Here is a 72,089-nt window from a genome sequence, read left to right on the forward strand (position 1 = left end):
ACCTTTTTGTCATGAGCTTGGATCATTCGTTTCTGATAGATTTGACCATGACAAATGGGTTCAGTCTCTTTTCATCTATCAGATTAAGCTGATCATATCTAGATTGTACCCATTCTGCATCATCTAGTTTGACTTCTGTCAAGACCCGAAGTGAAGGAACCTCTACTTCAATGGGTAGCACTGCTTCCATTCTATAAGCTAGTGAAAATGGAGTTACCCCAGTCGAGGTTCGTACTGAGGTTCGATAGGAGAACAAAGCAAAAGTCAACTTCTCATGCCAGTCTTTGTAAGTTTCAGTCGTTTTTTCCACTATCTTCTTAATGTTTTTGTTTGCTGCTTCTACTGCTCCGTTCATCTTTGGTCTATAAGCAGTAGAATTGTGATGCTTTATGTTGAACTGCTCACAAGCAGCATTCATCATTTTGTTGTTCAAGTTTGTAGCGTTATCGGTGGTGATCCTTTTAGGTAGACCATACCGACATATGATTTCTTTCTTCAGAAACTTGCACATAGTGGATGAGTGACATTGGCATATGATGCAGCCTCTACCCATTTCGTGAAGTAATCGATTGCCACGAGAATGAAACGGTGACCATTCGAAGCCTTTGGATGGATTTGCCTGATAACGTCCATGCCCCACACAGACAAAAGCCATGGTGACATTACATGAAGTGGATGAGGTGGAACATTGATTTTATTTCCGTAAATCTGACATTTATGACATCTTCTAGCGTAGTTGATGCAATCACTTTCCAGTGTGGACCAAAAATATCCACATCTAATTATTTGTCTTGACATCATATGTCCATTTGCATGTGCTCCACAAACTCCATCATGTACTTCTTCCACTATCATTTTTGCCTCTTCAGCATTGACGCATCTTAACAGGATTTGATTATGGCTTTTCTTGTATAAAACCTCTCCGTCAAAGACATATCAAGCTGCCATTCTTCTAATGGTTCTTTTATCGGTTTCAGTGGCTTCTTCTGGATAACTCTGATGCTTGATATACTGCAGAATGTCGTAGTACCAAGGCTTAGTGTCTTTCACTTCTTCAATTTGGTAACAATGAGCCGGGTACTCATACGACTGCATGTTAATTGGCATCATTTCAGACTCCCCGCCAGCCTTGAATGCGGCTGCCAAGGTAGCTAAAGCGTCAGCCATTTGATTTTATTCTCTAGGTACGTAGTGGAAGGTGACTTCATCGAATTCTTCGAGCAGACCCAATATCAGTCTCCGGTATTCCATTGGCTTTGTATCCTTGGTTTCCTATTCTTCGCAGAGCTGATAGATTACTAACGCTGAATCTCTGTATATCCGCAAGGTCTTTATGCTTTGTCCCAGTGTTGCTCGGATTCCCAAGACACATGCTTCATACTCTGCCATGTTATTGGTGCAATCGAAGTTCAGTCTACTGGTAAATGGGTAGTGATTTCCTTCTGGAGAGATCAGGATTACCCCGATGCCTTGTCCTAATGCATTTGATGCACCATCGAAATGCATTCTCCAGGAACTGTCCGTTGAAGTGCTTGTTTCTTCTAAGGATATAGCCATCAATTCTTCGTCTGGGAAGTCAAAGTCCAAAGGCTCGTAACTCTCATCGGTTCTACTTGCCAAGAACTCCGATATGAAACTCTCTTTGACTGCTTCTGGCTCACGTACACGATGTCAAATTCAGACAAGAGCATCTGCTATCGGGCTAACCTTCCAGATAGGGTAGGTACACCCATCAAGTACTTAAGGGGATCTAACTTGGAAATCAGCCAAGTGGTATGATACAACATGTATTTTCGGAGTCTTCTTGTAGGTCAAACTAAAGCACAATAAACCTTCTCGATAGGAGAATATCTGACCTCGCAATCGGTGAACTTCTTGCTTAAATAGTAGATGTCTCTTTCCTTCTTTCCGGATTCATTATGTTGACCTAAAACACACCCCATTGAGTTCTCGAATATGGAGAGATACAAGAACAGAGGTTTGCCCGGGATAGGGGACATCGGGACATGAGTGTGAGACAAATACTCCTTTACTTTCTCGAATGCAATCTGACATTTTTCATCCCACGCTCCAGCGTTGTTCTTTCAGATAAGACGGAAGATTGGATCACACTTGTCGGTTAACTGGGATATGAACCGTTCTATGTAATTCAATCTACCTAGAAAACCTCGAACCTCCTGTGTTCGTGGGGGAGGCAGATTTTGGATAACCTTAACTTTATCAGGATCAACCTCGATGCCTTTCCTGCTGACTACGAAGCCTAATAGTTTCCCGGATGTTACCTCGAAAGTGCACTTGCTAGGGTTCAATCTTAGTTGGAACTTCCTCAATCTCTGGAAGAGCTTCCTCAGATTCTCGACATGTTCATTCTCGGTTTGTGCCTTGACAATCATGTCGTCGACATAAACTTCTATCTCTTTATGCATTATGTCGTGGAACAGGGTCACCATAGCTCTTTGATATGTTGCCCCAGCATTCTTTAGTCCGAAAGGCATCACCTTGTAGCAGAAGGTTCCCCACATTGTGACGAACGTGGTTTTCTCCATGTCTTCGGGATGCATCTTGATCTGGTTATATCCCGAAAATCCATCTATGAATGAAAAGAAAGTGTTCCCGACTGTATTGTCTACCAACGTGTCAATATGAGGAAGAAGAAAGTTGTCTTTAGGGCTCGTCTTGTTAAGATCACGGTAATCGACGCATATGCGAACCTTCCCGTCCTTTTTCGGAACTGGCACTATGTTGGCCACCCATTCTGGGTACTTGGCCACTTGAAGGAAACCGGCATCGAATTGCTTTTAGACTTCTTTAATTTTAAGGAGCATCTCAGGTCGCATTCTTCTCAGTTTCTGTTGCACAGGTTTGCACTCTGGCTTAATTGGCAGTTTATGAACTACCATATCTGTGCCTAGTCCCGGCATGTCTTGATATGACCAAGCGAACACATCTCTATACTCCTAAAGTAAGACTATCAGGTTTTGTCTTGCTTCAGCCGAGAGAGTTGTGCCGATTTTAACCTTTTTTCTGTCATCTTCAATGCCCAAATTCAAGATTTCTATCGCTTCCTCATGTGGTAGAATTTGCTTCTCCTCTCTTTCTACCATCCTCAACAATTCGGTAGGCAAGTTACACTCCTCTTCAGTGTCGTATTCATCAAATTCCCCGAGGCAAATGGCTGATTCAAAATCCACTTTTGGATCAAGATCATCAGTGCCTACATTATCGTTATCTGGGGTCCTGAAGGAACAAAGAAGGTATGGGTGTGAGGAAATATCCCACACGAAACGGTCAAAGAATTAAATTTGACAGAGAAATGGAAATGAAGTGCTGAAATGAAGAAAATAGACAATGAATTCAAAAAAAATAAAAGAAAATTTATTTGCCATGGATATAGAAAATTTATTTGCCATGGATATAGAAAAAAATGCATCCTTTATTGAAATTAAACCAAATGTTTATTCACCCTTACAAAAGATCACCTATTGCCTCAGGTATAGGCAAATAGGGATAGTTCGAATATTACTTTGAAATACTTTTGTAAACCACATGTAGTTCTTCCACCAACCAACTGCTAGGCACGAACCCAGGTGGCAGAGGGCATATCCCGGATCATTCTCCGTTGTCAACATCTTCTGTGGTCACGACATTGATATTCAGATCTTTCAGAGTCGCTTCTAACTCGGATATGGTGGTTTTAAACACATAGCCACCTGACTTGAATGTTTTGTAAAGAGGCGGGAATGTCATAGGCTTCCATTGGAATTCATTTCCAGTCAACTTGTTAATCTCCTCTCCTGACTCTTTTGGATCTCTTTCCTCTTTTCCTGATAACTGGGCTGAAAATCGAGTCCAAACTGATCTAGCTTTAAAATGGGAATGACTGGATTAATCCTCCCTTGCAGTTGTTTCCCAAACCCTCTTCCGATTTTAGCACCTCGGCCTAAGGTTTGCTTGATCTCCATCTTTGTGCATTTAGATAGTCGAGGTTTAGGAATCTTCTTTCGCTCTGCCACGAATGTGGCATTCACAAATTCCAAGGAGCGGAATGAGCACTCCACCGCTTCCTCATCTACTTCGATGTATGGGGCCTCCGTGGTTACACTTGCAATGATATCTTCCTCAGCATTAATGATTACCAAGGCCTCATCAATAACAAATTTAATTTTTTAGTGCAGCGTGGAGGGTACTGCACCTGCTTGATGAATCCATAGCCTTCCCAAAAGACAGATTGTCAACGGCCTGATATCAATTCTTGTTGTACGTGACTGGGGTGTAAGAAACCCCGCTTTTACCATTTGGCTCCATATCCAAGCCAAAGGAGCTTTAACTTCCGAAACACAGGTTTTAATTCTCCTGCCGTTCTCGATGGTTATTGCGTTGATTCCTGTCTCCTGATGATTAGGCAAGGGATTCTGGGCGACGTTCGGTGCTCCAGAGTTGAAATGAATCCAATTTTTGTTCCGCATTCGTTGTACCAGTCTCTTAAATGCGAGACAGTTTTCAATTGAATGCCCCTGCACACCTCCATGATATTCACAGTGGGCGTTCTCGTCAAACCTTTTCGGATATGGGAGCTTTATCGGATCCATTGGGTAAGGTGATACTGCGTGAGTGTCGAAGAGTTGTTGATATAACTCTTTATATGTCATGGGAATGGGATCGAACTGCTCCCTTTCCCTTTCCCTCCTTGGTTCTCTTTAAGATTGGTTAGAAGTACCAGATGGTACAGCTGCAGTTGTTTTTGAGATCGTAACACCTTTGCTAGCGTTGTAGGTATTGACATTGTTGATCTCGCGGTCCTTATTCTTCACGGGAGGCTTTCTACTAGAGTCACCTCCTTCAATTTTTCCTTGTTTTATGGCCAGTTCAACCATCTCACCAGCCATGACTAAATCTGATAAACTTCCCGACGTGATTGTTACCAAATGCCCGAAGTAAGGTGCCTTCAGGGTTTGTACAAACAACTTTTTAGTTTCCTTTTCATCCAAGGGTGGATGAACTTGCACAGATAAATCCCTCCATCTCTGTGCGTACTGTCGGAAACTTTCGTTATGCTTCTTTTCCAAGCTCTGCAGCATAACTCGGTCTGGTCTCATATCATTGATATGTTTGTACTGCTCTAAGAAAGATTTGGCTAAGTCTTTCCACGTCTTGATATGAGTTCGGCTGAGCTGGTTGTACCACCGGATAGCTGAACCGAACAGGCTCTCCTGAAAGCAGTGGATTAAGAGTTGGTCATTTCCCTCGTACCCTGTCATCTTCCAACAGAACATAGTGATATGGTTGAAGGGCAGTTGTTCCCGTCGAACTTCTCAAACTCAGGAACCTTAAATTTTAGTGGAAGCACCAAATCAGGAACCAAACTTAGTTCCATTGCATCCACACCATAATAATCATGGTCTCCTTGGACCATCTTCATTTGATCTTCTAACATCCTGATCTTTTCTTCCATCTTCCTTGCCTTATCCTCCTCGTCAAAATCCGGGATAGGGCAGTCGTCCGGATGACTGTCAGGTTTAGCCGCAGAAGTCTGTAAATTTGCCACTGATGCAGCTTTCCCTTTGGCGGCAGGTGAGTCACCTTGCAGTCCGGGTAAGGTCCCGGATGAGACAACCACTTGTGGGGTCGGTGGTATGATTATCCCCTCAGATGCACCTTCTCCAGATGCACTTGTCTGTTGTTGTAAACCAGATAACTTAGCCACGATCTGGTCGACTAAGGACTCTGTGCTTTTCTTAATGGACTCCATGGTACGTTGACTGTTCTGAGCCATTTTGTCCTCCAATTCTTTATGCAGTCTTGTCATGTTCTCCTCAATCTTCTCGATTCTGGCATCCATTTGTTTATTTTTTGCACGAGTGTGGTGAGGGTGATGCGTATCTAATGCTTGCGGTGGTAAGCTTGGTGTCTGAGATATGTTCTGTTAGTTAATACGAATGTAAAAACATGAAAAATATAAAATAAAAACAAACATGAAATATAAAATACAAGAAATGCAATGCATGATGTATGCAATTTGGAGGCGTTGATCCAGAAAAGTGTCTATTATTATAAATAATCCTTATTCAGACAAAAATGTTTTATCTTTTAAGAGACATAAAAACAAATTAAAGGTACATTCGGACTAAATCCTCTAGACTCCTAACAGCTTCTAGTAGGTTGACAAGTCTTCTGCCTTCATCTGTCACTAGTTGAATGTCTTGTCGAACCAATCCTGCTTCCCTTGCCAGGCCGTGAAGATAACGAGCCGCCTTCTGTACTTGTTCCAGGAAATCTCGGATGGTTGCGTCTCTGGCCCTTACCCTTCGTTGTGCTTGCTCCCAACGGAAACGCCACTGTAAACCTCCATCAAAAGGCACTATCTGAAGCTCGTTCGCTTGCCTTTTAAACCCATCTACAACAGCTTCTAACTCAGCTATTGTTTTGCCATCCTTTTCATGTTGTTTCTCTAAGTCCGCCACCCGGATTCTCAAGCGTTGGTTCTGATGTTGACTGTCTGCCAAGCGCCTTTGAGCAGTCTTCAGTTGTTCCTTCCAAGCTCTTTCATCGGGCCCCTCGAATTTCCTTTTCAAACTGTGAGCTTCGTCTTTCCAGTATTCAGAGGTTATTTTTAACTTGGAGTTATCCTTGACTTTATCTTGATAGCCTTTTCTTAAGTCTTCGAGCTCAAAACAGACTCTTTTCTGTTCCCTTTCCAGTTTGTCTGCTTTATCTTTCTGTGAGTCGGCATCGAGCTTCCATTGATAACGTTTAGCTTCAAGTTCCTTAATCCTCTGCTTCAGCTCGTTATTCACGGCTTCAAACTCTGTCTTGGCTATCTCAAGTCCGGAAGGGACTAGCCTGAGATGTTCTTCCATAGTCCACGTGTCTTCACAGTCTGGCACCGGGACGTTATCATTTTTTCTCAATCTTCGCCACTCCACATAATTCGGAGTAAGCATGTCTCTGGCAGCAACGACATCCATTCGAAATACTTTCTTCCATGACTCAGATGTTTCCTTGATCATCTTCTTATAACTGTCACCGCTATACACAAACTCTGATTTAATTAGTTCGTATGTTGCGGGGACAAACTGTCGTGCCCCATACTGTCTAAGTGCTAACAACGGAGCATACCCAACTGCACCCCAAAGTTCGAGTAAGGTCATAGTGTCAGAATCCCCACACCGAAAAATAACGTCACCGAGGAACAACCAAGGGGCTCTCCAAGTAATATCTCGATCTTGAAGATGTGTAAAGACTTTCATCCACTTTTCTTTTGAAGCACATTCATGCCACTTCCTAGTGATGAATTCTCCCAAAGGTGAATAAGTGGTGCTAAATCGGCAATAAGCAACCCCGTTAGTCTTCCAAAAGTGGCTGTGAATCCAGACTTGAAGGAGCTGAACACACCCAACGAACCTGCCTCCACCGGCTCTTTTGCAATGATTAAGAGACCGAAAAGTCTCGGCTAAGATGGCTGGTGTTGGGTTGACTCGCCTAGGAAGTTGTTTAAATAGTTCTACCACGGCTGCGTCGATGCACCCTAAAGTCTTCGGAAAGATAACCAAACCGTATAGACCTAGTGCAAAAAGGTCTATAGTTTTCCATTCATCATGGTGGTTCTTCATTAGTTGCCTTATGTGAATCCACTCGATTCCTTCCCCGTTATCTTTGTGTCGGAGTCGATCAGTCACCCATTTTTCATCAACCCCTGCAATCTTAGCCAGTCTGTTCTTGAAATGCTGACTCTTGATGTGCTTGATATATGTCTTCTCTAGTCTGATGCTTTCGCAGTGCAGCAGGGTAGTATACTCTTTGATAGTAGGCACCATGTCCTCCCGGTTGAAGGTGAAGCAACTATATCCCGGGTTCCAGAATTAAACTAAGGATCTGATTAAGGGCTCGTCAGTCTTAACATGAAGTAAAAGTGCAATGTCACCGTATCGTTGGCTGAACTTCTGTTTCCGATCATTCTTCCAACTGTCCAGATGTCTCGAAGCTCTTGCACATTGTTTTGTTTTAGGCTAATAGAAGCGTAGTTCACCAGCTCTGACACATAACTTCCCTGAAGACTGTCTCCTTTTTCCTTCTGAGTCTTCTCGGACCATAGTCGTACCTCGGAGTTTTCAACCTCTTGTAATGATGCAAATGCTAAAAAACAAACACAAAAGCAAACAAGTCAGTAAAAGATAAATAAAAAAATGACGAAAGAAAAATAAGAAGATTAAGAAAAACATGGTTAGGGCAAAAATGTCCTAGGGTTTGAAATGGGGTTTTGGGGTAGGCTCTCCATAGTCTCCCGATTTAGGTTCTAAAAAACGGTACTCGAGTTCTCCTTGCCGGTGCCCCCTTGGGCTTGCCAGACCCTTAGTCTTAAACCCATCACATGCTCGTGTGGATTAAGTTAAACTCGAGAGGATACATTCCCTTATGCCTGCACGGTGAATAAATTCACACGAAGACATAAGGTATATGAATCCCAAAGGCTACTTGCTAGGCCCGTACGGTGAATAAATTCACACGAATGTGTCGCTTTCACCCCCACTTAAAACAGGGTTTGGAGCTTGGGTATAGAGCCTTAAATGAAAAAAGATTTGAAGGCTGAAATCATGAGAAAACGATTAGTACAACTATTTACTCGAAAATATAATCAAAAGTAAGTAAAAAGGATAGAGATGTTACCTTAAAATTTAAACTTACCCTTTTCGTTAAAAAGACAACTGGAAATTACCTTAGCCTGACTCACTTACCTGCATCCCCAGAAGAGTCGCCAAACTGTCGGAACCGTCTTTCGGTTGAGCTCCGGAATTGAGCTTCGACTTAGATTTAATGAATTGGAGTCATCACCGATCATTTATTTTATTAAAAATGGGCTGATCGGATACCTTATTTCTTATCTGATCTGCGTCTTACCAGTGATATGTCGGATTCGAGAGTCGGTTACAGTCAAGGAAGGGTTAGCACGCTTGAATTGCCTTTTCGGTACTACGTAACTTCCAGTTGTCTTTAATTAAGAAAGTTATAAGTTTAAATTAAAAGGTAAAGTGACGATCCAAATTACTTACCCTTGATGGATTTGAAAACGCATCCTTAAAAATTTACGAGTAGCGTTAGGTAAAGTAAATAAATTAAATGGCTAGCTGAAATCAAGCAACAAGAAAAATAATAAGTAAACAAGGAAAAGGAAAATAATAACAAAAAACGCACAACATTAAACAAGTAAGTATAAAGAATAATAATAATCCTAATAAAATAAATACACCATAAAAAATGAAAATCAAACAAAATTAATTAAGGAAAAAAAAGGTAATTAAATAGCATAGGAAACAGAACAATAATAGGATATGTGTACATACAAGAAAAAAAACAAATGAAGGAAGACATATATAGAATAAAAAGATAAATCAAGTGGAAAACTAAAAATATGTACATATATAGTATGAAGTAAATAACAAATAAAATCTAAAAAAAAATAATATATAGAGTATATAAAATGATAATGGTATACATATGTATATATAGTGGTAAAATGCAATAGAAAAGCGATTACACAAAATAATTAAAATATACGTGTAATAATAAAAAGTTTATAAACTACTAAAAATATATACATGTAAAACGTTATATAAAACATAAAAAGGAGAAAAAATAAGGAATATATATATATATATATATATATAATAATACGAATTAACCAAATAATGAGTGAAAACGTATATAGTAATAAGGGACTGCTATGAAAGAAAAGACAAAGTTGGGGCTACATTTCGAAACAAACGGGGGGTATTAAAGTTGATTTGGGGCTGAAATAGATGGTTTTAAAACCAACATGACTAAAATCGTTTTTGACCTTTACCATGCAGAAACACGCGGGTCAAAAGACCCACCGGGTCGACACGCGGGTCGGAATAGGATCATTGGGTCTAGTATTTAACTCAAAAGTCTGTTTTAATTTCTCATTCTTTCTCATTTGAAACCGAGTGCCCCCCCCCCATCTCTTTTTTCTCTGATTTGTTCATCCCTGAGATGAACACCGCCGTGGATTCCAGATTCCGGCCGGTGGCCACGCCTCGCCGCCGCTCACCGGCGGTGGTCCACCTCGAAACCCATATTTTTTAAAGCCCTTTCTCTCCACAACCCGAAAAGCAAAGTGATTTTTCAAAAAAAAACCTCTTGAAAAGGCGTAGATCTAGAAAATAGTTTTCGAAAAGAATAGCCTCACTTCGTTCATCGGCCGAAAAATGCTTTTTTGGGATCAAAAACTCAACACAACGACATACAAGCAACCAAAACGAAGAAAGGTATGGACTTTACCTTTTGGTTCTTCTCAAAAACTCAAAAACGTTTCGGTTTTGCCTTGATAATGCTCGTGGTTTTACTTCGAAAGTTTATGCTTTTATTTCATATGAAATCCGTAGTTAAAAATGGATTTGCTTACATGAATTTATAGGACTAAAAATCCTATTTTTTAGGTGTTTTAAACCGAAAATAACACTAATATAATTGTTGTGTTGGTTGTGGATGAGTGCGTCGGAGAACTCGGGTTGTTAGAGTTCCATATGCTCACGTTGGTTGGAGGCCGAGAGAATCAGAGTGATACACGGCTGTGTGGCGAGGAGTCCTCGGCTGGGACGGAATTCCTTCATTGCGGCGCTGGATGAGAGAATGGAAAGCTAGGGTTTCTGGAAACCCTAACCTGCTGCGTGTGGGCTTGTTGTTGGTTTGGGCCATAGCAGACTACTGGAAACATTTGGGCCTGTATATGATTCAAATAATAAGATTAATAATATTATATATATAATCATACAAATAAACTTGTATATTATATATAAATTAATAGCATCAGACGAAATTGAGTGTCTTCAATGTTAATGGGAGATTAGGAGAAGAATTATGTCTTCATTACGACTATAAATGAGTTACGTCGAGCTTGACTCGACTCAAAAACTTTAAAAATAAACTCGACTCGATTGTAAAACTTACGAGCTTAAAATTGGCAAGTTTGACTCGAACTCAATACAAAATTGAAGTTTGACTCGACTTGAAAGCCCACGAGCTTAAAATTTTCAAGCTCCACTCAAAATAACAAATTAAAAGTCAACTCGAATCCGAAACTTAAATACATGAAAGTCTTGTACTTTATTTTAAAAAATAAAATATAAATGTTAATATTATTAATAATTTAATTTTAAAAAATCTAAAATTCTAATATATTAGTGTTTTTTAGTAGCTCGCAAGCTTTTCGAGTCGAGTATCAAGTAGTTTGTTTAACTAGTTAAGAATTCGAGTCGAGTTCATTCAATTCGAGTGTTGATCGAGTTTTGATCTAGTCGATATGATTACAATATTTTTGATGCAATGTAAGTGACTCGGAAACCTTTTCTCCAACGACAAGAAGGGGATGGCTATTAATTAAAAAGTTAACCAGAATGATTTCAGGGTGCTTCATCATCGCAAACATTGAGTTGGTTCATGTTGCCATCATTAAGATTGTTGGTATATAAAAGGATGAGTTAGAAAGTTAGTGAGAGAGTGAACGTGACGCTTGGTTTTGGTTCTTCAGGCAGAGGCGAAGCACTGCCTGGAGAAGGAGCATGGGTAGCTTTCATTGATAACCTTAGTAGGAGAGTTCATAAAAGTGTTTTATGGGAGTGTTTTAGCTATTTCGGCAAGGTGATCAAAGTATTCATTCCGTTCGTTAATAGGAGGCCAAAGTACAAGGATTATACATTCGCCTTTGTGCATTTTGCTAGTAAGGAGGATCTGTTCAATGCAAAGGATAGGATGAATAACGTTGTGGTAGATGGACGGAAAATATCGGTGTCGATTGCAAAATACCAGAAGAGAAGCTATCCGAGGGGCGGAGAGCGAGTTTCTGGAGCGGATAGAGAAGTGGAGCCGCGTGGGAAGAGGTCGATAGGCCATGCTGAGGCAAGGAGGGAGTTGCTTAGTAAATTTCATGATGGAAGATCTTATAAGGATTCGGTAGTGGGAAGAGATAGTATGGAGGGTCATCAGAGGAATAGCGGTGGAGATACTAAGGAGGTTAAGAAGTCTTTGGAAGTGCATATTCCAACGGAAGAAAGAACTTGGTTAAGATCATCTCTAAGTGGTATATGTAAGCAGATTTTCGAAGTGGAGCTTGTGCAAAGAGGTTTAAGAACTGAGGGCTTTAATGTCAAGGTGGTAAGATGGGGTTTTGCGAAAAATGCATGTATGATTGTCTTTCAGTCGGTGGAAGAGAAAATCGCAGCGGTGGAGGACAATTGGGAGGCATTGTCCTTTTGGTTTGAAAGGCTGGAGCCCGTCATGGAGGAGAAGGGTGTTTCTTTATCTTTCTGTGCAGTATCCTTGATGGGTGTTCCTCTAAATTGCTGGTCAGTTTCATTCTTTTCTAGTTTGGCAGCGAGATGGGGCAAGCTAGTAAAGATTCAAGATCAAACTGCCCAAAGAGTGGACTGCAGGGTGGCTCATATGTTGTTAAGAGTTGAAAGCCCGTTTGATATTCCGTCCAGGAAATCATTAATACATATGGCAGATCCTTTTTTATTAAGATTAAAGTGGAAGGTTGTGATGAGTTCTTTCCTGAGCTTGAAGATGGGGTGGAAGAAGCTGGTTCTGTGGAAGGACGAGTCGTCCCGGGGGTAGAAACTCAATCGGAAGGGAACAAAGGGACCGATAGAGAAAATCGGCAAGGACAGTTGAATTTTCAGTCGATGTCACACGCTTCTCAAGGGGATGACACGTTGATTGATGGTAATTTGAATTTTAACGTGGAAGTCAATGATATTATAGGGACTGTCCATGGTGTCGAGGGGTCAGTACTAGGTGAGGCTAAAAGTAAGCAGAAAGTGTCAGAAGTTCCTTCTGCTGAAAGGAAAAGGGTGTTCAGCGTGGAAGGTGGCACCTCGGGGCAATATAAAGGTGTCAAAGACTGTGGGATTAATTCTAAAATGGGTAGATCTGAGGAGGTTGGGCCTGAGCAGGTTGGGTATGTTTCTTCAGCCCAGTGTCGTCTTGTGGATAATGTAAGATATATTTTCAGGATCGAACTCTTTCTGAAACATATGAGGAAAATAGTGGAACCATGGTGGAGGCGGCGAATGAAATCAGCAAGGATTTTGAGGATATGGATAAGGGTGACAAAGGAAATAAATCTAAGAAGGTTATTAACAATCCAATGGTGAAGAGTTGCAGGAGATGGAGATTGGGATATCAGGTATCCAAAGGCTTGTCAAGTAGTATGACCTCTGATGGCTTGAGGGGTTGTGGACGTTTTGTGAGGGTGTATAGAAGGTCGAAAACAAGAAGAGTTTGGCTATGTGCAGAAAATAGTCATAAGCACATTCAGAACAGGCTGGTACTTCATAATTTTAAGCAATTTTCTTCAGCTTCAGGGGATAGGGGTAAGAACAAGGTTTTCACTGATTCTGCCCAAGTTCAGAACACGTCCATGGGCCACATTAGTAGCAGTTGTTCTCCAATCAGGGGGGTGGCAGATCCGTCTATTATTTCTAGGAATCGGAGATTATACAGAAAGAAGAGAAGAGGCTTAATCTCAGAAGCTTTGGCCAATGCAGAAGTATCTACAGTCTACTCTAGTTCCTTCTCTAATGCTCTTGAGGAAGCATTGAATACTTGGGAAGTATGTCAGAGTTTAGGCATTTCTTTCAAGGAAGGGAGGGAGGCTTTTATGGATAAAATTAGAAAGATGGAGGAAGGAGGAAGGAGGAGGGGTGGTCAATGAAACTGGTTAGTGAGCCAGTTTCTGTTTCTTGAAGGTTTGGGTTTGAAGTGTTTATGACGGAGTGCAATTTTATTTCGTGGAATGTTAGGGGCTTAGGAAGAAAGGAAAAAATAAGAGGAGTGTCGAGACTTGTAAAATAAGATGAAACCGGTCGTATTGCTTTTACAGGAGACAAAACTGAGTAAAAGCCAAAAGGGTCTTAATAGGAAGTTAGGAGGAAAGCTGTTGAAGGGTGCAAGTTTCCAGCCAGCGGATGGGTCTGCTGGTGGATTGATGTGTTTGTGGAATGAAAATGCTTATGAGGTTAACGAGGTGTCTAATCACAGCAGATTCCAGGTGTTAACAGGGAAGTTCAAGGTGTCTAAAGTGGAGTGTGTTTTCATTAATGTGCATGGTCCTTCTGTCGAGGAAGAAAAGGAGTTTTTCAGGCAGCTGTTGAGTTATGTTCTCTCGGTTGATCTGCCAGTTTGCATTGGGGGAGATTTTAATGCTTATCTCGAACAAGAGGAGAAGATTGGTGCCTCTCAAAATTGGCATTCAATGGGTCTGCTAAGGAATTTTCTGCAACAATCGAATTTAATAGATCTCACTTTGGTAGGCGGCACTTTCACTTGGGGTAGTAATAGAGAAATCACTACTTGGGTAAGGCTGGATCGTTTCTTATTGAGCAGTAGCTTCTTAAGTTGCTTCCCCAAGTCGATTCAGAAATTGCTCCCTAGATCTCTTTCTGATCACAACCCGATTCTATTGGCAGAAGATGGGAATAACTGGGGACCTAAACCCTTTTGGTTTTTTAAGTATATGATGGAGGAAGATGGTTTCGTAGATATGGTTCAAAATGTAATGTCAGATCGGGTCAATGCTAGAGGGGGAAGTGGAATGTATAGCTTACTACAAGGAACTAAAAAATGTATCAAGGAATGGCCAATCAGAAGTAAACAGGGGATATCTGAAGCTATTACAGGGTTGGAGAGCAAAATAAACGACTTGGAAATTAAGGCGCAAGGCAGTGGGCTTTCTACTTTGGACTGGGAACAGCTCCTTTCATCCAGAAAAGAGCTCTGGAAAATGCACAGAATTGAAAAAAGTATTTGGTTTCAATTGTCGGGAGAGAAATGGATCAAAGATGGTGACAGAAACACTAGGTTCTTCCACCTTTGTGTTGTAAACAGAAACAGATTCAACACTATTTCGGCATTGAAAGTGGACGGGGAGGTGATGACAGATCCTGAGTCGATTAAAGCTTTTGTCTCCCAATTCTTCAAGAAAGCATATAATTCCAAAGATTTTTTAGAGGTGGAGAATTTGAATCTAAATTTTGATAAATTGAAAGGAGAGCAAAGGACTGGCTTGGGGGTTATGTTTTCAGAGGAGGAAGTAAGGGAGGCTATTTTCTCTTCGGACAGCTCGAAAGCTCCAGGCCCTGATGGTTTCACGATGGGTTTTTACAAGAAATTCTGGCCAACCATGAAGGGGCAACTTATGAAGTTTATGGAGGATTTTTATTATGGGAGTAAATGGGACTATGGAGTCAATCATGCATTCATTTCTCTGATCCCAAAGAAAAATAATCCGGAATGTATTGAAAATTATAGACCTATAAGTCTAGTTGGCAGTCTCTATAAAATCATCTCCAAAGTTTTAGCAAGGAGACTAGTTTCAGTGATTCAGGATATTGTGAGCCCTTCACAGTTTGCATTTATTCCGGGGAGACAACTTCTAGATTGTGCTTTTATTGCAAACGAAGGTATAGACTGTTGGAGGAAGCACGGGCTGAAAGGGGTGGTTTTCAAAGCTGATTTTCAGAGGGCGTATGACTCGGTTGAATGGCCAATTATCTTTAGATTATTGAGAGTCATGGGCTTTGGGGAGAGATGGGTTTCCTGGATAAAATGTTGCCTCTCAACGGCGTCTATATCGGTATTAGTGAATGGCTCTCCTACAGAGGAGTTCTCGATGGGCAAAGGGTTGAGACAAGGATGTAGTTTGTCCCCTCTCTTGTTTAATTTAGTGGGGGAACTGTTAAACCGTATGTTAATGAAAGCGGCGGATGTGGGACTTTTTCAGGGTTTTGCTTTTGGAAGATCGGATTCCCTTAGTTTAACTCATTTACAGTTTGCTGATGATCTGATTTTGTTTTGCCGAGACTCATCTACCTACATTCTTAATATTAAGAGAGTCTTGAGGATCTTTAGCATAATGACTGGACTCTATTTGAATTTGTCGAAGAGTAATTTGTATGGAATTAATGTGGATGATGAGGTATTAAACGAATGGGCTAAGGAGACTGGTTGTGCCGTTGGGGTTCTTCTAACAGTGTATTTAGGTTTACCATTAGGTGCAAAAATAAACTCAGAGGCTCTTTGGGAGCCAGTCATGCAAAGTTTCAACAAAAAATTATCCGGATGGAAAGCTTCAACACTATCTATGGCTGGCAGATTAGTGTTGATTAAATCAGTCCTATCCTCCTTGCCAATTTTCTTCCTCTCTATTTTCAGAATTCCGAGCAAGGTTTATAGGAAGTTTGTGGGGGGGAAGGGTCTTCAAAATGCCGAATTCACTGGGTGAACTGGAAAAGGGTTTGCCAACCCTTAGAGGAGGGAGGTTTGGGAATCCTGGATTTGAATTTCGCTAACAGAGTGCTGCTAGGTAAATGGGTTTGGAAGTTTGCAAATGAAAAAGACATTTTGGAAGAACATGATTTGCAATAAACATAATGTGAGTATTCCGTCTTTAGACCTCGACAAGGTAGTCTCTCCTTCGGATTCTTGGATATGGAAGGGTATTACAAAAAACTACTTGGCAGAGGACGCATTTGGAAATGGTTTGAGATCTCATTCGAAGATTCAAATAGGCAATGGAAAATCGATTGTATTCTGGCATGATGTGTGGCTAAATGAGGATTCCTTAAAGAATCAATTTCCAAGGATTTATGCTCTTTCTAACAACAAGTGAGGAAAAGTTTCAGAGTTTGGCAGTCTCATGAGTAATAAATGGATTTGGAACATTCAAACGAGAAGAAATCTCTGTGATTGGGAGATGGATTACTGGATCCGATTGATGTCATTACTGGAGAATGTTGGTCTGTCTGATTCGGTGGATGATTTTCTGGTGTGGTCGGGGAAGGGAGATGGATTGTTCACCGCTAAAGCTTGCAGGTTGACCCTTTCTTCCAACACAGAGGGTAGCCTCAGTTGGAAAAGGTTCGTTTGGTCAGGTTTGGCTCCGCCTAGAGTTGAAACTTTTCTCTGGCAGGTTTCTCATCAAAGACTGGCAGTTAGAACGGAGTTGATAAGAAGAGGTGTTACTTTGGAGGAGGTCTCTTGTCCGTTTTGTGCGAAACAGGAGGAAACAGTTCAGCATTTGTTCATATCGTGTCTGGTTGCATGGGACCTATGGAGCAGTTTCTGGAGGTTATGGGGAGTCTCGTCAGTTTTGCCTAAAGATCCAGTTTCTTTACTGTCTTCATGGTCGGACTTAAGGCCAAAGTCAATAATATGGAGCTTTTACCGGGGGTAGTTATATGGTCATTATGGAAGGCTAGAAACTCGGTGGTTTTTGATGATTGGAAACTGGATAGTCCTTCTCTTTTCTTCATATGCAGATTTAGATTGGTTAAATGGTTCCTAGCTAAGTACCCGAACGTTATCATTCAGGTTGATTCTCTTGTTGGGGACCCTACACTTGCTGACAAGCATCAGACTAGGGAACCTAAAAGGATGAAGGTTCAGGGATGGCTTCCTCCTCCACTTCATTTTTTTAAAGTTAACGTTGATGGGGCAGTTAGTGGGGATGGGCTGCTGGGGGGAATTGGGGGCATTTTAAGAGACTCGGAAAGGAAATTTCTTGGGTCTTTCTCGCACGCTATTGGTCCAGGTCCTCCTCCACTCGTTGAGCTGAAAGCCATTGAGAAAGGCATTGACTTCTTTCTCTCGTCGGAATGGGCGATGAAAGGAAGGTTAATTATTGAGAGTGATTGTAAGTCAGTGGTGGATTGGATTGTACTGCTGACATCATCTCCTCGGTTTCTTAGGTCGTTGGTTCAAAAAATTGCTTCCCTAATCTTGGAGAGGGAGATCATTGTAAGACTTATTTCGAGGAGCAACAATTGTGAGGCTGACACTTTAGCTAAACAGGGAATTGGATGAATATTTATAATTGCCTTAGAGGGTTTTCAGTAGGGTCTTGTTTTATTGAGGTTGTTGGAACTGTGATAATTTTGCTATTGTTTATGAGAGGTCTGGTCGTATAGGGGGTTTTGTTTAAGTGTTCTGTAAATTTTATGGTTTTGTTAGTTTGTCTTCTGGTTGTATTTTATGTTCTGTGCCATTGATCAATAAAATCCTAAGGCACTCTTTTCCTCCCTCCCCTGATTAAGGAACTTTCCCAAAAGATCCATTAATCAAGAAGGGGGTTTTTAATGAGGCATGTAATTCCTATAAAAAAAACAATATTTTTGATAACTTAATGTTAATATATTGTATGCAAATGGATTGCTTATATATAATATGATATATATATATATTTAGTATTATGAGGCGTTAAATGACGTGTGCTTCAATGACGCGCAATGTAAGTCATAAATGCGTGTCATAAATTTATGAGTGTCATCTTCATTTATGACGGGGGCTTCAATGACGCGCAATGCGCGTCATAAATATGTGTCATAAGTGTCTGTCATAAATGCGCGTCATAGATTTATGACACACAATTACGTGTCATCTGAGATTTATGACGGTGGCTTCAATGACGCACATTTGTGTGTCATCTGCATCCATAGATGACGCGCAATACGCGTCATTAAAGGGGTTTTTTCTAGTAGTTGGCCGAATTTGACTATTATTTTGGTAACCATTAAAACACAGACGGCAGAACTTTAAAGTCGTTGTCCTGTTTTATTATCATATTCTTACAAATTCACGTGTTTCGTTTGATGTTTGTTTAGTAAAAGCAAATGGATTTTTCTGTATCTGATGAGTTGTTGGGAACTATCGTTCCAATTGTTGTTTATTGGGTTATTCTGGAATATATGTGTTTAGTATCTTTTGAAAATTATAGATTGCATTTAGGAAGGGACGAGCATGAGAAGAATTTGGTTTCCAAACAAACTGTCGTTAAAGGCGTCCTTTTGCAGCAAATACTTCAGTATGCTGTCGCCATCGTCTTGTTCGCGGTAAATCCTCGCTAAAACAATGATTCAATCTGTTACTTTGGATGATTCATTTACGATTATGGTTTTTTGTATGATATTATGTTTCTTTTCTATGCCTTGTATCGTTGAATTTTATGATTTTTTATAATAAAAAAAATTATGGGTTTTGTTGAATTTTACAATCGTTGTAAATATAAATCTTAGCTCTAAGTGGCAAAGAGTTTTTTTAGTAGCCTCGGTTGATTACAATGCAGTAACTGTTTAGATTTTTTTTAAGTCTATTGGTAAGGCATACATGCAGGACTGCACGAACCCGAATCCAGAATGACATTTCCTTTTACTACCAGAACCTATTAATAGGTTCTGCCATGAGTTTGAACTTGAAATACTATAATTTGGATAGAAAGCATTTATTTAGGTTGCGTACAAGGTTTGGTGTAATACATATTCAAATGTGTGTACACAAGTACAATCCTCCAATTTTATGAGAAGACTTAGAATAATATGATCATACGTTTATTAGACACATACTTCTATCTAACACTCGTCTCGTGTCTGAGTAACAGCTTTAATCGTCAATATAATTATGAATTTTCAGGTATAGCCTTACTGTAATTCTGCATATATGCCGAATAATATGTAGTCAGAATAAATGCAAAAATATACTTTAGTATGACTTGTGTTTCTGATCTCTAGTTTATCCCTAGGAAGTTTAATTTAATAGGTATCATAACCACGTTGAAGTTCCTTTTATTTTAGGAATGATTTCGTAAGTTTCTTTGTATCTTGTCTCCTGATGAAACGCTTATAAGCCGGTTATTGTCGTTTTGTTGTGTTCGAGAGCTCCTTTAACTTGCATGATCTACAGTCGGTCCGTTAACTGGTTTTAGTTTCCTTTTTTTCTTTATCATCTTTGCTCCACTTTTGATTTCTGTTAATTACCCGAAATTACTTATGTATAATGTGCTGTATAAGCAGTTTCGGTTGTGGAATTCTCTCTGTTGTGTGTAATTCCATTTATCAAACATTACAATTTTCAGGTTGCAGGGGGCGATGATGGGGCTTCTGCACAACAGTCGTCTTCCTTTGTTGGTCTAGTAAGACAGTTTCTTACAGCAATGGTGGTTTTGGATACATGGCAGTATTTTCTGCATAGATACATGCACGAGAACAAGTTCTTATATCGGCACGTTCACTCTCTGCATCATCATCTTGTCGTTCCTTATGCATTTGGAGCTTTGTACAATCATCCGGTGGAGGGACTTCTCACTGACACAATAGGCGGTGCCTTATCATTTCTCCTCTCCGACATGTCTCCCCGCATTCCATCTTTTTCTTCTTATTTGCCACCATGAAAACTGTCAATGACCATTGCGGATTATTGCTGCCCGGAAACCCCTTTCATATTTTCTTTAGAAACAATTCCACGTATCACGATATTCACCATCAGCTTCACGGCACCAAATACAACTACTCGCAACCGTTCTTCGTAATGTGGGATAGAATTTTCGGGACCTGCATGCCGTATTCGCTCGAGAAGAGAGAAAAAGGGGGATTCGAAGCACGGCCAAGGAAAGAGTTGAAAGATGATTAAACTAGTTATAGACAGTAAGCATCCTTTCTGGTTTCTTGCGTAAAATGTACCAACAGCTTATTCTTTTTTCCTTGTATCAGTAAATCACACTGCTTTTGTGATGTGTATATTCATATATTATTCTGAAGTTCTAAACTTCAATCTTGTTTTTGTTTATAGAAGTAATGATATTAAATCTTTGAAAACTTACTACAATGAATGAGGATTAGGTTTTGCAATTCAAGCATTAAGCTTAATTAAAATTTGGGTGTTTGTAACATGGTATTAAGGGTGGCTTGGTTCAAGGAATGTAAGATTATATTTGGAAATAAGATTATCGGAATGTAGTATTATTCTAGGAATATTGCATTACTTTGTTTGGTTTGTTTAGTATGAATGTAATATTACTCTGGAAATGTTGTATCATAATATAAGATTACTTGAATGCATATTTTATCAAATTATCCTTGTGATATATATTTTTTAACAAGTAAAACTTTCATATTAAATTACAAATATTTGAATGAAAATTTATAAAAAAAAAATTAATTTGTACACTATCTAAGTTTAAAGAAAAAACACATTTAACATATAATTAATATAATTAATATTTAAAACTTATATTTTTAAATAATTTTCATAAGTATCATATTTATTTATATAAAATATAATATAATATAAAAATAATATTATGATCTCAAGTGGATAAATATATTATTTTGTAATGTATAAGATTTATTTTTTAATAACTCAAAATTAAATATTGTTTTAAGTAATTACATATTTTTTACAATAATAATATTTTCACCTCATAAAATTATAAAATGATTAATACATTAAATATTAAATAATTTTAATTATTCAAATTTATTAATATTTTACTAAATTAAGCTCCTTATACGTTATTATTATTATTTGAGTAAATCACGAAGAATAAAAATTGAGAATGATCTATATGAAAATAATTATTATTCCAGGGATAATTGTGTCAAAAGTGGTGAAAATTGTTCATTACCTAAGAATTAACAACATTTCCACCATTTTAACAAAAAAAATGTTACTATTAATAATAAATTATTATTAATAATGATATTTTCTGTGAACCAAACATAATACAATTCTAGAAAAGATCATTTCTCTTGACAATAATATTTTTCGCGAACCAAACGCCCTGCAATACTAGTTGTACCTCTATATACTAATTTTAAATCGATATTAAATAATTTATGACTCTAATAGCCTACTTCCAAGAGGATCAAGTCATCAGAGATTATCGTTTTCTTGGGATGGAGCGATGAAGTCCTTTCTTAAGGAGGATTCCATGAGCAATAGCTTAAGAAACAATTTTATTATACAGGTGGGCGATGGTAAGATGGTGTATGTCTGGTCTGATATATGGATTGGAGAGTCTTCGTTGCAAACTATATTCCCCAAAAATTTTGCTCTAGTTTGTAATAAATCGGGCACCATTGCAGAGTTTGGAGCTAAAATGAATGAAAGTGGTCTTGGAACATCTAGTTGAGGCGTCAACTGTTTGACTGGAAGGTAGAACAATGGGATAATCTAAACTCTGAACTTCGGAATTTTTGTGGCTATAATATCAACATTGATTGGGTATGTTGATCAGGTTCAAGCGATGATAAATACTCGGTAAATTCACTTGTTAAACTACAAGCTTTGCAATTTACAGTTGATTTCGATTGGATGTTACGATTTGGACTAGGGTGGTCCCCCAAAAGTAGTCTTTTATCTCTCGCTGGATGTAAACAGTCTATTTTGTGTGTCTGAACTTGTTTCGGTTGTGTTATTCTTAATAATACTTATTAGAACTCTTTCCCCCTTCCGTTATTAGACTTTGGACTTCGGTTCATCTCTGATATGAGGGGAGTTTTAACGAGACTCAACTCTTATCAGAAAAAATCTTCAGTGTTTTTAACTATTTTTGTCACATCCTAAAATCTAGGCTAGATATTTTAACAAGGACGGTAAAATTTGAGATTTAATTCGAGTTCCGAAACTTCAAGGATTTAATCGGCTAAATATCAGATTAACTTGAATTCCAAAGTTGGTTTAGGAGCTTCGGAAATTTTGGAGGACTAAATTGCTAGGATAATGAATATAGGGGATGAATCTATGAAGAAATTAGATATAGTATATGTTATGGGAAATTGTAATTTTATGGACCACATCCAAAACTTCCCATTTTGTATGGTTAAAAAATAGGATAAAGTACTATTTTGTTGAATACTTCAATTATTAAAAATTTCAAAATATCATTCAATTATTCAAATGTTTTATATTTTTTTCATCGGTGAAAATGATAACCTTTTAAACTAAACATTAATCTACTAACTAGAATATGATAAAATCTAATCTTAAAACAGTTTGAGTCAGCAAATTAACATTCAGTTTAAACGAACATCATTTTTTAACAAAACAAGATCAAAACATATAAATTGTCAAATGATCATTTTGTACCTCTTGATAATCAAGGTCTTGAGAAATTAACACCCTATGGCCGATGATCATTTGTGTATTTCACTGGAAATATAAGAAGATAAAAAAAGGATTTAGGCATAAAGGATTTGAACCCGTGCCCACACTTGAAAAAAGTATTCTACTTACTAGTGAGTTGAAGTAGTTCCTGAAAAGGATGAGAACAATCCTTTGTGATGATTGATATAACCATTAAATCTCTTAGTTTGATGATTGATACAACCATTAAATCTCTCAGTTTGATGATTGATACAACCATTAAATCTCTCAGTTTGATGGTCGATATAATGTCATTTTAGAGGTGATCAGATAAGTAGGCAACATAAACTACGAAATTCAAGAGAACATACAAGTGAATGTCCAAAAAACAAAATGTTAACATAGTTGATATGTCGACAAAGTAACACAAGAAGAACATGATTCATAACAAGCCAGAGGAACAAAAACATAAACCCAAATCTTAAATCAGTTCAAACTACTTTTCCAAGGTTCACTATCAATCCATTTGCCAAAATTTACCATATTGAAATTCTAGCTCTTGGATGATTGCTTTTCTTTTGCCTTCTGAATCTTCAGCACCTTCTTCACAATCTTCTGCTCCTCCACCAAAAAAGGCCCGAATGATCCTGCAATTTCCCCCCATCAATAAAACAAGTCTAAGTCTCAAAACCACAGAAAGCAACCAAAGATTTCAGTCCTTCAATTACAAACCTTTCCCTAACAGCGCTTCCGGATAAAACTCCTCCGTAGGCACGGTTCACAGTCCTACGGTTTCTCGGCAATCTCGACCTCTTGTACTCGGCGGGCCTCAAGTGAGGAATCTAAAAAATATTGGAGACATTTTGGATCAACTGAGAAAAAAAATTTACTCAAACTGAAATCTACCCAAATTTTCCTAATATAAACAAATTATATTTCGATTGAAAAGCCATGGAATAACATATATTGAAATAAAGGCCACATTTAAGATCAACTGAGAAAAACTTTACTCAAACTGAAATATACCAAAATTTTCCTCAACATACCCATATTATATTTCAATTGAAAAGCATGAAACAACATATATTGAAATATTCACAAAATAAAAGATGCCATTGATCAAAATGAGCCTAAACTTAGAAGTTACAATGAATCAAAATCACCTGTGAATCACATTTCTTCTTCCTAAAATCATACCCAAAAAAACGAATATCTTACAAACTCAGCAGCCATTCAATAATTTCCATCAAGATGTTTTTAAAAAAAAAAGGACTTACTCCTTGAATCCTCTTTCCAGTAACAGGACATTTGGGTCCACTAGCTCTCTTCTTTGTGGTTTGATACACAAGTTTCCCTCCTATTGCAACGAAAACAACATAATAAAAAAAAAATCAATCAATCCAAAGCCAATGCACCATTAATGAATTAAAAAAGAAGCAAAAACACAGTAACTAACTGGGTTATTGAGAGGAGTTGTTGGAAGGAGTTACCGGGGGTTTTGACGACGCGGTGCTGGTTGGATTTGGTGGCGTAGCTGTGACGCGTGCGGTAAGTGAGGCGCTGAACCATTTTTTGAGGCTGTGGATTTTGGTTCTAGGGTTTTTGGAATTGAGGCTCTTCAGATTCAATCCCCAAGGGATATTTGAAGCCGTACTAAACTGGGTTTAAACACCAACAGATTGGGCTTTTTTGTCTTAGTTCTTCACCCCGAATCTGAACTCCTTAAGATGTACAAGGAAAGACGGGTTAATATGAGATTAAGAAAATGTGTTATTGGAAATGTTAATAATTTTTTATATTTTCAGTAGAACGCTATTAAAAATGTTATTTTTTCTATCGAAAATGTTAATATCAGAAATATTAATTTTAAGTAGTAAAATTAATATTTTCGATAGAAAAAAATAATATTTTAGGTGGTGCTCTACCGAAAATATTAAAAAATATTAACATTTACGGTAGCGTCTTTCTTTAGCCTTATATTAGGTTGTCGTACCGTAGAACTATCTGAACCCCTTTTCATTAAAAAAACATATCCCATTAAAATTTATAAAATCAAAAAAAAATTAGTTATTCCCATATGTAATGGAATAAGGGAGATGTAGGATAGTAGATTGCTCCTAACGTCAGGTTGAGAGCAACTTCCGTAGGAGACCTCCGAATTATGCCCTCCGTGGGACTCGATCCCCCCAAGATTAAAAACTTTATGATCTACCAACTGAGCTGGATGGTCATTTATTAAAATTTATAAAAACAATATCAATTAATCATTTAGCTCATGTGTTAGGTTATTTAAATAATATTTAGAGTTTAAATTTTATCCATGTGAATAAAGTAAGTAAGATTGGTAGCCTTAATTCAATAATAAAATCTTACATTACACGATTTAGATTTATCTGTTAATAAATTAGACATGTTCAAAACTCGAGTTGTCATCTAATAACGAAAACTCATCCCAAATTTGAGAGGATTTAAACAAAAAATAGAATTGGATAGTGTCGTAACCGTCTTGTCGAAACGGTTCTCGCCGGTTTTTTAAGGCTTTTTCGAGTATCAATCCAATTTAATATTGGGATATATTGAGTTTTAAATAAATATACAAATTTGGAGTCGCTATCGAATTTTGTGTTAGGTAAATCGAATACCTAAAGATATATTTTAAAATAATTTTAAGTAAAATAATTTTAAAATATCTGCGATTGACCAGAGATTCGTTTGAAAAGGGTTCGGGAGTTGGTTACGTGTAGGAAAAAATTAGCACCCCCACAACCCCCAAAATTGGTACTTACACGATTATACGTCATCTAATTATTAAAATTGACAGATTTGAATAATATTTAAATTATGATACTTAAAAATTAAAAATGGGATATTATTTTATATGAATAATCCTTAGAAACACACTCCTTGTCAGTTAAGGCGTGATTCTATAAATTAACAAAAATTAACAAATATGTAAATAAAGAATTAAAATAATAAATATAATAAATTTAGAGATTAAATTATAAAACTACAAAATATTAAGGCCACAATTACAAATATCTCATATTTTAGCTACTACAATTGTAATAAACCAATTTTATTATTTACAATTAAAATTATTAAAATTCGATGATAAAATTTCAAAATATAAAAACTTATGGCCATAAATAGAAATATCAAAATATAGGGTAATTTAACCATAATCAATATTCGGATTAAAATGTAAATTATTAAAAATCCAAGGACTAAATTAGATATTTTTCCTAAAACATATATACATACGGTTAGTGACTAAGATAGAAACAAAATAAAACTGAAATATAAATTAAAATATACATAAATTGATTTTAGTGACTAAATTGTAAAAATTACAAATTACATGGGCTACGGATAGGGTTTACCCATATACTAAATACGCAGAAACCCCTCCCCAAAATGAAGTCGTTCGGGGAGGGGTATTTATACCCTATTAACCGACACTTAAGGCCAAAACTTTCATTTTCTACTTTCTGATTCTCTCTCTAAGAGAGATAAGCTTTGTATTCTCTCTTAATTCCCTCATCGGAGGGGCACCAGGGGGAAGCTAGACACCACGACCATCGTCCGCCGGTGATTCCGACCGACGACCTAAAAATTTTCCAAATCATAGATCTCTAAACTCTCATCTCGTCCTAAAAACACGTCGTTTGTCCTAGATATACTTTTTTACCTTCGAAATTTCTGACGATCCGACGACACGTGAGGCTCCAACGAGGGTAAGTTTCTCTTGGTTTCTTCTCTATCTTTTTCCTATTTTTCTTTTTCTTCTTTGCTAGTTGTTCTATTTGGCTACCGTTTTCTCCATGTTTCTCTCTGCTTCGTATATATTGTTGGTTCCCTTTTTTTCTTGCAGGTGAGGGGTTTTTATAGCCCCTGTGGTGCTCTCTTTTAACCGGTAGGATGGATGAAGCCCGGTGAGTCACCAGGGCTATGGTGGTGACTCACCATAGGAGCGGCTAGATGAATAGGGTGAGTTGGTTGGGTGCATTAAATGCACCCAGATCTCCTTCGATCAGGCCGGTGGCTTTAATGGCGGCAGTTCATGTGGCAACGACTGAGAGTATCTTCTGGCGGCGGCGGCTGGAGATAGCCCTAGGGTTATGATGAAACCTTAGGGTTTCTGGAATCCTTAGGGTTTCTGGAATCCTCCGGACCATTCTAGATCGTTGGATCTATCATAAATCCAACGATTGAGGGTTGAGCGATAATTGAGATGGAGTTTAGAAACCCTAAACAAGTTTAGGGCTTCAGGTTTAAATTATGGGTCTGGATAGGTTATGGGCATGGATTGGGTTTAGGCCTCCGGGTTGTGATGTATTTGGGCTCCTGTTTTTGTTATTAATTGGGCTCCAGGTTTGTATTTGGCCTGTAATAATAATAATTTAATAATAATAATAATATAATAAATGGGTTAAAAACTATTGTCTACACATCCCTCGGGTAGGCCCAGAATCGGGCTTCGAATTAAATAAAACATGTTAGAGCCGCCACTGATCATTTATTTAATTTATCAGGTTGACCGAACATCTTAATTTACCATCTCACTTGATCTGCGTTTTACCATAAATATGTCAGATTCAGGAGTCGATTACAGTCAAGGAAGGATTAACACCTTGTACTGTCCTTTCAATACCAATTTAATTTCTCGGTTTTCTTAATTATGAAAATTAAAAGTTAAATTAAAATTTAAAGATTCGATTCAAATTACTTAATTTTGATCGATAAAAATTTCCCCTAAAAAGTAAAAAATGTTAGCTTATAAAATAAAATAAATATTCGATAAATCAAAGAAAAAAAAGCTAAATTAAGAAATTAACAAAAAATGTTAAAATAGAAAAATCAAATCAAATAAAATGAAGAAAGTATTAAATTTTAAAATAAATAAAATATAAAAAAAAAATTAAAAGGAGGAAAAAATGAAATATATATAAAAAAATGAAGAACATGTTAAAATTTAAAGAGAATAAAAAAAAAGAAATAGGCAAAAATTTAAAGGATTAAATTTGGGGGTTAAATTGCAAAAAATGAGAAATATAATCAAGGATTAAATCGAAATAATTCAAAATTCAAGGGTCAATTTATAACAGGTGACTAAAATGAATTACACATCAAAGTATCAGGGACTGCAGAAATAATTTAACTCTCTTGTAATTACACCAAGGTCCCCCTATAAATACCCCTTAAAACCCAAAAAAAATCATTTGTAACCAAATTCAGAAAAAAAAACTCTCCCCTCTTCAAAAACCTCTCAACCCGAGCCCTCAACCGGCAAAAGGCCGACCACCACTCTAGCCCCACACCGCCGCTCTGCGGTGGCCGGAAAAAAACCAAATACACCAAAACGCTCTCCCTGGTTCTATAGTCACGAAATCAAAGCCTAATCGTCCTAAAAATGACCCTATGAGCATAGATCTAAGTTGGAAACCTCGAAGTTTACCTTTCCCGATGATAACCTTTCGACTACCGACGACCGTCCCTACCTCGAGCAACAACCGAAACTTCTTCTTCGTTCTTTTTGTGATTTTCCTTGCGGTTTTACGAGTGATTTTTGTTCTTTTTGTCTGTGTTTGCCTTGTTTTTGTTGTGTGTTATTCCGATGGGTTCTCCGATGTTTATATAGCTTCAAAGGGAAATATTTTCCCTTGAATCTCGGTGGCTCAATCCCGATTTAATATGGATTTTCTGTTTTGGGTTGATGGAACGTATTTGTTACGTATTTGCTCTGATATTTGGTGTTTATGGACGTGTTTGTTTATTAGTTTTACGATTTTCCAGTTTTCGGTGCCGAAGATCTCAGCTGGTTGGTAACTTTACTAGCGAGTGGCCTCCACGCGCCGTTGAAATGGTGATCTAATGTGTTTTCGGCCGTTGGATCGAAAAGTCTGATCCAACGACCCTGGTTGATTACGGTGCCGATGCTAAGTGTAAAACCCTAATCTATTGGGCTTGCTTGCTCAGTTGGGCCTTTGAGTTTGCTTGCTATGTCAGGCTGGTATTACCCGGTTGGGCTTCATTTTGGACCCGAATGGACCTTTAGACTCTTTTTTGGACTTGGACCTAAACCAAAGTGAAAATAAATAAATAAATAAATAAAAAGAAATATAAAATATATGTATTAAACCTATACAATATATAATATATTTCAAAAACAACATAATATATTTTCAAAGATTATATATACTATATACATTTTCAAAAATGTTTTCAAAATCATATATGATACGTTTTCAAAACCATTTTTAAAAAAACTATATTATATATGTTTTCAAAAACACGTTCTCAAAAACTATATATTATACTTTTGTAAAAATACGTTTTCAAAACATATATTATATACTTTCAAAAATCACATTTGAAATTATTATATATATATATATATATTATATACTATATAATAATAAAAAGCCCTCAATGTCCCAGACGAAAATGGGTATCTACATATAGAAAAAAAAATAAACTCAATTAAAATTAACATATGAGTTGAGTTCAAACTCCAACTTTTAAAACTAAGTCTAGTATGGTCCACTTTCTAAATTTCTAATGTACTATTATTTTATTTTATATATTATTTAAATATTTTTTTTTATTAATTTAGATTGATTATACGTGATAATATTTATTCTAAAGATTTTCACTCTTTTGATAATAAATACCTAAATACCTTACAATTACTGGTACTCAAATTTAAGACCTCTAGTTATAATAATCAGCTCTTAACTACTAAAATCTCTTTGGCGTTTTCATGCCTTGCCCCAAAACCTTTTTATTTCAATTATTTATTTTTTATTAGTTTTAAAACTACACAAATTAAATCTTAATCTTCCATTATTTTGATTTAAATATTTCTCGAGTTATTGACAATTTTAACAGTAGGAGAATTAAGCTTTATATCTCCTTTTTTGGGGTTTAAATATTTTTTTAGTCATTGTTAATTATGAAAATGGTCAAATTATTACACAGCTCTCATTTTATTTTTATTTTTATTTAAATAAGTCTTAAGATTTTTGTGAATTTTAAAATAAATCATGATTTTCTAAATTTTAAATTAGATACCGAGATTTAAATAATTAAATTACAATTCAACCCCGATATTTAATTCTGGTTTTGTTTGGTGGAAATGATCAACTCCATTGGTATCATGGGAAGAGAGCTCTAACAAAGAAAACAAATACATTCTAAAAAGGATTTTAGGGAAAAGCAAAGGTCTAGCTTTGTTTCAGCCATTCCAAGTAGCAACTTCTTTGAATGAGGTTTAGCCGAATTCGTTGGTATCGTCTTTAAGATTTAAATTCGAGTATTTTGATGTTAATAAATGAAATAAATTTGATTTAATTTCCTGTGACAGATTTATACAGAGCAAATTTGAGTGTATTTTCCGAGAAACTTGTTACTGGCACGCAAACACAAGATTGTTTTCTCTTGAAAGAAAAGAACAGCTATGGATATTAGAATCATTCTGGGAAGATTTCAAACCATAAACTATACTTTTCATATTCTTCATTGATAACCTATAAGGATGTCAGCTTACAATACAAAGATTGATTGTGGCTCATTAAATATGTCTTCAAGGACCAGACTTTCCTCTACTGACTTCACTATACACATACCTATGGTACTCCAACTCTTTGATTTCCTTTCAGTATCGATATCATACATCCGTGTGACATATTGAAACATACCCCTATCCTGAACTCCAGTTAGAGTAACCCAAAAATAGAAAACAAAAACCAAAAAACAAAGGAGAAAACCAATGAACCAACCCTCAGAATCCTAAAGGTTTCTTGATGAGAAACCAGATACAGTTTTTCACCCTCTACCAGTTCTTATCTCCTCTGCGTCATTGTTGAAACTTACTTTGAGGTCATTGATCTTCCTTGTTGAAGAAACTAAACCACTTTAAACTTTGTCAATCAATGTTTTCAAGACCTGTTGTGGATGGGATCCGATCCTCTTCGAACTCTTCGTTTGGTTGACCCATTTGGATCGAATCCATTGTTTACGAAAGCCGGTTTCTTCTCGGCGTCCATTCCCTTGGTATCAACAGACTTGAGAACACGTTGATCATGTCTGAAGCCAACAAGGTGCATGTTTCTCAAACCAGAAACTTCAACTGGTTGAACTGCTAATAACCCAAAAATCATAAGAAATATAAGCACTCTTTGAGCACTGCGAACCATTTTTTTCTCGCTCTCTTTCACTAAACTGAGCTCCATTAAACTCAAAACAAAAAACAAACAAGAAGCAAACACAGACACAATATGTTTGTTCTGGTGTAGTGTGACTCTTTGGTTATGTTCCATTGCTGTAGATATGAGCCTGTTATTTATGTGTCCTGTTGGAATTGGAAAGGACTTTAAAGGCAATATTAAAGCAATGGAGGGACCCAACATTAAAAGAGAGGGTTTTGGGATTCACTAAAAACCATAAGCCTGCAATAATCTAAGCAAATTAAGGCTGCTGTATAGAAGAATCTGACATGGATGAATAAAGGTTTTCCGGAAATTGAAATAATACCCTTAACAAGCCAAGTATCTTTATCTTTAAGCTTCTTCTTCTTCTCTCTCTCTCTCTCTCTCTCTCTATATATATATCATTTATTGCCACCGTGTTTTGTCTGCCACATCATCCGGCCTTCCTATGTGGACTCGGGACCCACTTAGTCCTGTCTGGCAAGCTTCTAGAATGTATGTCGAAAGTGTTACGGTTACGAATTTATGTTAGATACAAGAAAAAAATAATAAAATATGGCACGTAGCACGAAAACTAACAAACCTGATGATTTCTGCAAATTAAACAACGGAGTACTACAAAAATAAAAACATTCCTTTGATATTAAGAAAAGGGTGTTGCTTGTTTTACTTTGATGGAGATGACCGGTCAAGGTAGAAGCCATGGATATGGACCACTCAGAACTGCTAGATTGCTTTGGAACAGTACCAAGCCAAAGCTAATTCCATTAAAAGAATGAGAATTTAAAGTGAAAGCGCATATTATATGTAAAAGAAGAGCCAGTTCAAAAATAAAAAACTTGTCTTTTGCCCCTTATTTTGTGTAAATGTTTCTCGCTTATCCATGTAGGATTATATGCATCAGTTTCCTTTTATTAAAATATGCAAAATGTCACATGCGACTTGGAACATTCTAAAGCATTAATTCTCGCCCTTTAGGGAAGTTTTTTTTTGCCATGGGATGGGATGAGATGAGATGAGATGTGGGGTTAATAATGGTGGCTCCTCATAGCATTAATAAATTCGATTAAATTGAACTCTCTGCCAACCATTAATCCAAAAACAACAACCATATTAAATATAAACTGAAACCCACTATTCAAATTCAAGATAATCCAAACAATTAGTATTTAAAAAAATGAATGATGTACTCCTTAAGTGATTTGTGTTCGAGTAATTGTGTTTGTGTGATGTGTGTGTTGTCAATCGCTAAAAAATATTCTATACACTGAACAAATGCAATATATAATCAAGGATGGACGAAGGGAGTGGGTGGGGGTAATCTCTCTCCCCACTGAATTTTTTAAATTCTTTTATATTTTAGATTTTTTGGTATATTTTTTATTAATAATTTGTTTCCCTCCTCTAAAAACTTAACAAATTCGATCTTTTTTAAAATTTTATACGTTCGAACCGTAACATAAAATCATACATCCGTCCCTACTTCTGATCGTCTCGAATTAATAGGGAAAAAAAAGGAAGAATAGGGGGGCAATATACGGGTGTTTATATAGATGCTTTTTAAAACTTTGATTTAAAACAAAGGGGCAAAAGGGTTGATGAGGCAGCCAGGCTCGACGGTCTTTGTGCCAATTAGACCATCCACAGACAGCCTTGCCTAAATCCCTGACCAACCCACCCATTATATTCCAATATATCAAAAGCAAATTAAAGAAAAAGTCTAATTCCCAAATCCCAATCTTTCATCTATTCCCTCCCTTTCTTTTTCTCGGACTGATAATTGATGTCATTGGCTCCGTCAATAGCCTTTTAGACAAGTTCAGAGTTGGGATATCAGCAATTAGTTCACTGATAAGTCTGCAGAGTTCATAAAATAAGAGCACCTTATCCACTATGACAACTAAGAGTTTGCATAGACTACTTTTGTGAATCCACTAGGACTCTCAGCAAGGTTGGGAGGACAAAAAAATACGACCCCGAGGAAAATACTACTGTCGATGTCCCGGCTTTATGCCCATCTTCGACCAAAAGATCTGATAATAAATCTGAACCGATTTAAAGATGAATAACAGATGTTTAAACAAAATAGGAAGATGAAATACATAAGAATATCAATCCGGGACATACACCAGTTATTTCACAGACAGAGACTGCAAAATGGAATGTTACCAAAAACACAAGTTCAAGGCAGAATCTTGAACTGGCTTTTTCCTTCAAATATTGTTGTGATAGATCATGATCAAGTCCGGTCGAGGGCATGTGAGAATATATGCATGCTGCTTTTGTTTCAAAAGAGAATACCACTAAAAATTTGGCATCCTTTGATGTGACCAACTAGTGGTGGAGTCTGAAAGTGGGATTAGCATTTCAGATTTTAACAATTCCCAAATGGTATTCGAATTTCACCACTTTGCTTTTGTGAGGTAAATAGAGTAGATAATTAAGAGGCAATTGGTGCTTCGTTTTGTTTATTCCTCCCTACTCCACACACCACACACCACACAACTCAAAACAATCTGGATTCAGACAAGTGTCAGGTACAAGATGAGTCGATACACACATATATACTTTATTTTTTTTATAAAAAATCATATATTTAAAATATTATACTCGTAACATATACAAATGAAGAATCGAAATTGGAAATCAAGATGTAGAAAATGAGAGAGGAGCTCATATCCAAGAAACCAACGATTGCTACAAGAGACGGAGATGACTAGCAATTCATAGAAACGAAATCACTAGAGCCCCGAAGTTTTTTCAACTTAAATATTTGGATAACTAAAAAAATAAAATGATTTACGAGTTCATCGATAGGGTGAGAACAAAAGGGAATGTACAACGTTGCTCATCAACTACAGCTATAATGGCAGTGCAGGGCTTCATGTTTCAAACACTAACCTGCTGGAGAGTCACCGTAGTTCCAGATGTGACGGTAAAATGCATGCCCCTGTGTTGCCCAGATTGTAGCACGAATGCAACCTGCGTTGAAGCAGCTGCTGCTTCCTGATATGGATATGATACAATAACAACACAAATATAAAAATCATGTCTGTGATTAACAGATGATTTTCAAGGTCCAAAGAAATATGCGAAGCGGTGTAGACAAAAAAAAAAAAGGATATAAAGTAGGCCTACTCAGGAAGAGAAGTGAACGTGGGGTTTTCAAATCGAAGTAGAAGAAACGGGAGAACAACCTGTCTTTGCCTTCGACGCTGAAACATAGTGATTGCCCAAGCCATGGTGTAGCATGGCAAGAGAAATACGACCGCACGAATCAAGAAGATCTGAGACATTAAACTAAGCAATTTAAGAAGAAATGACTCAAGGTGAGATGGTGAGTTAAATGCAGAAGCTTAAGAAGTGTGTATATGAAATACCGGACGTTCGCTTTCAGTAAAACTTACAGTGAAGACAGTAGACACATCATCATCCGAATCAGCATCCGGAACATTCAATGCATGGCGCAGTAGCAGAAGTGCCATTAGCTGATATAAAATTGAAGAAAAGTTTCAATCATTTTGAAAATGAACTCTCAATTACATTGTCATTTAAGAAAATAAAGATCGAGTTAACTGCTTAGACACCTCAGTCAAGTCCTTTCTCCAAATCAATTTCATCAAAATATTTCCTTGAGACATGGATTATAAATTAATAAATAGAAAACATAATATTCCATTTTTCAGGAATTAATGTTGAACTCACTTAAAGGATGTTGAACACCATGTTAAACATGATTAAAACCTGAAAATGTCAAGCAGCTCCATAATCAAAAGCTTACAATTAGTGCAGCTGAACGGAAAAATGCGGCTCCATTGGCATTTGATGCAGCATATTCATCATACTCAGTTTCCAAAAATTGCCGTTCTGCCTCTGCAATGGCTAATAGGTGAGGATCACGAAAGTCCAGAGGGGTACCAGAGATTGTCCACACTCCACTACAAGACATACAGAAATCAATGAGATGGAATCTTCCATTCAGATCATACAGTACAGAGCTGATGTCAAATTCATTTGCACAAAACACCCTCCAACCGCCAACAGTTGCATTAAAATGTCTTTACATGCGAGGCCCTCAAACTTACCCAATATCAATAGTGGTTTCTTCAGTTTGGGTGAGAGGTACAGCAGTATAATCAGGTTGATAAGGCTGCAAGGCAAATGAAAAGACAGAATACCTTAACAAGGAGAAATTAACAACCAAATTTCAATAGCACTAAGCATAAAAAAAGAATTTAACAAGGCTTCAACAGAATTAAATGCCTAAATATATCCAACCATGGGTTAAAAAAATATGAGATTTTGCTAAAATCAAAAGGCTAACTAAAATTCATCCTAAAAGCAGCCAATTTCACCCTCTTCCACTCTCGTTGAACTACTTCATAATCCACAAACTTTAAATTCCTTGCGGAGGTCCTAAAGTTCTAGTTGAGACAAATGAAAAAGATGAAACCATGTTGCAGTAATCGATAAATGTTTCTGAACAAAATAACGAATTTGAAGGGAGATGCTAAAGCAAGTAGATACCTGATGACAAATCTCGCAATTTATATTGCCTTTCTCGTTGCACCAATGCTGCACGCACTTCCTATGTGCATACTGCAATTCAAAACACACAGATTTCAAGAAATGCTTATCATAAACCCAATTTCATGGAGTATTTTTAAAATGCAAAGCAAAGTAATGATAATTGCGAAATCAGCACAACTTGTACGAGGTTCATTAAACTGAAAGCCGTGAAATTAGTTGGAATTTTTATCATGAAAAATTATGATAACATGATGAAAGAAACTACCTTGAGGCTGCCGCTGCAAGCACAAGGAGTCTCGAGATTCTTAATGGAATCTTCATCCTGGCAAATGCGGCACTCCGCCGACTGAATCAGCGGCTCCTCCTCGTCCCCACCGTCGACCTCCTTCCCCTTAGAATCTGCAAAGCGCGACGCCCCGGGTTCTCCTCTGAGGGAACATCATGGCACTCAAGCGGCTCCGGCTTTACCAGACAGTCAACATTCATCACCAGGTGATCGCTCATAATTTCTTCAGATTAAACAAAATCGACGTAAAAAAAATTAAAAATATATATAATAATTTAAGGAAAACCCGGAATCGCGCTGAGTAAGAGCAGCGAACCCGGGGGTTTCCGATCAAATGAGAGAAGGAAGAAATTACGGAAGGAATGGGAAACAAAAGGAATCTAAAAAATATTTACCTCTTGAGCGGGAAATAAACGTGGAATAAAGAGAACGAAGAAATAGGAGAGAAAATTTCTAATTAAACTTTTTATTTTCCTTTTTTGGATGTTCTAAATTTCTGACGATTGTAAGAAATTTCCCTGTTTTCCAAAAATGTAATAACAGTATCAATAATTTTGTCTTCCTCTCTTTCTATATATAAACAAAATATTTTCACAGCAAAACAAGAGACAATCCATTATAACACAGCATTTCAGTAAGAAAAGTACTCCTTTTATCTAATTTTCTTTAGCCAGAAATCTTCCTTGAAGCTTGGGCATGAAAACTGATCTCAAAAAGCATAATGACATGTATAAACTTAACTAATTAGTTAGTCCACACCATTGCTATTTGAGCTACCAAAGACTCCATGAAATTATCCAATAAAAACACCTTGATTCAAACAACCTTTTCCATAAATGACCGAAAATGAAGACAACTTTTAGTCAAAACCATAAATACACAACCAGTGCTCATACTCAAATCTAGTTAATCTTTCAATTGTAACACTCACATAGCTGGAGTTCAATGCACAATTTCAGGCACTTCTAAGCCTGCAAAACTTTGGCACAAGGCACATATGTCAAGCATACCACAGATGCAAATTGTTTGAATAAAGGCTCTAATATTTATAATGTTTTATAAACTAGTCCCTCTATTATGATCAATTGTGTAATTGTTCAAATACATGCATATTTTAGATTATGTTTGACTTTGTTTTAACTCTATTATTCGAGTGTATATCCGAACCAGGTATTGGGTGTACAGCAAAGGAATAGCTTTTTAGAGCTCAAAAGGTGGGTAATTGTTGTGAACCAGAGATGGGTTGTTATTGGACGGTTGCTTCTTTGGTTTAATTTCAAGCAATTATTTGTAAAATTGTCCTCTCTTTTTAATTTATGAAATTTGTAATGTTTTGTTTAAGTCAAATATTCAATAGCGTCATGAAGTTATACTAGCAAAATTGTAAGAATTCATTTGCTATAAGATTAAGAAAATACAAGTCAAACTGAAATTGACCTTTGCTCCTTTTTCAGATAATTTTGTATTCCGTCGGTTCATAAATTCACATTTGTTACGTATAGGGTTGGATTAAGTGAAAATGGGTTCACACAATATTTTTTTAATAATCCAGAGGATTATATATTATTATCTATTTTATTAATTAACCACATACACATATTTATAGATAGGATGATTATAGAGTAATATCTGTTTAGAATTTTCTTAATCTATTGACAATATATAAACAACTTGTAAATGTAACTGCTCGAACCTATAATCGATAACAGGACTAATTTTCTCTTTTATCATTGATATCATTCGATGACTTCAATATTTATTAATTTGATGGGTTAAATTATATAATGATTCAATTAATTCATTCCGCAAGCAAGATAAAAAATTATATAAATTATCATGAATCGTTAAAATTTATGGTAAACTAATTGAATGACCACCCAATTATGAGGATGGTGTTAATATAATCTCCATTTTCAAAATTGAGTCAATATGATCACTTAACTATTTAATTAGTTCCAATATAATCACACGTCGTTAACATTTAACGGGGAGTGTTTACGTGATAGTTAACAAAATTGATATAATTACATATTTGATCCTCAATACTTATACATCCAATCAATTTGATCCTAATTTTAATTTTATTTAATAAATTAACAATCCAATTAGGAGATGACAAGTGTCAACATATGATCATGAAACATGTCACATTTGACACGTGTCAACCTATGATTGGAGATTTTTTTACAAATTTTAATTTATTTAATTAAATTTATTTTTATCTAATCAAATGGTGACACATGCCACTTAGCTTGTATTAAATTTTTATTTTAAATTTATTTTTTTATATTTATAAAATAAATTTAATTAAATAAATTATAAATTATAAAAAAACCTCCAATAAGGAGTTGACACATGTCATATGTGACATGTGTCATGATCGTATGTTGACACATTTCGCTTCCTGATTAGATGGTTAATTTATTAATTTAAAATTAAAATTAGAACCAAATTGATTGAATATACAAGTATTGAGGATCAAATATATAATTATACCAATTTTATGAACTACCACGTAAACACTTCTATTGAATGTTAATGAAAGGTGACTATATTGGAACCAATTAAATTGATAAGTTGTCATATTAACTTAATTTTGAAAATTGCGGTCACATTAACACTAAACTCATAATTGAGTGGTCATTCAATTAGTTTACCATAAAATTTAACATTCATGATAATTATAACGTTATATTATTTATGTCACTGAACTTTTAATTATATTCCTATACAAGGGTTGGCATGCACGCAGTAGGACCAACTCAAATCTTACAGTAATTTAACATTCACGATAATTATAGCGTTGTATTATTTAGCTGCCTAACAACGTAACCCCACGTTAAAAGCATGGAAATAAAACTTAAAACAAAATTTAAAATGAAAAAAAAATAATAACTCCATTGAGGATCTTAAAACACGCAAGCAATGACAATACAAGCATATGCTGCCATGAATATTCCATGTCCTTAGCCCCGCCCAATAAATACATTCATCTATCAAACACAACTTCATCATTTGTTTGAGAAAAAATCATAAAAAAAAACGAAACTCAACTCATGTTCGGTCATAATTATCAACCTTTTCGTACTACAATCACTATAAGAATAAAATATTTAGTGACCATTTAATGATGATATTAAAGACTTTCATCACAAAAAATATATTATTTATTATGAAAATCATTTTTTGTCACTTTTAAAATAAGTAATTGTGACTTATTTTTATTTTGTCACTCTTTATATAATAATTGTAACAACTTTGAAGCTCATCACAAGTAATTTGTCACTAATAATGTTTTATTGCGACCAACACAAATTGTCATTATCAATTGGCCACTAATAGAATTGTTGAATTTACACCAACTTATTTTTCACAGAAAAAATTGTAATAGTAATAATATATTACATAGTCATTGTTACTATTTATAATTGTGATGAAAACATTTTATCATTAGTCTTAGTTAGTGATTTGTGACGATAATTATTTTTGTCACTAGTTTTAGTTAGTGATTTATGACGACTATAATTTTTATCACTATTGAAGTGAATAGTTGTGTCCTACTTGTATTTAGTCACTAATAAAATGCTTAAATTGACATCACCTTTTTAAACAAGAAATGATGTAATAGTTATAACATACTAAGTGATCACTATTATTATTCATAATTGTGACAATAATATTTTTCACTAGAAAATTTACCATTTTATAATGGTAAGAAAAAGACACCCCTTTTAAAAAAGTTTTGACATCGTATGTATTAAGGGTGTTCATTTGTTTAATTCAGTCACCGATCGAACCAAACTTTTATTAATCGAATTAATTCATTTTTCCTTCACGGTTAATCGATCAAATTAAATAAAGTTCGATTAATTTGATCGATGACCGAATTAATCAAAATTTTAATATATTTTAATTAGATTAATTTAAATTTAATATAGATATTTTTTATTTGGATCAAAATTTAATTAGATTTTGATAATTTAATGGATCTAGTGTGATTAAAAAATAATTGGAACTTAATTCTGAATAGATTTGAGCTTAAAATATGTATTTAATATCTATATATATTATATTTAATATTTTTAGTTAATTTGATTAATTCAGTTAATTAACTGATTTCGAATTGAATTAACCATTAAATATTGAAAAAATTAATTGTTCCCCGACTGAACTAACTTAGTGGCTGGTCGTTTTAGCCGAATTAATTCAATTCGGTCAATAAATTCGATTAAAACTGAAAAATGTCGGTCTATAAATTCGATTAAAATCAAAAAATGAACACCCTATTTTCTTTTGATTAATGTTTGAATAATTTGTAATAGTTTTGTGTTACTTTAGCTATATTTTACATTAATTTATCGAATTCTAAAGTTATCCATTAATTTATATGATTTTATTTAGATATCATAATTTAAAATTATGACATCATATTATGAAATTTCTAACTCCGCCCCTGATTATGTCACAAGTATCACTGTAAGAGTAAATGTTTTTACTGGCAAATTGATAGTGATTATTAGTAATTTTGTCGTAAATATTAATCTTTTGGTGACAAAAACTTTGTACAACACTGTCAATAAAAATAAGTGTGATGTATTTTTATTTCTTCATTGTTATAGTAATAACTATGATGATTATATTTTTCTCACAATTAAATTCTCACTATAAATATATAATTGTGATACAAATTTCACCGTAACAAAAATTTTGACACTATTAGAATACGCAAATTGGCATAATTCTTTCCTTGACGAGAAATGATATGATAATAACAATATATAAAGTGATTACTATTATTTGATATTTATTATGACAATAAAAATTACTTGTCAGTTAGAATTTTACTTTTGTTGTGATAAATATTGACATCAATAATAATTAAAATTATTGTTAAGATAAACTAGTTTGTCAAAGGGTAAAATTTTGTTATTAGTCTTATACTCTAATTTGATTAATGTTAGTTTATATACATTTTAAAACTTTAAATTTCAGTAACCATCCATATCGTATAATGACTACATGAATAATAAATTGACTAATAAAATTTCCTTAATCTTTTAAATATATTGTTTTATATTATTAAGAATTCTATTTTTATTAACGAAATAAGTGATCGATGATACTATAAGCTTTGATAGTGTCATTTAATATTCAATTATGATTAGTTTTTCCTTCAAAATAATTGATTAGTTTTTATATGTAATTTATGATCTTTATGAAGATATATGTGAATTTTGCAAACATCAATAATTATTAGTACTTTCTTTTTTTAATTTAAGACTTTTATAACAAGGGGTTAATACATTGTCAAATATTTAAAAAAATATATATAATTTAAGAATACTTGGTATTACTTTAGATTTAAATTTTAATATTTATATGATTTTATTTTAAAATAAACTTAATTATTTTTATATTTCATATGAGAAATCATAGAAAATTTAATTAAATAATAATAATAATAATAAATCAATATTATATATATATATATATATATAAAATTAATAAAATTAATTTCAATTATAGTTTAACATAAATATACTTTTTTTGTCAACAATATATATTTCTTTCTCGGCACAGTGGCTAGGTGTTGCACTCTTTCCCTGAAGGTCTCGCTCATGCTAATTGCAATGCAAGTTCCTAAAGAAGATGGATACAACTAAAAATATAATATCTACTATAATTGATTGCATAATAAATTTTTAATTAATTTATATCTACTATAATTGATTGCATAATAAATTTTTAATTAATTTAGTTATGTAGTTGTGATAAAATATTTGTCACTGATAAAGATGATATTAGTGTCTAAGTTTTCGTCATTGTTATTAATATTTTTGTGACAAAATTGGTGGTCACAAAATATACATTCAGTGTCAAATACATTTATCACAATTCCTACTGATAGTACCAAACATTTAGTCACTAAAAAAATACCTAGTGTGACAATATTGATGGTCACAAAAATATATTTTTAATTTAAAAACAAAATCATCACAATGCATTTTGATAATTCTGTCTAATAGATGGTCACAAAAAAAACGAACAATTGTGACAAGTTTTAGAATAATTGTCACTAATGTAATAGTGAAGGAGTTATTAGTGACGACTTGAAAATTTTGTCACTATGCATTTTAGTGTCTAAATTTAGTGCTTTTAGTGACAATGTTTGTCACTAAAGGTGCATTTTCTTGTAGTGAATCTTTCTCAACTGTTTGTCTTTCACAAGATTTTGATTTCTTCTACTTTGTTCTACTGGTAATGAATCGCCTTTTTTAAAAATGATCATCGTGTTTTAGAGTTTGGGATATAATAATTTGGTTCATATTTATCGTACAGTTTCCTGGAGAAAGGATGAGCGCATGATTTAATGTTGGGGCGAACATAAACTTATAAAATTCCAGAGACATTTCTAGGGAAAAAAGGTCCCTCCGTTGATAGAAGTTCCAAAATAGATTTTGTTTTGTCAAAATGCTCCAAAAGGAAAGAATAAAGGTTAAAATGATAATTTAGTTTGCCTTAAAATAAAATGATGGAGCCAAAACTCTCCAAAAGATAAGAACTAGAATGATTATTTAATTAAATGTTAGAGACATTTTTAAAGTTATGTCTAATAAAATCATAAAAATGATTTTTAAAAAGTATAGATACAAAAATATTATAACATAAATAATAATTATTATAATCAGTCGTTAAATATACAATTAAATTTCAAAAAGTATTTTTTTGAATAGTCTCTGATTACATGTACTATATGTTCATAATATTTTTAATCATTGACAACGCTCAATGGCGTATATATACTGCAGACAACTGCTCAAACTCAAGACCTTAAAAGAAAACAATATTTCCATTAATCAATTAGGTCACTGAATACACTCAAAAAAAATAAAAGATTTAAATTTAATTATAATAAGATAAAAAGACATCAGAGATTCCTGTACTTTTGAAAAAAAAACTAATATAATCATCATATTATTTTTCTCTCATTTGGCCCTCCAACTCAGAAAATAAACCTAATATGACCTTTTGACCAACGTTTTTCATCGTTGACTACTACAATATTGATTTGGTAGTTCACGATGATAACGTTAGAGGCATATGCACTAAGCCCCAATAGGGGCCAAGTGTATCCTCATTATTTTGGGGAAATTGTTAAATTTAGTTTAATGTTGTAGACACCCGTTTTTGTCCGGGTCAACAAAAGCATTTTATTATATATTTATTTACTTATTTATTATTATTATTATTAATATATTTTTATTTTATTATTTTTCCATGCCCTGCACTCAACAACCTCGATTTAGTGAGATTCAAAAAATAAACCCACGTATTTGAGTCTTATTGAAACACTAAAACCAATGTATTTGAGTCCTATTGAAACACTAAAACGAAGCATTTTGAGTCCAAGTAGGACTCTAAATCTGAGCTAAAAATAGGTTTCTTTAGACTATAAATAGACTTATGCATCAAGAGGAAAGGACACATAGAAAAACGTGGAACCAAAATCAGAGGAAAGGGCAACGATTTGGAAAAACTGAGGGAAAAAAATGACAAAAAATAAGCGTGGAGGATCCAAAGCCAGTATCTAAAAGCACGAGGAGTGACAGAGCATTTTCATTGCAAATCCAGTTTTTCTACATGCAAAACATGGGAGATGTAACAACTTTTGACTTATTCTTTTATTTCATTTTTTATTTATTTACTTTATATATATTTTTCATTTTCTCCTAATTTTAATATTTTTTTATTTCTTTTTACATTATTATATATATATATATATATTTATTTTTTCCATTTTTTATTAATATTATTATATTAATATTTTTTATTATTCTTTTCTCATGTTTATTTTCATTTTTACAATCAAACACTTTTGATTTTTTAGGGATACTTTCAATTGATCAAAAATAATTAATTCGAATTGAATTTTTAAATTTCAATTTAAATTTTGATTTTCGCGATTAAGACAACCGATGAATTAATTGGTACTGAAAGGGTGGTTCAAGGGTGCTAATCATTCCTTGACCGTAACTGACTCACGAACCCGACACGTTTCTGGTACAACGCAGATCAGGTAAGATGGTGTCCGACCTACCTAAATTCGTTTTAAATGGTCGGTGGCGACTCTAACCCATTTATTTAAGTCGAAGCCTAATTCTGGGGCCTACCCGAAAGATGGTTCTGACAAATGTGTTAAGGAAAAAAGAAAAAAATATAGCATACCCATTATTTTTTAAAGAAAGAAATTTAAAATTTTGGACCCACATTCTTAAATTTTTGGATCTGCCATTGGTTGACGTGGCAGTTCACGGTACTGACATGATAGTCCAAGGTGACAGATTAACGTGGCAGATGACATGACAGATGGACTAACTTGGTCATTCTAACATGGCAGATGGACTCCCACGTCAACATCATGGACCATTGCATCAACACCATGCATTGCCGCGTTAGCATTGTGAACTGAAATGCTAGTACTGTAACGATCAACGATAAAAAAACGTTGGTCAAAAGATCATATTGTATATGTTTTCTGAGTTAAAGAACCACTTTAATAGAAAAAATAATAAGAGGACCACATTAATTTTTTTCCCATAAAACAAGGACCTCTTATATTTTTTTGCCATATAATAATTACCACAACTAAAATTAACCGTTATAATGTATAATATTTTAATTATAATAATTGTGAAAGCAATGGATAAATTAATTACACCACTGGTGCCCGGACATGTGTTATCGACCAGTTGACTTGACTTGCACGAAAGGTAATTCTGTTAATAAAACTTCTACCTGGCATGCTAGATTGAGCCATGCTACTGTCACAAAAATGCATAAAATGTATTTGTTTTCTAATTTGAAGTTGGATAATACTATTTTTCATAATTGTGGTGTTTGTCCTAAAGCTAAACAATCAAGATTGCCCTTTCCTTCTTGATGTCGCTAGAGCCCTTAAATTTCATTCTTCTGTTCCAATTAAATTTTTGGGAGAATGCATTCGAACTGCTTGTCACATAATTAACAGACTTCCTTCATATGTCTTGAATTGGAAATCTCTTTTGAGCTTCTATTTCACAAGGTTCCTGACATTTCTTACTTTAGAGTGTTCGGTTGTTTTTGTTATGCAACAACTCCAAAATGTAGTGATAAATTTTATTCACGCGCAATATCTTCTATTTTTCTAGGTTATTCCTAAACTCGGAAAGGTTATGCACTGTTCAATTTGGACCATGTAGACACCCGTTTTTGTCCGGGTTATTATTATTATTATTATTATTATTATTATCGTTATTTATTATTATTAATTAATTACATATATTTTTGCAGGCCAAATTAAGGCCTGATTACAAAGTGACCCAGCTGACCCATTACAACAACCCGAAGCCCAATTGGCCCAGAGACCAGAAGCCTACTGCTAACCCAGACCCAACCTAGCAGATTAGGGTTTCAAACCCTAAAACATATTAGGGTTTCAAACCCTAATCCCCTACTCAGCCGCCGCTTCTGTTTGGACTTCCAGCCGCCGTGTGACTCCTCAGCTTCCCAGACGCCAGCCACTCAAGCCGAGCCTCCCCTTCTCTTCCTCTGACGCCGCCACCATCACTGTTCCGGTCTGACCCCAACTGTTTCACTATTGTCATCTACAGCAAAACCAATCAAGAAAATATATCATATACAGTTCAAATCTCACAAAATCTAAACTCCAAATTAAAATACCAATAAATCCCTAAATATTCGGGATTTCTATCCCACCAAATCAGAAAAAAGCCAGGCTCTACCTAGATATCATCATCATCTCACCAGAAATCCGAGGCAAGCAAACATAAAAGACCAAAAAAAGAGAAAATGGACGGTGGGTGGAAAAAAAAACCAGAGAATAGAAAAAAAAAGAGATACGAAACAAAAAAAAAAGAGAGAGAAGAAAGAAAAGTTTTACCTTCTCGAACCACCACCGGGAATCTCGTTGTGACCTTCTCCGATCCCAGCTAGCCCCATATCTGAAGGTAAAGCCTTTTCCTCTTCTAGGTTAGTTAGGATTGGGGTGCAGTGGGTTTTGGGGTTATGATTCACTTAGGTTTTTTAGGTGAGAGAGAGATGAGGTTACTCCCCATGGCCACCGATCTACGGTGGCCGGGGAGTTTAAGGTTTAAATCCTCGGCTGAGGATGAGAGAAGGAAGGCGAAGAGGAGGGTCGAGAACCATTGTGGCTCTCTGTCTCTGGAAGGAGAGGGAAGTCTGAAGGGTTTAGGGTTCTCTAGGGTTTTCACCGCCGATTTACGGCGTTTGTGACCTCTGTTTTTCTCCACGGCGGAAAATAAAGGAGAGAGGTGGAGGACCTCTTTGGCTCTCTGTCTCTGGAAGGGGAGGGAAGAACGAGTGAAACGGCTGAGGGAATGGGGAGAGAGCAAATGATTTTAGGGTTTCAAAATAACCCTTAAAAGGGTTATATTTCAGACGTCGAGCGACGTCGTTTTGAAGCAAGAGGGAGGCCGAGTGATGGGATTAAGGGTTAATAGCCTATTTGGTCCTCTTACCTCTGTAATCTTGCATGCGTGTTCTTAACATTTATGGGTAAATAACAGTTTAGGTCCCTCAAGCTTTTGTAAGGGTTGTAATCTGGTCACTAAATGAAATCCATGCAATCTTATTTCGAGCCTATAGTTTTATTTTGTTTTATTTGAATCACTAGTTTATATATTATGTATGTTTTATGATCTTCGAATTTGGACCTGTGATTTATGTTTTTTTTCATTTTGGTCACTGGACTGGTTATTGTTAATATTTTTGAAAGTTTAGACATTGTACTCTTTATTTATGAAACTTTTATCTTGATCACTACTCTCATATTTTGGGTTAAATATCGATTAATGTCTGTTTATTTTACTTTCATTATATTTTAGTCCTTATCTGGTTTATTATTACATTTTTATTAGAGTTCGAATTTGGCCATATTATTTTATGCATGTTTCGTTTTAGTCCCTGTTTAACATTTGGCTTAATTGTGGTTTAGTTCTTTATGTTTTTTTTTTCATTTCATTTTGGTCCCTAATATGATTTATGGCTTATTTTTTTACTGTTTTTTTAAAAAATATTTGTTAATTATATTTTAGCCCCTTAAATGTTTTAATATTTATTTTGGTTTGTAATATTTACTAATTTGTATTTTAGCCATTTATGTATGGATGTGCATTTTACTCATTAGATGATTATTGGTAGTGTGTTTACTTTAATTTAATATAAATCTTTGTATTTCCAATCACATTTATTTTCATTATATTTTTATCTATGTAAGAAATATTCGATTATATTTTCAAGAACACGTATGCGTAGAATGGGCGTGGAAAGTACCACTTGGTCGAAGGGGTACGATCCGATACGGCATTTTAACGACATAGGGACTTGTAACAAGTCGAGTATATTTTACTAATTAATTTATTAAAATGATGTAATGTGTGGTACCTTAAGTGACGCTCACTTTATTTTATGTGAATGTAAATTTTAAATTTTCATTTTATATTCGATACACGTTTTTAAATAAATGATGAGAGAATATTCTTTAAAAGATAAGAAATAGACGAGTTAATTTTCCCGACGGAGGATTGTTAATCTCGAGATTTCTTTTCAAATTAAAGAATTTTCTCTGATAAAATAATTCGAAGTAAATTAATTAAATCTCAATAAACAAATCATATTTTAGCTTTATATTCAATTTGTAATTTCCACCATTTACGACGATGTGTAAGCTACACAGTACCAATTTTGGGCGTTGTGGGGGTGTTTACCCTTCCCCACACGTAACCGACTCCCGAACCTGTTTTAAATGAATCTTTGGTAACGTAGACCAAATTTTTGTCTTATAAAATTATTTTTCTTAAAATTGTTTTTAAAAGACGTTTTTAGGTATTTGACCTACCTAACCCAAAGGTCGATGGCGACTCTTTTCAATCTTATTCAAATCCATTCAAAATCACCAAATTTTCCAAATTAAAGTCGTAATCGTTTTTTAAAATAATACTTAATTGTTTTACAAAAAAATGGTTATGACAGCTTGGCGACTCTGCTGGGGACCGAACGAGAGTCAGGCTGTCGGTCGCTTATATATGGTCGTTATGGTGGAAATTATAAGTTCGAATCTTTAGTAAAACTATGATCTATTTATTGAATTTTTATTTATTATTTTATCTCTTTATTTTTATATACTAACATTTTAATTGTTTTCATTTTTTTCAGATATTTCTTAGTTCTCGTTGGGTGTTATTTTTTTTTATTTTCCCTGTTTTTAAGTCAAAGGTTTGTTTGTTTCTCCTCACACACATCACTTTCATTAGCATAACACGAGCTCTAGACATGAGCTTCGATCCAAATTAGTTAGGGTGATTGCTTTACTCTCGTAAGAATTTATTCTTCGTATGAGTTTTAGCGAACAACCCATGGGATACATACCTTATACCTTCGTAGGAATTTATTCCTCGTATGGGTATAAGGCAGTGAATCCCCTCGAATTGAACTCGGTCCGTTTGAAACCTGTAATGGGTAAGGATTGAGGGTTTGGTAGCCCAAGGGGGCACCGACATCAAGGACAGTTCGAGTTCCTTTTTTCCTGTTAGAGCTGAAACCATGCATATAGTGAACCATAGAACGGTCACACTAGGTAGAGTCTTACTGAATCTCTGTCCGTCAATAGGTACCTAAAATAGGCGTACACAATGGAGAAACCCTCTAACCTTTTTATTTTATTTTATTTATTTATTTTTGAGTGTGTAGAATAGATTTATTCTGTTAAAGCATGTGAAATAGAATTTAGGTGCAGTTAGAATTTAATTAATTTAGGAGGGTAGAGAGCATGTTTGGGTAGGACCCTTTTTGAGGAATATTATTCGGGTAGATAATACATAAATAGAATAGATTTATTTCCCGTTTTACTTATCTTTTTATGTTAAATTTATGCAATTGTTTTGACTAACTGTTTCGTTTGTTTTGTTTATTTTTTTTTCATACTGCATAGACATATCATTAGAAAAGGCGATTGATCTGTGAGTATCGATAAAGTGGAAAGACTTTCACGATGGAAATGAGTTTCCTAAACAAAGAAGTGAATCCAGCAGATGTAAGGAACTGGTCCGAAGCCAAGCAGAAAGAGCAGGGAGATAGTCTATCAGGGAACTACGTGTCGGATCTGTCTGATTATGCACCAGCTTCTTTAAAACAGAATGAGCTTCAGGGATTGAAAACCATTTGGGAAAGTTGGAATCTTATTGAGAGGCAAGCTTTTCAGCAGACTTATGGGGATATATTTCATCTGATATATGTGAAGGTAGACCCGGTTCTCATACGAAGCATAATACAGTTTTGGAATCCGACCTATAGTTGTTTCACATTCAACCGAGAGGACATGACTCCAACCCTCGAGGAATACCAATTTCTGTTGAATTTGCCAAGCGTTAAAGTAGACAAAGTTTACTCCCGATCGATAAAAGGGCCTTCTTTTAAGTCAAAGCTTGCAAAGATCTCGGGCACAAGCGACAAATGGGTAAATGATCGCTTGCAACGCAAGGGAGAAAGTGAGGGAGTGCCGTGGTCTCACTTACAAAAGATAGCTGAAGCACACGTAGATGAAAACGTGCGTAGAGATGTATTTGCCTTGGGTATATATGGTTTGGTAATCTTTCCAAAATGTTTGGGGTTGATCGAGCTAGCAGTAGTCGATTTGGTTGAGAAGTTAGGAAGAGAGGTGAATCCAGTCCATGCGATTCTTGCTGAAACTTTCCGATCTTTGAATATATGTAGAAGGTTGGGGGGAGGTCGTTTTATGGGTTGTGCTCAATTGCTTACTGTGTGGATCAGAAGCCATTTCTGGAAGGAAGAAAAAGTCAACTATAATCGTTTTTTGAAAGATTATTCTCCTATTGCTGAGTACCTTACGAAGGAGTGGCCTGAAGTATCTCAGAAAGATCAATGGATTGATTTCTTCCGGAATCTACAGAGTCAAAACATAGCATGGCGAACACCGTGGCTGATGCATACACAAATCTTGTTCAAGTGTGGAGATTTGGACTGGATTATATTACTGGGACTATGGGGAGGAGTGGGATACGCTCCTTTGTTGATATTGAGACAGTACGGTGCCCGACAGTTTGTTCCCGTGACTCATGGGTTGACTGGTGCTGAATTTGATTATAAAGAAGGCAATTATAGAAAGAAAATCAAAGATGTGGCTGATTCTTGGAGGATGACTTTTAGGACTAAAGTAATTGGAGCGGATGTTATTTTAACGCCTGATTATGAAGCCTGGAGAATCAGGAGGGTAAATGATAAAATACCTTTAACATCTGGAGAGGGATCAAGGTTGATAGAAGAACAAATCAGAAATATCCCTTCGAATTTGGAAATCCAAAGAATTGAGTTTGAAATGGAAAAGGCTAAAGATTCCAAGAAAATAGAAGAGATGGAGAGAGAAAACTTCATGTTGACTATCGAGGCTGAATTTCATGCCAGACAGTTTATAATGATGAGAGAACGGAAAGAGGAGGTGGAAGCCGATTTAGAAGACTTAAAAAAGGATTATCAAAGGGTGCAGCAAGTGAGAAAGAAACTTGGATCCAGAGAATTAGCGGCTGCAAGACGGCGAATCAAAAGTCTGGAAATTGAGAACAAGTGTCAGATCAAGAACATAGAAGCTGGAAAAGCAAAAGTATGCGAGCTAGAGGTCGATAAAAAGGAATTGATCAAGCAGCATAAAGCTGAGGCTCGTAGAGCTCAAAAACTCCATGAAGAAAAAGAAGTCAGCCTGAAAGAATTAGAAGAAGAAAAGAATCAAGTCCAGGGGTTAAAAAATGAGATGAACAGTATAATTGAGGACTTTGAGGACAAAGATCGAAGAATTTTAGAGCTCGAAGAAGAAAGAAAGCGAAAGAAAGAAGAGATGTGGTCTGAGAGACAGGGATGGAATCGATTCCTCGATAGAAAGCAAGCAGAGATTGGATCGTGGATGCAGAGATTCTCGACAAAAAGTCAGCAAGTAGATGAGCTCACGGGAGAAATGGGAGAATTACAGATGAGATTCGAACATGAGATGAACCAATCTCGAGCTATGAGTGATGAGCTCAAAAGTCATGTATCGAACCTTGAGGAATCCCTTCTGCAAGTGCAAGTTCCTCCCGCTTCAGTGGACCTAAGAGTTGCTCTCGAAGAAAACAAATCCTTCCAGAAGGAAATCAGAGAATTGAAAGGTGAACTCCAGAAATGCCGAATTCATATTACCAATCTAGAAAAAGAGATCAAACGCATCAATAAGGGATGGGAAAATACATATGAGCATTATCGATCCTTGGTAGAAGAACGCGAGCGCATGATGGGGGAAGCTATTGCTCAAATGGGTGAAGTGGCTCGGTACATGAACGAATTAGCCAATAGAGCGGAGATCATCCAACTGCGCACAAATCCGGTTTCTGAATATACAAGGGAGATCATCGCCATTATGAATGAAATTGTAGAGCTGAGTCTGAGGGCTAGGCCTTATATGTAATAGAACTCCTTTGTAATGAGTGAAACTTTTTATCCAATGAAAGTATTTCCGAATGGTTACTGCTTGGGTCAACACCTTTTATTTGCATTTCATACTTGCATCATTCATTATGCATAAGTAAATTCATCATTTATAATGCATCACCAATAAAATGTATCATTTATAGCACATTACCAATAATATGCATTCGAATTTAAAAGAACAATAAAATTAATTTCCGAAGGGTTATGTGACAGACGATTCTGACAAGTAAGAACTCCAATCCTTATCACACGCGAAGTAGAGCCATGGAGGCCAAGCTTGATCAATTAAAGAAAGAAATGCAAGAAGATTTACTAAGAATACAACAAGAATGGCAGGCAAAGATGGATCAGTCACAAAAGTCAATTATAGATCAAATCCTGCAAAGCCAGGCTAATATGATGAATGAGATGATAACCAAGATGTCTGGGATACGTACTGAAACAGTTAAAGAACCAAGCACGGCCCCTGTTGAAGTTTCTAGGCAGGAGTCTACCCCGAGACTAGTTATCTCACCTGAAAAGCTAGTTGAACATCCTGCAGGGTCTTCAGCTGTAAAGGTTCAAATGGCCACGACTAACCCTCAAAACAGTCCTTATGAGTATATTGATGTAGATCCTGAGGAAATGGAGAAACCTAAAACGGAAGTACCAGATCATTTAAAGGACTGGTGCAAAGGGTTTTTTAAAGAAATGGGAAAGCAGGGTTCTCAAGACGGAATGAATGCAGAGGAATTGAGTCTTGTGCCAGACCTAGTATTACCACCAAAGCTCAAAATGCCGGAATTTGAAAAGTATGATGGAAAAACTTGTCCTGTTGCTCACTTGACCATGTTTTGTCGAAGAATGACAGGATTTGTGAAGGATGATGGGCTATTAATTCACTGTTTCCAGGCCAGCTTGACGGGGTCAGCTATCAGATGGTATAACCAATTAACCCGAGCTAAAATAGGGTCTTGGAAGGATTTGGCCAATGCGTTTAAAGAACAATATCAACACGTTACCGATATGATGCCTGATCGTGTTACTCTCCAAAATATGGAGATGAAGCATAATGAGACCTTCCGACAATACGCTCAGCGCTGGAGGGATATTGCTGCTCAAGTGCACCCACCACTTACTGAGAGGGAGTTTATAACCATGTTTATAGATACGTTAAAATCTCCTTATATTGATCATATGTTAGGAGTGGCAACTAAGAGCTTCTCTGATATCGTGATGTGTGGAGAGATGATCGAGAGAGCATTAAAGAAGGGGCAGATTGTCGGTAGCCAAACTCCTGCAAAGAAACCTTATGTGAAAAGGAAAGAAGGAGAGGTGAATAATGTAAATTTCTCTGTGAGTAAGCCGAAAATGGGAAATTCTTCTTCATCCCAAGGAGAGACTAAGCGCGAGCATAACAATGAAAGGATGACGTTCACTCCCATACCAATGACTTACAGTGAGCTCTTTCATGGATTAGTCCAAGCTCACGTAGTGTCACCAAAATTCATTGATCCAATTAAACCACCTTATCCAAAATGGTTCAACGAAAATGAGACATGCGAATATCATGCAAATCTCAGAGGGCATAACATTGAAAAGTGTCTCGCTTTCAAAAGAGTGGTTGAAGATCTGATCAAGAGAAAGGTGGTGTCCTTTAATGATTCTGAAGCACCCTGTGTTGCTGCAAACCCGCTTCCAAATCATCAGAATCAGGGAGTGAACGCTATTGAGAAAAATCAGAGAATTAAGAGGAGAATTGAAGAAATAAGAACACCACTGAAATGGGTATATGCTCAAATAAAGGAGAGAGGGTTGTTGAGCCCTAGAAATGAATGCTCAACGGAAAAGACAGAAAACTTTTGTGAATACCATGGTGAAAATGGTCATCAAATTCAGGACTGTCAAGAATTCAGGCAAATAGTCCAAGAATTAATGAACAAGCAGGAGTTGCAGTTCTATGAAGAAAGAATGAGTGAGAATGAAAGATATATCTGCGCTTCTGAAGAAAATTCAAGGGAAGCTGAAAAGAATTTAAAAAAGCCTGTCCTGGTCATATCGAAACCAAATTACGAGGCCAGCAGTGGAAGTATAACATCTAGGGTGGTGATCAAAACCCCTGCGCCTTTTACCTACAAGAGTAACAAGAGTGTTCCCTGGGACTATACATGCCAAATTAATACTCCTGAGAGTAAGGAGGAAGAGGTTGCTGAAGTTGGATTTTTCACCAGGAGTGGAAGGTGCTATGCTCCTGGAAAGGCTGATAAAGCAAGAGATGTGGTTATTAAAGATCCTGATGATAAATTGAATGAGCCTGTTAAGATTGAGGAGGCTCAGGAATTTTTAAGGTTTCTGAAACACAGCGAGTATAATATTGTGGAACAGCTTCATAAGACCCCAGCGCGGATTTTAATGTTATCTCTACTATTGCATTCGGAAGTACATCGAAATACTCTGATCAAAGTGCTGAATGAAACTTTTGTAGGGAAGGATATACCAGTGGAACGTGTGGACAGGATGGTAAATCATATTAATGCATATAATTTTATTTATTTTTATGATGACGAAATACCTGAAGAAGGAAAAGGTAGGGGCAAGGCTTTACACATTACGGCTCATTGCAAAGGAGTCATCGTCTCTGGGGTGTTAATTGACAACGGATCGGCCTTGAATGTTATGCCATTCGCCACTCTAAATAGACTTCTTGTGGATGTATCACAAATGAGGGTTTGTGGCAATGCTGTAAGAGCATTTGATGGGACAGAACGCAAGATAATGGGGAAGATGATTATCCCTCTCAGAATTGGCCCTACAACATTTGAAGTAGATTTTGTTGTCATGGATATTCATCCGAGTTATAGTTGCTTGATAGGGAGACCCTGGATTCACATGGCTGGGGCAGTTCCTTCCTCCCTTCACCAAAAGCTCCGATTCATTGTTGATGGGACTCTGGTGACCATCAAAGCGGAAGAAGACATCATTGCCTCTATCACTACAGATGCACCATATGTAGGGGTAGATGAAAATGCACTAGAGTCCTCTTTCCAGTCCTTGGAATTTGTTAATGCTACTTTTATCTCTGAAGGCAAAAGAATTCCCATTCCTCATATTTCAAAAAATACAAAGATGCAATTAAAGGAGACATTAGCTAGAGGAGCAAAGGTAGGGAAAGGCTTGGGAAAGAAACTGTAAGGCATCACTGAAGGGCCGGCTGCAGTTCCTAAAAGAAATTATTTTGGTCTCGGATACAAACCAACGTACCATGATAAAGTCAAGGATGCACAAAAGCTTAAGGAAAGGAGGAAGGCAAGAGTAAAGGGAGAAGATCTTGTTTGGGGACCCATGGTCATTCCGTCTCTCTCCAAATCTTTTGTGTCTGGAGGATTAGTGATTGACACGCTGAAACAGTCATGGGACATTGAAGATACAGAATTTGTTGAAGATTTATTGGGAAGCCTGAGCATCAACGTTATCACAGATGATTCTACTGGAGAGTGCTCATTAGCATCAATCCATCCGTGTCCTCCTGGCTATGTTTTGAACAATTACACTGTTGAAGAACTCCCTGTGTTCTATAAGCACTTTTCAAAGTAATGCATAATAACAAATCTGTCTCCTTTTGACCCAAATATAATAGGGCTTTTGTAAAAGGACAAATTGTTATTTGTCATTGCTTTAATGAAACAGTGTTCTTCTTTCATTCTAATCTTAGCAAGTATTTTATTCATCTCTTGAGTATTCTTTATTCTTTATTGATAATTATTTTCTTGATAAATATTAGATAAAATTTTTGTCCATAGCCAAATATACTCCTTTTGATTCGCAGGTCTTCAGATATCAACTGTTCGAGTAATGATACTTTTGAACCACAAATTGATTTTGAAAATGACATGTGTCTCGAATAATCTGAGGGTTATAAAGATGAAGAGGAATGTGAGTTAAACTCTGAGCTTGTTAGAATGATGGAGCAAGAAGATAGACAAATATTGCCCCACAAAGAGACAACTGAAACAATAAATTTGGGAACAGAAGAGGATGTAAAGGAAGTTAAAATTGGCACTTCACTCTCACCAAAAATAAGAGATGGTCTTATAAGCCTTCTTCGGGAATATAAGGATGTGTTTGCTTGGTCTTATCAAGATATGCCGGGGTTGGAGACTGACATTGTGATGCACAAGCTACCAATAAAGCCGGAATGCAAGCCTGTTCAGCAAAAACTTCGAAGAATGAGACCAGATATGCTATTAAAAATCAAGGAAGAAGTGAAGAAACAATTCGATGCTGGATTTTTACAAGTGGCCAAGTACCCTGAATGGGTAGCAAACATAGTGCCAGTTCCAAAGAAAGATGGCAAAGTTCGGATGTGTGTTGACTACCGGGATCTCAATCGAGCGAGCCCCAAAGATAATTTTCCACTCCCACATATCGATACTTTGGTTGACAATACGGCTGGTCATGCTCTTTTCTCTTTCATGGATGGTTTCTCAGGTTACAATCAAATTAAGATGGACCCAGAAGACATGGAAAAGACAACTTTTGTGACAATGTGGGGTACGTTTTGTTACAAGGTGATGCCCTTTGGACTTAAGAACGCCGGGGCAACATATCAAAGAGCCATGGTTACGTTGTTCCACGATATGATGCACAGGGATATAGAAGTGTACGTGGATGATATGATTGCCAAATCACAAACTGGAGAAGAACATGTAAAAGTCTTAAGGAAACTATTTTTAAGATTAAAGAAATACCAACTCAAGCTTAACCCGGCCAAGTGCACATTTGGAGCTACTTCAGGGAAGTTATTGGGATTTGTAGTCAGTGAGAATGGGATAGAAATAGATCCTGATAAAGTCAAAGCAATTTTGGAATTACCTCCCCCTAGAACGCAAAAACAAGTACGAGGTTTTCTGGGGAGGTTAAATTATATTGCCAGATTCATCTCTCAGTTGACTGAGAAATGTGATCCAATATTCCGATTACTGAGAAAGCGAAACCCAGGAGAATGGGATGATAGTTTCCAAGAATGCTTCGATAGAATTAAGGGTTACTTAATTAATGCTCCTGTCTTGATGCCACCAATCCCAAACAAACCATTGATTTTATATTTGACTGTCTTTGAGAAGTCAATGGGATGTGTGTTGGCCCAACATGACGAAACTGAAAGAAGAGAACGAGCTATTTACTATCTCAGTAAGAAATTCACTGACTGTGAGACTCGATACTCCTCTATCGAAAAGCTGTGTTGTGCTTTAGTATGGACTACTAAGAGGCTGAGATAATATTTGTTGTATCATACTACCTGGTTGATATCAAGACTGGATCCGTTAAAGTACCTGATGGAATCAACGGCTCTAACTGGAAGGATGACGAGATGGCAAATGTTGTTGTCCGAATTTGATATGGTCTACATGAACCAGAAATCAGTTAAAGGGAGTTCTATTGCAGATTTCCTGGCAAGCAGAGCATTAGAAGACTATGAGCCAGTAAAATTTGATTTTCCGAACGAGGACTTGATGAGTATATTTGTTACTGAAGAAGATACTCCGAAAAATGAAGCATGGAAAATGAACTTCGATGGCGCTTCTAATGCTGTGGGACATGGAATTGGGGCAATACTAGTTTCACCTGAGGGAGATCATTATCCTTGTACTAGTAGGCTCGCCTTTGAATACACTAACAATATGGCGGAATATGAAGCATGTATCTTAGGTATTCAAGCTGCAATTAAGCGCAAAGTTAAAAGCCTGGAAGTATTCGGCGATTCTGCTCTGGTTATTTATCAGCTTCGCGGGGAATGGATGACTCGAGACTCCAAGTTGATAGAATACAAGAACTTAGTGATGGAGTTGATCAAAGAGTTTGAAGAAATTTCTTTTGCTTATCTTCCTCGTGAAGAAAATCAAATGGCATATGCCTTGGCTACGTTGGCAGCTATGTTTAAGGCCGATGATCAATCTCGAATGATGCCTATTCAGATGAGTATAAGAGAAATGCCAGCTCATTGTTGCAACATAGAGGAAGAAGAGGATGATAGTCTCCCATGGTATTATGATATTCTTCAATATGTGAAGTATCGGGCTTACCCGGCGTAGGCAGCTGAGAATGATAAACGGACCTTAAGAAGATTAGCAATGGGGTATGTCCTTGATGGAGATATATTGTATAAAAAAAGCAAGGATCAGGTGCTTTTGAGATGTGTGGATAGAATTGAGGCCAAGAAAATACTTGAGGAAGTCCATGAAGGAGTTTGTGGAACACATGCTAATGGATTCACAATGGTTAGAAAAATCATGAGGTTTGGGTACTATTGGTCCACTATGGAAGGAGATTGTATCAGATTTGCTCGAAGATGTCATAAATGCCAGATTCATGATAACCAAATACATGTTCCTCCTTCACCACTCCATGTAATGAACGCACCTTGGCCATTTTCAATGTGGGGCATCGATGTCATTGGGGCATTTTCACCGAAGGCCTCAAATGGACATCGTTTTATCTTAGTGGCTATAGACTACTTCACCAAATGGGTTGAAGCTGCCTCTTATGCTAATGTCACAAAAGGAGCAGTGTGCAGATTTCTAAAAAGAGAAATCATTTGTAGATATGGAACACCTGAAAGGATCATCACAGATAATGCATTGAATTTGAACAACGATTTAATGAAGGAAGTTTACACAAAGTTAAAGATCAAACATCACAATTCGGCTCCTTATCGCCCAAAAATGAATGGGGCAGTAGAGGCAGCGAATAAAAACATCAAGAAGATCATCACAAAAGCAACTGAAACATATAGGGACTGACATGAAAAATTACCTTTTGCGTTGCTTGCTTATCGCACGTCCGTTCGTACATCTACTGGGGCAACACCATTATCTTTGGTATATGGGATGGAAGCAGTTTTACTTGTTGAGGTGGAAATACCTTCTTTGAGAGTATTGATGGAGTTGAAACTGGACGAGGCTGATTGGGTACAAAGTAGGTTTGATCAATTAAATTTGATTGAGGAGAAAAGGCTAAGAGCTATCTGCCATGGCCAAATGTACCAGAAAAGGATGATACGAGCATATGACAAGAAAGTCAGACCTCGAGAATTTCGTGAAGGCGATTTGGTACTAAAAAAGATCCTACCTATGCAAAAAGACTTTCGAGGGAAGTGGATGCCGAACTGGGAAGGTCCCTATGTTGTAAAAAAGGCATTCTCAGGAGGAGCTTTGGTGTTAACAGAAATGGATGGAGAAGATTTGCCTAATCCCGTGAATTCAGATTCGGTCAAACGATATTACACTTAAAAATAAAAAAAAATAAAAAAAAAGAAAGAAGAAAAATGAAAAATGAAAAAGAAGAAAATAAATAAAGGAGGGTTCAAGATGAAAACCCAAAATGGGCATCTTGAAACCAAAGGAGGATTCGAGTTGAAAATCCGTAATGGACGGCTCGAATAATCAGAAATTGAAATGGTGGATTCCCTCGGAAGCCTAACAGTTTAGGGAAAGACTCTCATGCTCACACATCTTTTGTACGATCTGAATCTTCGAAACACATGTCAACTTTCGAGAAAGATTTGGGGTGAAGAAATAGAAGGACTCAGCATTTGATATTCACTATATTTGTCCATTGTTTTTCCTTTGTATATACTTGTTTTCTTGTCCCAAAAGATTGTACTTTCTCATTACCTATCTTCAGTGAAATTTTTGAATTTGATTCAATATCCTCGCATATATTCACCAAATTACTAATCAATAACATCGGTTATTATGCCTTACTCGGAAAAGTGTCAGAGTATGGGGATTTTGAAACAGGTGTTCGCCAGAGAACACATACAAAGGCACGCTCCCATCAATCATTAAACAAATCATTGAGAAAAAAGAGGGTTTAAATTAAAGAAATCAGTTTCAACATAATCATACTTTTCCCAAGCAAAGAAGTCCCAATTTAAAGGCATGCCACAAGGAAAGACCATTCTGAATGAATTTTCTCTGAAAAATCAATCAATGACCAAAGAATCAAAGAGGCAAGATAAACTCTCTCGGGGTAGATCAGAAGGACCAAGTCAAAGAATATTTAATGAGAGGTCAAGGAAGTAACCAGGCATGGACAAACGCATAAATATCGCATATTCCGGTCAAAGAGTATGAGAGATTCCCAATGCCAGGATCGAACTGAGCATAACCCTTTAAACATGCATTTAGATCATCCTTAGGGCATATTGCTAACATGAAATCATGGCATATGACCATTTTTACAGGATCTTCAAGACTTATTTCATTATTGAAGCAATGAATCAGTCAACATCAACTGACCAGATCTCCTCATCACGTAGGAGAGTGTCAACATTAGGATAACCAGCCGTCCTCATCACGTAGGAACCGAGTTATCACCCTTCCTAAAGATGGCCAGAGTTCTTCATCATGTATGAACCATGTCATCTACCCTTAGACGACCAGACTTCCTCATCACGTAGGAGCCGTGTCAACCTTAGATAATCAGCCGTCCTCATCACGTAGGAACCGAGTTATCACCCTTCTTAAAGATGACCAGAACTCTTCATCGCGTATGAGCCGTGTCATCCCTTGACCAGATTTCCTCATCACGTAGGAACCGAGTTATCACCCTTCTTAAAGATGACCAGAACTCTTCATCGCGTATGAGCCGTGTCATCCCTTGACCAGATTTCTTCATCACGTAGGAATCGTGTTTCCCTTAGACGACCCGAACTCTTCATCACGTATGAGCAGTGTCGTCCCTAACAACCAACATTATTCAATTTCTAAGTTTGAAAGGGAGAGAACCAGATAAAAACTTGATGTCTTTTCATCTTTGCCCTATTCTTGTTAACACAAGAGTGTGCAAAGAGGGGCAGCTGTAGACACCCGTTTTTGTTCGGGTTATTATTATTATTATTATTATTATTATCGTTATTTATTATTATTAATTAATTACATATATTTTTGCAGGCCAAATTAAGGCCTGATTACAAAGTGACCCAGCTGACCCATTACAATAACCCGAAGCCCAATTGGCCCAGAGACCAGAAGCCCACTGCTAACCCAGACCCAACCTAGCAGATTAGGGTTTCAAACCCTAAAACATATTAGGGTTTCAAACCCTAATCCCCTACTCAGCCACCGCTTCTGTTTGGACTTCCAGCCGCCGTGTGACTCCTCAGCTTCCCAGACGCCAGCCACTCAAGCCGAGCCTCCCCTTCTCTTCCTCTGACGCCGCCACCATCACTGTTCCGGTCTGACCCCAACTGTTTCACTATTGTCATCTACAGCAAAACCAATCAAGAAAATATATCATATACAGTTCAAATCTCACAAAATCTAAACTCCAAATTAAAATACCAATAAATCCCTAAATATTCGGGATTTCTATCCCACCAAATCAGAAAAAAGCCAGGCTCTACCTAGATATCATCATCATCTCACCAGAAATCCGAGGCAAGCAAACATAAAAGACCAAAAAAAGAGAAAATGGACGGTGGGTGGAAAAAAAAAACCAGAGAATAGAAAAAAAGAGAGATACGAAAAAAAAACAAAGAGAGAGAAGAAAGAAAAGTTTTACCTTCTCGAACCACCACCGGGAATCTCGTTGTGACCTTCTCCGATCCCAGCTAGCTCCATATCTGAAGGTAAAGCCTTTTCCTCTTCTAGGTTAGTTAGGATTGGGGTGCAGTGGGTTTTGGGGTTATGATTCACTTAGGTTTTTTAGGTGAGAGAGAGATGAGGTTACTCCCCATGGCCACCGATCTACGGTGGCCGGGGAGTTTAGGGTTTAAATCCTCGGCTGAGGATGAGAGAAGGAAGGCGAAGAGGAGGGTCGAGAACCATTGTGGCTCTCTGTCTCTGGAAGGAGAGGGAAGACTGAAGGGTTTAGGGTTCTCTAGGGTTTTCACCGCCGATTTACGGCGTTTGTGACCTCTGTTTTTCTCCACGGCGGAAAATAAAGGAGAGAGGTGGAGGACCTCTTTGGCTCTCTGTCTCTGGAAGGGGAGGGAAGAACGAGTGAAACGGCTGAGGGAATGGGGAGAGAGCAAATGATTTTAGGGTTTCAAAATAACCCTTAAAAGGGTTATATTTCAGACGTCGAGCGACGTCGTTTTGAAGCAAGAGGGAGGCTGAGTGATGGGATTAAGGGTTAATAGCCTATTTGGTCCTCTTACCTCTGTAATCTTGCACGCGTGTTCTTAACATTTATGGGTAAATAACAGTTTAGGTCCCTCAAGCTTTTGTAAGGGTTGTAATCTGGTCACTAAATGAAATCCATGCAATCTTATTTCGAGCCTATAGTTTTATTTTGTTTTATTTGAATCACTAGTTTATATATTATGTATGTTTTATGATCTTCGAATTTGGACCTGTGATTTATGTTTTTTTTCATTTTGGTCACTGGACTGGTTATTGTTAATATTTTTGAAAGTTTAGACATTGTACTCTTTATTTATGAAACTTTTATCTTGATCACTACTCTCATATTTTGGGTTAAATATCGATTAATGTCTGTTTATTTTACTTTCATTATATTTTAGTCCTTATCTGGTTTATTATTACATTTTTATTAGAGTTCGAATTTGGCCATATTATTTTATGCATGTTTCGTTTTAGTCCCTGTTTAACATTTGGCTTAATTGTGGTTTAGTTCTTTATGTTTTTTTTCATTTCATTTTGGTCCCTAATATGATTTATGGCTTATTTTTTTACTGTTTTTTTAAAAAAATATTTGTTAATTATATTTTAGCCCCTTAAATGTTTTAATATTTATTTTGGTTTGTAATATTTACTAATTTGTATTTTAGCCATTTATGTATGGATGTGCATTTTACTCATTAGATGATTATTGGTAGTGTGTTTACTTTAATTTAATATAAATCTTTGTATTTCCAATCACATTTATTTTCATTATATTTTTATCTATGTAAGAAATATTCGATTATATTTTCAAGAACACGTATGCGTAGAATGGGCGTGGAAAGTACCACTTGGTCGAAGGGGTACGATCCGATACGACATTTTAACGACATAGGGACTTGTAACAAGTCGAGTATATTTTACTAATTAATTTATTAAAATGATGTAATGTGTGGTACCTTAAGTGACGCTCACTTTATTTTATGTGAATGTAAATTTTAAATTTTCATTTTATATTCGATACACGTTTTTAAATAAATGATGAGAGAATATTCTTTAAAAGATAAGAAATAGACGAGTTAATTTTCCCGACGGAGGATTGTTAATCTCGAGATTTCTTTTCAAATTAAAGAATTTTTCTCTGATAAAATAATTCGAAGTAAATTAATTAAATCTCAATAAACAAATCATATTTTAGCTTTATATTCAATTTGTAATTTCCACCATTTACGACGATGTGTAAGCTACACAGTACCAATTTTGGGCGTTGTGGGGGTGTTTACCCTTCCCCACACGTAACCGACTCTCGAACCTGTTTTAAATGAATCTTTGGTAACGTAGACCAAATTTTTGTCTTATAAAATTATTTTTCTTAAAATTGTTTTTAAAAGACGTTTTTAGGTATTTGACCTACCTAACCCAAAGGTCGATGGCGACTCTTTTCAATCTTATTCAAATCCATTCAAAATCACCAAATTTTCCAAATTAAAGTCGTAATCGTTTTTTAAAATAATACTTAATTATTTTACAAAAAAAATGGTTATGACAGACCATAAGTGACTTTTGTTATCAAGGATGTTAGGTTCCTTGAGATTTTTTTCCCTTTGCGTTTCCTACAAGTGATTCTTCTTTATTTCCTTCTTCTCCTATTGTTTCTGATTCGGAGTTTCTAACTCTGCATTCTCCTCCACCCAATTATGTTTTAGGTTTTTGTTTGGTTTCTGATTCTGTTTTTGGTTCAGCAAGTGTCATAGTTTTTTTTAAGACTGGGGCATCTTCTTCTCATCATAGTATTTCAGGTTCTCCTGATCGTGTTCTTGAGTCTTCTGTTTCTGCTCAAGCTAAGTATGGTTCACTTGTTTCCTTTGTACCAGACCTGATCATTACTCGTAAGTCTTCTCGTGTTTCACGGCATCCAGGATGGTTGAAAGATTTTGTTTGTACCTACTAATCTTCTCCTTCTCAATCTTCCACTCAAACTTTTTCTTATGATCATTTGTCTGTTTCTACTCAAACTTTTATTTCTTATTCTTCTTCACTTCTTGAGATTTGAACATACTCTGAAGCTATTCAAAATCCCGCATGGGTTCAAGCAATGTAGGAAGAAATTCAGGCGTTGAAATCTAACAAAACTTGGTCAGTGGTTGCTCTTCTTGCTAGGAAAGTACCCGTTGGTTGCAAATGGGTGTATAAGGTGAAATATCAGACTTCTGGGCAAGTTGAGAGACATAAAGCACGGTTAGTTGCTAAGGGTTATAACCAGCAGCTTGGCGTTAACTCTCCCATTGCCAAGATGGTAACTGTTTGAAGCACTCTTGCTCTTGCTTCTTGTCGCCATTGGTATGTTTATCAAATGGACATTCATAATGCTTTTTTTGCAAGGAAATCTTGTTAAGGAATTTTATATGGATCTCCCTTAAGGGTTTTGAAACCTAGGGAAGAGGATGGTATGTAGCTACAAAAATCGATGTACGGGCTTAAGCAAGCCTCGAGGCAATGGAATTTAAGGTTCACAGAGGATTTGTTGACAGTTGGTTATATTCAAAAACAAGTTGGACTACAAGTTGTTTACAAGGAAATAAGGAGATGAAATTATAATCGGATTGGTTTATGTAGATGGCATGTTGATAACAGGAAATAATGAAACATTGATCAAGGAGTCAAAAGGTTTTTTGAATCAAAATTTCAGAATGGATTTGGGTGATTTAAAGTTGAAGACTCGCTGGTGTATCAAAATTGGAGACTCGTTGGTGTCATGGAAGTTGAAGAAACATAACACCGTAGAAAGATCGTCAACAAAAGCAGAGTATAGAAGCATGGCTATAACTGCTTTTGAGCTTGTTTAGTTGAAAGGGCTGCTTTAAGATCTTGCGGGTCAAGAAGGTTGGGCCAGTAACGTTGTATTGTGAAAATTATATCAAATGGGTTTGAAGGTGGAAGATGAAGTAAAATAATAAGATAAATCTTTTGAAAGATTACATGGGTTTTATCTTATAAATAAAACAATATAAAGCATTATATATTGATATGATGCAACAGAGGGGAGGTGAAGTATTGTTATCACGTACACACCCTACAAATACATATGTTTGATATGGGTTTTATCTTATAAATATAAATAACACATGTCAAAATATTAATAGTGAGCACCGAGAGGGGCATAAGAAGGGGATAGAGGATTTTTGTTTCATGTACACACCCTACAAATACATATGTTTGAATTCAATTGAAATTGTTCATCAAATGAATTTACTTAAAACCAGTATTTTTTTAAAATAATGTTTCTTTTTATTACTTAATTCGTTTAATGTAAAACAATAAATATTGATATGATGCAACCGATGGGAGGGGATACATTTTCAAAATAAAACTTTTTTAAACTTATATAATATATAGTTTTTGAAAATGTTTTTGAAAATTATATAGTTTTTAAAAATCATTTTTTGAAAATTATATAGTTTTTTTAAAAAAAACATTTTCGAAAATTTATATATAATACGTAGTTTTAAAAAAAACATTTTTAAAAATTTATATTATATAGTTTTTTTTAAAAGAAACACTTTTTTATATTATTATTTATTATTATTACTTATTTTTTTTCGTTTCAGATCCAATTTGTCCAAGTCCAGGGTCTAATATTGGCTAAGCGGGCCTGAACCAGTCTAGTAGCAAGATAAGGTTTAGGGTTTGGAAACCCTAGACAATGCATGTTAACAGCGCCGCACAGAGGAGGTCAAGGGTCAAGTCACAAACGGCGCGAGATTTCCGGCCGAGATTCCCGGGACTGACCCATCTCGGGGTGGCCGGTCATAACGGCCATGAGCGCCCCTATTTCGGAACCAACAGGCCACCGGTGGAGGTATAAATACCCCACAAAGCCACTGCCAAAAGGGGGGAACAACATCAACGATCACAGTGAAACAGAGGAGAGAACCCACAAGCACCGTACCACATCAAGCAAACGCAAAACCCACAGAGATCTATACCAAGAGCCACAAAAAAATACAGAACAACAATCGAACCAAGCACAAAAGAAAAAACACAACAGAGTCAAATAGCCAAGCAACACACAAGCAGGGAAATACACGCAAAAATCACAAGCCTAAGCAACAGACAAAGAGCCTCTGGAAGTCGAAAGGCTCGTCAATTAAAAATCGAGGGGGTCTTCGTTAAATCGATGCCGAGGGGGTTGGGTTTTTGTGTTTTGGGGTTCAAATCTGGGATCTCGAGGGTGTGGCGAGTGTTTCTGGGTTTGAACGGCTTCCGGCGGCGGCGCTCGACGCGGTGGGTGGCAACCGGAGTGGTGGCCGGATCTTGGCCGAGCTAGAGAGAGGCGAGAGAACCGAGTTCTCTCTCGTTTTTAGAGAGAGATATGAAGATAGGAAATGGGAGAAATGAAGGGGAAAAGAGAGTTTTCGGGTATTTATATACCATGGGCCTCATGTGCAATTATAGGATTTTTGAATTCGCTCCGCGGTCCTTGGTAGTTTAAACCACATTACAATCTGGTCATCATTTGTAATTTCGCCTCTGGATTCTCAATTCATTCAATTTAGCCACTGTTTACATTTTTTATATTTTGCGAATCAATCCCCTAATTTTGTTTAGTTTCTATTGCAGTTCACTTTTAAAATTCATTTCAGTCCATAAATTTCAAGCTCATTCAATTTGATCCTTTTTTTGGTTTTTATTATTTTTATTTTATTTTGTATTATTTTATTTTTATTCAATTTAATCCTTTTTTATTTTTTATCATTTTTTTCATTTATGTTATTATTGTTCTTATATTTTTTCCTAACACATTTTTTGTTCTCTTAATTTTTATTTTTTTTATTTTTTTTCTCTTTCTTTGACTTTTTATTTATATATATATATATATTGATTTTTTATGTTTCCATTTGTTTTTTATTTATTTAACATTTATTTATTATTATTTTTTTACTAACATTTTTGACTTTTTTTTTAGAATAATTACAAATAATCAAAAGTAAGCAATTCGAATAGGATATTTTAATTTTAATTTTAATTTTCTAATTTTCGCTATAAAGACAACCGATAAATTAATTGGTACCGAAATAGCGGTTCAAAGGTGATAATCATTCCTTAACCGTAACCGACTCCCGAGCCCGACACGTCTCTGGTACAACGCAGATCAGATAAGATGGTGTCCGACCCACCTAAATTCATTTTAAAGTGGTCGGTGGCGATTCCAACCCGTTTAATCCAAGTTGAAGCCCAATTACGGGACTCAACCGAAAGATGCTCATTTCCTTTTTTTATTCTTTTTAAATATACAAAAATATCAAAAAGTGGCTTCATGGGTGTTGTTTTATGCAAATAGATCTGTTAATTCTATTTAAAAGAGAAAACTGTAATAAAATTTAAAAATTAAACACATAATTAGACTATTTTTCTACAACAATTGATATAATAAACCATTCACTCGAGACGATTCAAGGAAAAATTTAAAATTCAACCAAGAAATTTGAACAAAAGATAAATACGAATAAATTTAACTGTATCAAAAAATGAATCACGGCGGGATATTAAACTATTAAAAGATCACTGACAATTATAAATCAGAATCGAGCATCGTAATAAAACTATCTACAAATGCAAACTCCGTATCTAACTGTTTCACAATTAAAACGAAAAAAAAACGACTATAGACAAAAGGAAAAAGACGCTTCTCCGAGTGTTTCTCAATTAAAAGTCTCAACTTGATGAGAATAATGACGGTCTGAAAACATTTTTTAAAGTGAATACGTACTTATCTTCTAAATACTATAGATTTGTCACTGGTTGAGCAAAGTATTTAGATGTATAAATTAATTAATTTAATAAAATAATATTTAAAAGAGAGAATTATTAATTAATCTTAAAAGACCTTATCAAATCAATTCTTAATAATATTTATTTAAGAATTCTAAATATTTATATTTTTATCAATTTAAATAAATTTTATTCGGTTAAATTTCAACTTTAATTTTTTTTTAAATTATTATATTTTAATAAAAACAATGATTAAACTGTTAATGTACTAATGTAATAATTTATAGGGTAATAACATAAATGGTCCCCTGACTATAGGGTACTGCTATATTAAGTCTTTTGATTATTAAAAGTTATAAAATTGTCCTTCGACTATAGATTATTATTTTGTTGATTCCCTCAACTATTAAAAGTTACAAAATGATCACTTGACTATTTACTATGTTCCAAATTCATCATTTTTCGTTAAACATTGATGATATTCTAAGCCGAACGTTAACTTGTTGACTTTGATATGATAAAATTTGATCCAAAATCTCAAACGACTATTTTATTTTCGTCATCATGTTAACATCCAACATCAATAACCGTCATTTTTTAACGGGAAAGGATGAGTCTACAACATAATGAATAGTCAAATGATCATTTTGTAACTTTTAATAGTCAATGGACTCAACAAAACAACACTCTATAGTTGAAGGATCATTTTATAACTTTTAATAATCAATGAACTTAATAAAATAATACCCTATAGTTAGGGGGCCATTTGCGTTCTTTACCCTAGTTTATATAAGAGTTTAAGAGTGAGTATTTTATTATTTCATATCAAAGAAAATTGTTATGTTGTCGGAAGTGCACGTAGTATGAGGTTATTGTAGGCTGAGTTTGTAAGATTTTTAAGTTATTGGGATCAACCTATAGGGGGTGATTATTGATGGGGATAAATTGCATCTTAAATTGTTTAAATTATTATATATTCTAAATGTTTTCTTTCTGTTTCATATTAATAATTTAATTTTACCTTCTAAAATTTTATCTAAAATATTTTCTATTTCAGATTTTAATTTCAAGGGTAGACCTTTTTATAAATAATTTTGTATATGTCTAATAAACATGTGTTTTAGTCATTTGCTTATTTGTTCTAGCAAACTTTCATGTTTATTGTTGTAGCAACTTTGTTTATTTTATGTATAAATTTAGCTTTCATAATGAAAATGGCTGTCCCTTTTTTCCCATATGTATGGGGTAAGGGGGAGGTAAGATAGTAGGCTGCCCCCAACACCAGGTTGAGAGCAGCTTCCGTAGGAGACCTCCAAATTATGAAATGCCCTCCGTGGGACTTGATCCCACGACCTCAAGGTTTAGAACCTTGTGCTCTACCAACTGAGCTGGATGGTCATTTCTTAGCTTTCATAATGAGATTGTGCTTTATATTAATTTAGAAGAAAATAAAAATAAAATTACAAGTCAGTCAACAAACGCGAGATCTCTGTTGCTTGGGAAGACCGGAAACGGTTTTACTTCCCACCGTTGTGCTTTAAACGACTTCAAAGTTCAGAAAACAAAGTCCAAAACGACAGAGATCCAAAAGCTTTATCTTCAAATTCTCTACGCTATTTATCTCTTCGCCTCTAAGCTTCAGTATTTGATGTCGCCGGAACTAGTAAGTTTTCTTCTTCATTTTTGCTCATTAGCGTCCATTTTAGTTCAGTCTTTAATTTTTTTAGTTCAGACATGCTTTTACTCTAGTTATTATACTCAGTTTTCGCTTTTGATTTTCGCGTTTCCGTTGTAAAGTTCAGATTTAGTTCAATGCATTTATGTTTTACATTTTCCACAGCCAAAGCGAATTCTGATACGGCAATGACATTTTCGTGTCATGTAAAGAAAACGATTTTAAGACTTTTGATGTAAAATGAGAATGAAATTCAAATCTATAGTTTCAATAAAAAAATATATTCAATTTACTGATTTTCTGGGGCAGAATCAAAGTTTTATAACAAGAAATAATTTATTGTTTGAACTTCTTCCTGTTTGCTACAGTTAGGTTCTATAGTTTCATTTAGTTATTTTGATGAGACGAGACAACTCTGTTCTCATCAGCAAGTTATTTTCTATAATTTTATGTCTAAAGTTTCTTGTTTGTTTCAGTCCACATGAATATAATAAATATACACTGAAAGGGTAAGTTCAACAACTCCCTCCAAAAGAGCTATTGGGGTGACACAGCTTTGTACAATTGACTTGTACTTCTTGGTTATCTATGGTGACTACTGCGAATTGATCATTGTTTGCTTGGGGAAATGTTAGTTTAGTGTTTTATAAATTATAACGGTGATACTGATGTTTATGAAAAGTATGACACTTATCTCGGGATGAACTTGGTATGGCTTTTCAACTTTGAATAGGTTTACTGCAAGCAGAAAAAGTAGATGGCCAGGTCTTGGTATCCTCTAGGCTCAAGGAAAATGTAGTTGAAGTTTGTAGATATCGGGATAGGATTATGATGATTAAGGTTATTATAGAAGCGGAAGTGGTGAATGTCCTTTCAGTGTACGCCCCACACGTAGGCCTAGGGGAGGGGGAGAAACGTTGCTTCTGGGATCAGTTAGATGATGTACTTATGAGCATTCCGGAGGACCAAAGAGTTTTCATAGGGGGAGACTTCAATGGCCATGTAGGTAGGGCAACTGACGGGTATGACGGTGTTCATGGGGGTTTTGGGTTTGGTAGTAGGAACGAGGAGGGGAGTACGTTGTTTGATTTTGCAACTGCACACGATATGGTGGTCACAAACTCTTTCTTTAACAAGAGAGATTACGTTCCATAGCGGTGGACATTGTACCCAAATCGACTACATCCTGGTTCGAAATCGGGATCGATGGGCTTGCACTGACTGTAAGGTGTTCCCTGAAGAGGCATGTGCATCACAACACAGATTGTTGGTTTTGGTGTTCCGCGTACGCCACGGTCAGAGCACACATAGGAGGGCTAAGCTTGGTAAACATAGGATCCTTTGGAAGAACTTACATGGAGCGACATCTGATGACTTTAGGAGTAAGGTTTTGTCTAATACAAGTTTTGGTACTTCAAACTCAAAAAATGCAGATATGTTATGGAAAAATATGGTAGATTCCATCAGAGAGGTAGGCAAAAACACCCTTGGGTTGTCAACAGGAAAGGGCAAGGATCATAAAGAATCGTGGTGGTGGAACGACGAAGTCCAAACTAAGGTGAAGACAAAGCAAACTTGCTTCAAGGAGTTGTTACAATGCACTGACGACGAAGAAAGATCGAAAGCTAAACAAAGATACAAGGAGGCAAAGCGAGAAGCCAAGAAAACGGTGGCCAAAGCAAAAGATAAGGCATACGAGGAAATGTACAAGAAATTAGACACTAAGGAAGGACAAAACGGCATCTTCAGGCTTGCAAAATCTAGGGAGAATAGGAAAAAGGATCTAGGTCGCATTAGGTTTATTAAGGACAACAATGGTGTCCTCTTAGTGAAAGATCATGATATTAAGAGGGTGTGGGGTAATTACTTCTTTGGCTTATTTAATGACGGGCATTGACTGCCCCACAAGTAAGATTGGGTTTGAGGATGTCAAAATGGCTCTTAGAAAGATGGGAAGGGACAAAGCTGTCGGCCCAGATCAAATTCCTATCACTGTGTGGTTGGCCCTAGGAGAAGAGGGAGTAAAGTGGTTGACCAACATCTTTAATATTATTCTAGAGACTGCCAAGATGCCAGAGGAGTGGAGAGAGTCTACGGTGATACCAATCTATAAGAATAAAGGAGATCCCCAACGTTGTGGCAACTACAGAAGTATTAAACTACTCAACCATACCATGAAGCTATGGGAAAGGGTGATAGAGGTTAGGTTGAGACAGGTTACTAGGGTTTCGAAAAACCAATTTGGCTTTATGCCAGGCAGGTCTACTACGGAGGTGATTCATCTACTTCGACTGCTTATGGAGAAATATAGGGAAAAAAATAGAGATCTTCACATGGCGTTCATTGACCTTGAGAAGGCGTATGATAGCGTTCCCCGCGATACGATCTGGAAGACATTGGAAATGAGACGGATCCCAACTGCTTATATCCGTGCAATTCATGATATGTACTGTAGATCTACTACCTACGTCAGGACTACAGTTGGCGACACCGAGGCATTCCAGGTGGAAATCGGACTCCACCAAGGGTCAGCTCTTAGCCCTTAAATCTTCGCTTTGATTATGGATGACATCTATTGTGCGACACCAGACGGTGTTCCATGGTGTATGCTTTTCGCTGGCGACATTGTCTTAGTGGCTGAATCAAAAACTGAGTTGAATAATAGACTGTCTACCTGGAAAACAGCTTTGGAAGAAAAAGGACTAAGGATCAATATTGAAAAGACAGAGTATTTATGTTCAAACTTCAGTGGGAACCAAAACGATGAAGACGTAGAAATATGCATAGAAGGACACGTTCTCCCCTCAAAGGATTGTTTCAAGTACCTAGGGTCTATGATATGTAAAGATGGGGGTGTAGATGAAAAGTTTCACACCGTATAAAGGCGGAATGGCTAAAGTGGAGGGCTGCTACTGGAGTTTTGTGTGACATGAAGGTACCTCTAAAACTTAAGGGAAAATTTTATAGAATGACAATAAGACCAGCGCTGCTGTATGGATTAGAATGTTGGGCTATCAAGAAGGATCACGTAA

General features: G+C 36.0%; 1 protein-coding gene and 2 pseudogenes across 1 annotated transcript; 1 reads left to right on the forward strand and 2 right to left on the reverse strand.

Moving 5' to 3' along the window:
- Positions 1-18,628: 18,628 nt before the first annotated feature.
- Positions 18,629-20,648, forward strand: LOC120187360 (annotated as a pseudogene).
- A 2,750-nt stretch (positions 20,649-23,398) lies between these two features.
- Positions 23,399-24,563, reverse strand: LOC120187361 (60S ribosomal protein L34-1-like). Its single transcript, XM_039191098.1, has 4 exons — positions 24,420-24,563; positions 24,207-24,286; positions 23,662-23,771; positions 23,399-23,576 (listed from the first exon to the last, which is right to left on the reverse strand). Exons 1-4 carry the CDS (start codon positions 24,496-24,498, stop codon positions 23,447-23,449), a joined length of 399 nt encoding a protein of 132 aa, XP_039047029.1. The 5' UTR covers positions 24,499-24,563; the 3' UTR covers positions 23,399-23,446.
- Positions 24,564-33,987: 9,424 nt separating this feature from the next.
- On the reverse strand, positions 33,988-36,185 carry LOC120187421 (annotated as a pseudogene).
- Positions 36,186-72,089: the final 35,904 nt, after the last annotated feature.

Source organism: Hibiscus syriacus, unplaced genomic scaffold (genome assembly GCF_006381635.1).
Source record: "Hibiscus syriacus cultivar Baekdansim isolate YM2019G1 unplaced genomic scaffold, ASM638163v2 tig00113725_pilon, whole genome shotgun sequence".
In the NCBI taxonomy this organism is placed as follows: Eukaryota; Viridiplantae; Streptophyta; class Magnoliopsida; order Malvales; family Malvaceae; genus Hibiscus; species Hibiscus syriacus.

What these genes read in the sequence shown, in the direction of transcription:
- LOC120187361 (XM_039191098.1), bottom strand. Translation starts at nt 24,498, where the DNA reads ATGGTTCAGCGCCTCACTTACCGCACGCGTCACAGCTACGCCACCAAA. An exon ending in CCGCGTCGTCAAAACCCCCG is followed by an intron (nt 24,287 to 24,419) that starts GTAACTCCTTCC and finishes TCGTTGCAATAG; the next exon opens with GAGGGAAACTTGTGTATCAA. An exon ending in CTGGAAAGAGGATTCAAGGA is followed by an intron (nt 23,772 to 24,206) that starts GTAAGTCCTTTT and finishes AATATTTTTTAG; the next exon opens with ATTCCTCACTTGAGGCCCGC.